The 72,089-nt window shown below is 42.1% G+C and overlaps 1 protein-coding gene across 2 annotated transcripts; it reads left to right on the top strand.

The window, feature by feature from the left end:
- Nucleotides 1-8,118: 8,118 nt before the first annotated feature.
- Nucleotides 8,119-17,653, top strand: LOC134577225 (rho guanine nucleotide exchange factor 19-like). Of its 2 annotated transcripts, none has more exons than XM_063435903.1 (14): nt 8,119-8,172; nt 9,706-9,969; nt 12,183-12,396; nt 12,998-13,065; nt 13,141-13,364; nt 13,478-13,638; nt 13,943-14,095; nt 14,240-14,369; nt 14,503-14,577; nt 14,866-14,958; nt 15,452-15,612; nt 15,974-16,135; nt 16,226-16,313; nt 17,565-17,653. In XM_063435903.1, the coding sequence occupies exons 1-13, from the start codon at nt 8,151-8,153 to the stop codon at nt 16,287-16,289; spliced, it is 1,791 nt and encodes a 596-aa protein (XP_063291973.1). In that variant the 5' UTR covers nt 8,119-8,150; the 3' UTR covers nt 16,290-16,313; nt 17,565-17,653. The 2 variants fall into 2 exon arrangements, with proteins under 2 accessions (XP_063291973.1, XP_063291974.1); XM_063435904.1 differs by lacking the exon at nt 8,119-8,172 and adding an exon at nt 8,274-8,357.
- The last annotated feature ends 54,436 nt before the right edge of the window (nt 17,654-72,089 follow it).

The following is a 72,089-nucleotide window of genomic DNA, read 5'->3' on the forward strand; positions in this document are numbered from 1 at the left end:
AATGGGACGAGGATGCCTCCAAAAATTGTCAGACAGACAGGGTAAGTCCTGTCACAGAGCCATCCACCGGGCAAAATCGGTGAGAAATTTGAAAAGGGCAAAAGCCCTCATTGAGTCTTCTGAATCAGAATCAGAGCAAGAGGAGGAACTGAGCAAGTCCGATGATGAGGACTCTTACGACTCAGGCACATATTTTCCTGACCATGGCTCCTTATCTGGACCTGGGTCTGACACTAAGGTCGGGGTGGATGACTCCACCCTCCTTGATCCTCAGGGTGAACCACTCTTTGACCCGGACAGCCTGCAGCATCTGAGATCTTCAGAGTGGTACCCATTGGATCCTGTGGCAGAATACATTGCCGCTTGCTTTGGAAAACTGCTTGACAAGGTTGCACAGAGCAAACTCAGTGCAGAATGCACACGACCTAATCTCCCCGATATGGCATGTACCACACCGGACGTGGACCCAAAAATCACCCAAAACAGGTCGGAAAGCCAAAAAAGGCCTGGATTTTTCCTTGCGAAACTGCCAGGATAAAATTCTGGATGTCTTGGGACCAATTGCGAAAATTTACGACATGGTCAAGATAGCCTTAACAGGTGGTACCCCTGCAGACTTGTTGGCCGTAAGGGGGTCGATCCAACGATCCATATGTTTGCTTGGCAATGCCAATACGGCATTAGCTATTGAGAGGTGCAAGGCAATACTCATAAAAATAGAACCTAAGGTAGTGAATCTAGCTATCTCAGAGCCTGGACCACAGGCAAAAGGCCTCCTATTTGGAGACAACTTCAAGAAGGAGTTAGGCACATACGTACGGCCCTTCAGGACACTTGATAAGGCGCAAGCCAATATGAAGAGAGTGTTCTCCCAGAAAATACCGGAGTTCCAGAGGCTCCGATCACACCAGGTTTCAAACACCTGAGCCCAAACCCAATTCACCGGTTTTCCCAGGTCGAGGCAGACCATGGCAGTCTCGCAGACCCAGAAGTTCCTCCTATGGCCGACGGCTTTATGGTAAGTTTAATTTCATGCCACTTGCCTACAGTGGCAGTGGGGGGCCGATTAAGACATTTTGTCAATGCTTGGCGCAGGTTACCTCAGATGCTTGGGCCCTTCAAACTGTCCTGGGTTATTCCATAATTTCGTACAATATCCTGTTCAGAGGTTTTTACCCAACCGCATCGTGTTCTCAGCACATGACCGGCACCTGGTGTCGCAAGAAATACAGTCCCAGTCCCCAAGAAAGGTGGAGGCATCAATCTACATCATCAATCTACGACCTCTAAGCGCTTTTGTCACATATCACCATTTCAAGATGGAGGGTATTCACGCTCTTCGAGACCTGCTCCTTTTGGGAGATTGGATGTTACATCCTCCCCGGGGTATATGTATTATTTTCACAAGAAGTATGCAGTCTTCATGGTATTGTTGTTGTTCACCTAATTGACTAATTTCTATTGACGTTATTGTTGATGAATCGGATATACTGTTATGATAATTGATACTTTGTGGATAGGATTTAATATTGTGACAAACTGCCATTTGCCACTGGGCATTGGAGAGGACTGATCGCTAGCCTCCTGCACTGCGACTATGGCCCTGGGATGTATTGCCTTTTAAGAACTGCATTTGGGCATAATGGATTTGTATAATGCTGTTCCTGGCCCTTTAAATACTTTGGAGCAGTGTTACAACTTTTAAACTGGCACTTCGAATGCAGTCGAAGTGCCGAAGTCGTCGAAGTGGCCGCCATTCGACAAACGAACACGTGGCGGCGGCCATTTTAACTTATTCGAATGCGGTCAGCGGTGTGTGCAGCCAAATCTATGGAACTGTTTTCGGCTACCCAATTGCACGAACACCGCTGACCCGTACCTTCTTCGACACTGCGGCTGGAGACTAAGTCCCGTTCGAAGATTCGAACACTCGTTCGAATGGGACTTAATCATTTTCTCGGTGTAAAATAGACCGACCGCACAGCCCAAATCCATGGAACTGTTTTGGGCATGAAAATGTGCTTGCGGTCGGTCAAAAGTGACTTATACCTATCTCCCCAACGGCTGAACGGATTCAAATGATTTTGGAATGTGCTGATTAATAATATGTAACGGTATTAATATTGGATGTATGGTTTTAGAGTTATGAAAGTTGGGTAAAAAGTATGTTTTAACTGTACGTATCATTGGGTTACCTCTCAGGCTAAGGGGAGAATTGCATAAAAGCAGAGTGTGTGCCATTAAACCAGAGTTCTTCTTGACCCTCAACACGTAGTCTTGTCTCATGATTGGAGGGGACAGCTATATTCACAATAGGGATTGCTATGCGCTGCATACTCCCTTGAGCTTTAATCACTTAGCTCTTGTTCCTGATACGCTCTCCTGGGGGAGAGGTCTTCCCCACACGGTCCTGGAGGACAGAAGCTGATTCCAGGGTGGACGGAAGACGGCGCGGCTCCAGTTAAGCTACGACAGTTGTGGAGTCTGCGGTGGTTGTGGTGTCCAGTGCGGTGCTTGTGGTCCTCGGCGCAAGCTAGGAAGCGTCCATTAACGGAAGGTGTCCGTTACAAATATCCAGGAGCATAATTTACCACTTATTTCTCTGTCTTTGCAGCCTCCTAGTTGGTTTCACACTAGTCCACATCAGTTCTTAAAACGTTCAATCAGAGGATTGCAAGTTTTCCACAAAGTTCCATTGTCAGATCATGTGGGAGTCGCTGTCCTTCGCATCTAGTTGGTCGTACATTGCGGTCTTGTAGAGATGTTCGTCAGCATCATTAAGAAAGAGGAGTGGCTGAAGGTCACATGGGAAATTATAATACAAGGAGCATTCCTATTGGATAACATGTTATAGGTAGTTAACCCGCTAGGGTACATGTTTTAACCTTTTTCCTTTGAATATTTACAGTATCCTTTCTTTGCTGCTGAGGAGTAAAGAAAGATATAAAGCATAATACTCGCCTCCGTGTCCTTTACGTCATGAAATTAGTAAAATCTGGTAATTGTATTATAATACTACTGACATCCACTTAATGCACTACTGCAGGAAACCAGCAGGTGGCAATGTCCTAACACATAAAATAAAGCAGCATTCAGACCGGGTTGTTTACTATTGGTAAAATACACTAAGTCATTTCAGCTACTTTAGCCTTAAATGTGAAATTACTTTGAATTTCCAACAAGTCTCATTTTAGTGTTTAGCCCTGACTCTGAGCCTGACCCATCATGTTTCCCAGGACACAGGGAAGTCCTGCCTGTAAACATGATTAGTATCTACTGCTGCACCTTAAAGTACATTTTGGAGTTATTAACTAACCCAATATATTGTCAGGATCACTGAATTACACATTTTAGACTACAATAGTTGAGCTGGAAACAGGTATGTCCGAGAATGCTTGAAATTAAGCTACCCTCAAAAATGAGTTATGTCACAAAGACAGATTCTTTATGAAATACTCATTTTGACTGTCCTGGAATTTCACTGAAATCCCAACCCAGTCAGAATATACACTGATACTTCCTGTAGATTTCCTACGCCTGATACTTCTAGACACTGGGTGGAGCCAAGGCCGGACTGGCCATCGGGCAAATGCCAGGTGAGCCACAATGGCCACAGGCCAAGGCCAGCAGGAGAGATCAAGGGATTTCTCCTGCTGGCCCTAATAGGGACCACGGTTCCTTCATGGGCCGGAGGAGAGATTCGCGGGCCGGTACCTGAGTGGAAGATAATCCAGACACAAAGCTAGGTAGCCTGTGTCTCGCGAGCGCCGATATTAACAGAGCGTTGCCGTGGTAACCCGTGGAAACGCTCTGTAATACCGGCGCTCGCAAGAGTCAGAGACATGGTCTGTACCCTGCAGAGGTACAGACCAAATAATGGGACCACCAGGAATCATCTCGCTGTGTGTCAGCTTGCCCCTGCTCTCACTGGACCACCAGGGAACAACGTGCTCCCTTCCTCTGCAAGGTAATAAGGGGGAGGGGGAGTTAATGTGATATATTAATAAATTCATTTATAGTTTATTGCTAAATTAAAGAAGCCGATATCCTATCACCTGCACACACTACACCCCCTTATATACACCCGCTACACCCCCTTATATACACTCACTATACCCCCTTATATACACCCGCTACACCTCCTTATATACACACGCTTATATACATACACTACGCCCCCTTATATACACACCTTACACACCCTTATATACACTCACTACACTCCCTTATATACACACCCTACACACCCTTATATACACTCACTACGCCCCCTTATATACACCCCCTTATATACACTCACTACGCTCCCTTATATACACACCCTACACCCCTTATGACACTCACTACGCCTCCTTATATACACACCCTACACCCCCTTATCTAGTAGACAGCCACTAGAGGCGGAGTTAACCCTGCAAGGTAATTATTGCAGTTTATAAAAAACTGCAATAATTACAGTTGCAGGGTTAAGGGTAGTGGGAGTTGGCACCCAAACCACTCCAATCGGCAGAAGTGGTCTGGGTGCCTGGAGTGTCCCTTTAAGAGGTTAAAGGGCCATTACCTCACTGTGTCCTATGTTAGTCTGCAAATCATTTAACCTATGCACAAGGTTATTCACCAGTGAGAAGTCAGTGATTTTCACATTTAAGGTCAAACTAGCCAAAGTGGAAACATTCTCTAAGTCAGATGTGCTTCCAGATCCGCTACTCTGGCCTTAAATTTGAAATTCACTTTGAATTCACCTCACAGAGCAACACAGCAATAATACCCCCAGTAATGTATCTGAGAGTATAACAGAGCAACACAGCAATAATACCCCCAGTAATGTGTCCGAGTGTATAACAAAGCTCCACAGCAATAATACTCCCAGTAATGTATCTGAGCGTATAACAGAGCTCCATAACAATAATACCCCCAGTAATGTGTCTGAGTGTATAACAGTGCTCCACAGCAATAAAATCCCCAGTAATGTGAAAGGTAGAGCACTCGATACAAAATTACCCTTTTAAGCACATACAGAACAGCTTTCTTGTAAATCTGAAACCAAGAATAAAGCGCATATAGGGTAATAACATAACAGATAAATAAGTGTGCAGTCTGTAACTGGTTCAACTCACATGTTCTTGAGCCACTTATACAAGCTGGCTCAGACTAACAGCTTGTAACATCAATATCTGGATGTAGTACATGGAATTGTCTCCCCTCTGTAGTCCTTAAGGTTCTCTTCGTTCCAATATACTCAGGATACAAAATATATTTCAAACGGAAAACTTTTATTAGACACAAAATAGGTGCCAAAATACAAATAAAAGCAAGTAAAATAAAAGTATACACTTTTATAAAGAAAGTCCTCTGGACATACGTAAATAAAAGTTCTCTGGACATACGTAAATAAAACTCTTTTTTTTTTATTTACGTATGTCCAGAGGACTTTTATTTACGTATGTCCAACGTATGTGTGCTTAAAAGGGTAATTTTGTATCGAGTGCTCACACCTTTCACTGTGTTTTGATATATTGTATTAATTTCTATGTGAATAAGTGACTCACATTTGGTGATTGGAGCACCGTAAATCCTTAGTCTTTCAACCTTAATTCTTTTTTACTTCACTATCCCCAGTAATGTGTCTGAGTGTATAACAGAGCTCCACAGCGATAATACTCCCAGTAATGTGTCTGAGTGTACAACAGAGCTCCACAGCGATAATACTCCCAGTAATGTGTCTGAGTGTATAACAGAGCTCCACAGCAATAATACTCCCAGTAATGTGTCTGAGTGTATAACAGACCCCCACAGCAATAATACTCCCAGTAATGTGTCTGAGTGAATAACAGAGCTCCACAGCGATAATACTCCCAGTAATGTGTCTGAGTGTATAACAGAGCCCCACAGCAATAATACTCCCAGTAATGTGTCTGAGTGAATAACAGAGCTCCACAGCAATAATACTCCCAGTAATGTGTCTGAGTGTATAACAGAGCTCCACAGCGATAATACTCCCAGTAATGTGTCTAAGTGTATAACAGAGCTCCACAGTAATAATACTCCCAGTAATGTGTCTGAGTGTATAACAGAGCTCCACAGTGATAATACTCCCAGTAATGTGTCTGAGTGTATAACAGAGCTCCACACAATAATACTCCCAGTAATGTGTCTGAGTGTATAACAGAGCTCCACGGCAATAATACTCCCAGTAATGTGTCTGAGTGTATAACAGAGCTCCACAGCGATAATACTCCCAGTAATGTGTCTGAGTGTATAACAGAGCTCCACAGTAATAATACTCCCAGTAATGTGTCTGAGTGTATAACAGAGCTCCACAGTGATAATACTCCCAGTAATGTGTCTGAGTGTATAACAGAGCTCCACACAATAATACTCCCAGTAATGTGTCTGAGTGTATAACAGAGCTCCACGGCAATAATACTCCCAGTAATGTGTCTGAGTGTATAACAGAGCTCCACAGCAATAATACTCCCAGTAATGTGTCTGAGTGTATAACAGAGCTCTACAGCAATAATACTCCCAGTAATGTGACTGTGTATAACAGAGCTCCACAGTAATAATACTCCCAGTAATGTGTCTGAGTGTATAACAGAGCTCCACAGCAATAATACCCCCAGTAATGTGTCTGAGTGTATAACAGAGCCCCACAGCAATAATACTCCCAGTAATGTGTCTGAGTGAATAACAGAGCTCCACAGCAATAATACGCCCAGTAATGTGTCTGAGTGTATAACAGAGCTCCACAGCGATAATACTCCCAGTAATGTGTCTGAGTGTATAACAGAGCTCCACAGCACTAATACTCCCAGTAATGTGTCTGAGTGTATAACAGAGCTCCACAGCAATAATACTCCCAGTAATGTGTCTGAGTGTATAACAGAGCTCCACAGCAATAATACTCCCAGTAATGTGTCTGAGTGTATAACAGAGCTCCACAGTGATAATACTCCCAGTAATGTGTCTGAGTGTATAACAGAGCTCCACACAATAATACTCCCAGTAATGTGTCTGAGTGTATAACAGAGCTCCACAGCAATAATACTCCCAGTAATGTGTCTGAGTGTATAACAGAGCTCCACAGCAATAATACTCCCAGTAATGTGTCTGAGTGTATAACAGAGCTCTACAGCAATAATACTCCCAGTAATGTGACTGTGTATAACAGAGCTCCACAGTAATAATACTCCCAGTAATGTGTCTGAGTGTATAACAGAGCTCCACAGCACTAATACTCCCAGTAATGTGTCTGAGTGTATAACAGAGCTCCACAGCAATAATACTCCCAGTAATGTGTCTGAGTGTATAACAGAGCTCCACAGCTATAATACTCCCAGTAATGTGTCTGAGTGTATAACAGAACTCCACAGCAATAATACTCCCAGTAATGTGTCTGAGTGTGTAACAGAGCTCCACAGCAATAATACTCCCAGTAATGTGTCTGAGTGTATAACAGAGCTCCACAGCAATAATACTCCCAGTAATGTGTCTGAGTGTATAACAGAGCTCCACAGCACTAATACTCCCAGTAATGTGTCTGAGTGTATAACAGAGCTCCACAGCAATAATACTCCCAGTAATGTGTCTGAGTGTATAACAGAGCTCCACAGCTATAATACTCCCAGTAATGTGTCTGAGTGTATAACAGAGCTCCACAGCAATAATGCTCCCAGTAATGTGTCTGAGTGTATAACAGAGCTCCACAGTAATAATACTCCCAGTAATATGTTTTTAAACTACAATGAATGTGTTTAGAAATCAGTATGTGTAAATAAGACATTGTTTTTATAAATTACATTTCAGTTGTACAAATTGTACAACCCCCATTCACACTCAGAACAGTCCCGCCCCTAGAGACATCCCCCACTCACACTCCTAAAATTAAAGTGCCCCATCTTGGTCCATTTGGAAGTTGGGATTTATGAATCCAGGGCTGGCTGAGTGTAGGATTCTGGCAGTGGATATCTGTTTTACATGTCTTATTCAGAGCCCTTATCTGGAATAATTACTAAGAATGCCTGGCCCAGCATTAGTCCAGGTCTTCATCAAAACTACTCATTGGCTGAAGCATGAGATTACTTAAACCCAAAGCAAAGAAAGGGCCTCCCCTCCCACCAACGAAGCGCTGGGAATGATTCCATATTGTGATGCACTGTCTCCAGTTAATAGGTACAGTGGCTAGAGTTACAGAGGTGATTTCTAAAGGTGTATGCTCAGCGGCTACCTCTAATGAGGAGGTGATTGGAAGTGATTCCTCACCTGAAGCCAAATCAGATATCACCCCCCCAAGTTTGTATACTGTGTAGGGAGGATCTAGGTTTACGCAGCCCTTTCTGAAAGTTGGCCTGTTTGAGGTAGGTCTACATCACACCACTTCCTGCACACTAGGGGTTTCCTAGAAACATCTAATTGAAAAGTGCTGCCCTGCAGTATACAGCATTCATATGCTGCAGCAAGGAAGCCCATTAATTCATCAGCGGAATCCCTTGATTATTTAATTGATTTTTTTCCCCCCATGCATTATGTAAACTCTACTTATTAGGTGGCAAAGCTTTATCGTGTACTGCTCATTAGTATGAAAAATCAATGGGTGTTCAAGAAAACATGATGGATCTGTCACCCACTCCCTTTCCATAAATAAATGAACATGTTCTGCAATCATCCGTAAACAATACTTATCTATATTCTTTTGTCCAGTCAAGGTTATTTGCTATACTGGGTGATAAATGTCAAATTTTAGGCCAATATAAAACTGAGGGCTCTCCTCCCAATTTAGTGAATAACCCTGTTTCTCTTTCGGTTTGCTGGTGAGCTATTTTTTTTAAAGCTCTGTGTAGTGGTTATGGTGCCTTGAGGGCCCTGTCTGCACTCTTAGCCAATGAACTAGCCTGCATTGCAGGTCGTGGCTCAGGAGAGCTAACGGAAGCTCCTGTTTAGGAGACTCTCCTTTGTCGGTAGTGAAGGCTGGGATCCGTGCCCCTCTGACCCCATTCTAAAATAGTGTTTACTATATTTACGATGGTGTTGGCACTCGACAGTGAAAGGTGCAGGTATTAATGTCACTCTCTGATATAGCCTCTAATAATAATAATAAGTAATACCGCACTCCGTAATATATTACTCTCTCAACCCAAAGAAATACAGTATGTCCAAAAAAAAGGAGAAGAAATGATGAAAAATACAAGTCCAATGTACATAGATTGTATCATTTTCTCTGCATGAAATTGTATAGACCCTGTTTCTGTCTCCTGCTGTATATAGACAATCTAGTTTTTCTGATTCATTTCTTCTTGATTATTTTTTTTCCCTTTTGCAATTATTTGAGTGCGGTATTACTTAAATTTTTCTAAAATAGTGTTTGACTACTAACCAAGGAGAGGAGCCCGGGCACTCTTCGCACCATAACCACTAAAGTGAGCTGCAGTGGTTATGGTGTTTGGAATGTTCCTTGAATTGTCTTTTCCCTCAATAAGCAACTACTATAGAATGTTGCTAACAAATATGAGGACTATCATTATTGCAACGCTACCAATGGTGTCCTTTTCTGTATCATTACAATCAGCTGGTTTATAATGCCCCTTTAAATAACCCAGACTTTGCAATTTTTCTATACGTTATATATGATTGGAAAACACTAAAATGTCGCCTTTGATTAATTAATACCACATGCCTTTTACTATGACCCTCTTTCTGTTTGGCCAGCAATGGCTCTGTTTTGTAGGAAGGCTTCTCTCACTGACTCCCCTCCCCAGGTCGAGGTGACTGTTAAGCGGTGTGCGTCCTGCCCAGAATCCTGCAAGCCACTTTTTCTGCGCAAAAGCAGTATACGACAACACTTGCTGCCAAGGCTCTTTCGGGCAAAGAAATACAGCAATCGCTTCGCAAGCGGGAAGTGGAACTCTGTTGATGATGTTACCCTGCATTCCCTGAACTCGGATTGTTCTAAGTTACTAGGCCAAACTGGAGGTGAGCAGAGTGGGGGGCAGGAGACAGAGGATCTGCAGAAAAAAGAACTGTTAAATACCAGGGAATGGGCAAACGGTGACTATCCTGGAGAATAATCATTAGTTAGTGTGCAGAATTGCACCGGTTAATGGAAGGGGAAAAAAACTGAACACCAAACATGGCAGCCCTGCATTGTCAGTTCACATTGCCTTTGTAATCCCTGACATTTCAGCAGCTGCAATACTATGTAATGTTAGGAGCATTCTTCCTGCACCGCCAGGCAGCATGAAGCACTCATAAAATATCACAAAAATACGGCCCCAGGAAATTCAAATCTCCACTGATTACCCACTTAGTGCTGCTCAGAGCATAGTTTATCAAAGTCCAGTTCAGCATGCTGGGCATTGAAATCCAGATACACCGTAGGCAGTGTTCTATCACAAGATGACCGTAACACTCCTTCCCTTACTTCCTGTATGGACTGTAGCAACCTGTTTCATTTTGACCTCCCTGTTTACTTTGTGTTTTACAAGGGCTGCTGCTACCATAACATCTGGATCCAATTCAATCCAGCATTCTGCCTCTCCTACAGGAAGCTGCTAATCTTATAGGGGCCCCTGGTCCCAAAGCTGAATCTTACATTGGCCTTTTACAAAGGTCATTGTCACAGTCCCAGGGTGGTCCTTACACTCTCTGTCCAGCACACCTGTGAGCAGGTCAGGATAACTGGGCATTACTGTGACTTGCATCTTAAAAGTGAATAAATAGAATAAAATAAAATAATGATAAAATATAGACACACTGCTTGGGGAAAAGGCTGCTGCTGTGTCATTTTTTTTTTGGAGCTTTGCGGTTTCAGCCTAAAATTCGAACAGTTTGCTATTCACTGTTTAATGAGTACGTCCCGTATGATAATTTCTATGCCCGGATTTGTAAATTAAGGCAATTTAATTTTTCTATGGTTCCATCCTAACAATATTATCTGAGCCAAACTGAACACTTATGTAATAAATGGCATTTAAGGATATCATCCCTGCTGTTTTTAAATACCCAAACATCAATAACTACTTTCCCGATTATGTCAAATTATGCCTTGATGATGCATTCCTCGTGCCAGATCAAGTCTAGTTTGCAGCCATGTGATACAATGAAGCGTCCAGTGATTGGTCCTGTGTCCACGTTGCCATGGCAGCAGAAAAAGTTCCTAAACTGTTAATGTTGATTTTGAGTTCAAATGAATGGGGCTAGATGAAGCTATGCGCTTATTAAAAGCATGCTAATTGTGATGAGCTCAATTGGATTACAGTAAGTTCTCCGTGTTTCCTGTAGGTGATTATTCTGTATAAATTCCTCTAAATTAGAACCGCTATGAATGGAGTGTCTGTACAAAGGGCTATTTGATCGGGAGCCTTTACGGTCTAATTATTAAAGTTGCGTCATCAGGGCCATGCTAGGTTCTTTCACCCGCTACATCCTCTGCGCGAGAGGCTTGTGTTCAACCTGCACAAACAGTTCTCTTCCTAACCCTGATCACATAAAGTAAATCTGCTATAGCAACATTTTATAACCTACCATCGCTAGTAGCTGTAACCAACTTACCTCTATAGCAATATGTAATCCATCAGTGGGTAATCGTAATCCAGGGCATGGTGTTTATCAATGCCAGTATTTATCCATATATTGTGCAGCCATGCCACCCCAGATATCCAATTTATTGTGTAAGTACAGGAGAGAAGTGAGGCCGGGATGGGACAGTGGGGGAGGCACTCCACAAAGGTGTGATAGTGCACTATGCCAGCCGCCGGTACTGGTCGTCCTCCATTGAATGTTACCCATGTGCAGAGTGCTGCTGACTCGTTTTCATAAACGCATAAAAGCCCGATGTTCATTTTATCTTGGTGCTTTTTCTGGCATTCCCAGAGAACAGACCTGGGAATGTCTCTCCACATCCAGGATAGCTGAGTGATACAAAGTGCTCCTGAAAGCAGGTACTTACTAACAAACCATAGAGGTGCTCATGTACCATTTTATCTATACACCGCATATGGAATACACCTGATCATTTCAGAACCCTGTTTCCGGTTCTCCTCAAAGATATTTAGTACTAGACACTGACATGCACAGAACATTTGTACAGGTAAAATGTGATTTAAAAGTAATTTATTTATGATTGTTATACATGAAGGTCTGCCTTTGCTTTATACACGAGCCATTAATCCACTTGTAAATTTCAGAAGCCGAAGACCCCAAAGTGTTCTCCAATCCTCTGTACCAGCATCCACATAGCAATGACCTCCCACACAATGCCTCCGTAGGATTGCCTACTCCAGATGCAAACTCTGAAGCCTCCCCAATAGAACTTTTAACAAACAAGAAGCGAGCGAGAGATGGGGGGCCAGCACCTAGAATCGCTAAACAGGGAAGGAAGAAAGAGCATTCAGAACACAGGTACTGGGCTAATGCACACACTGCATGGACTAACCACAGTTCTATTTTTGTGGCCTTAAAAACCTGTTGACTATAGTATGATTACAAAAAATTGTGTTACCTGCACTGACGATATTATATGAGCTGATTGATATGGAGTCCTCGGGTTAGGATTATCTACACAGATATTATAGAAGCTTGTTGTAGTACTAACCCTGTAACCCTAGTAACTAACCCTGGGGTTGAAATTAACTCCTCCTATAATATTCTAGGAGTTCATTGGAGTACAAGTACTAACCCTGGGGTTGTAATTAACTCATATTGTGATATTCTAGGAGTTGATTGGAGTACAGGTACTAACCCTGGGGTTGGAATTATCTCCTATAATATTCTAGGAGTTCATTGGAGTACAAGTACTAACCCTGGGGTTGGAATTAACTCATATTATGATATTCTAGGAGTTTATTGGAGTACAGGTACTAACCCTGGCGTTGGGAGTTACCTACACAGATAATATTGGGACTGAGTTACCATGATCTTGCCTCATTTATTAAAGTATTACGTTGATATACAAAGTAGTAGAAAAAGAAATTAAAAGCTGTATTTTTCTTCATGGTTTTAGCATGCTTGGGAGATTGCTGAAGGATTCCAGTAGTTGGAAGAGAACAGAGTCAAAGTTTGTGCAGACACGTGAGTACCTGCTTGTCTTTGGGACGGCCCAAGGGACCCTAGGATATTAAATGTAGATGTCTTATTTCCTTCTAGAGCCGCTCTACCAGGATTATTGGATGCAATGTATAAAGGATGGCACACTTTCGGTGGAACCTTCAATCACTTTTACTGGCATTTTATCTTCCTCTTTTGTTGGGGGGTCTCCCGGCACCATTGGCCCCCATGACTACACAACTTCTTTATGGCAAGAGCTCCCTGAGGTGAAGGAACATGGAATCGCAGATGGAATCAATGTTCATCAGCTCCAGCTTCAAGAGGTACCAAGGTTTAGGGCCGAGCGCAGGCCTTTCTGTTCACAGCCAAGCACTATGAAACAGTAAGTGGGCAGTCTGTTGTTCACTTGTATAATTTTTATTTTTTTTAACTGAAGGCTATTTTTGAGGTAGTGACGTCTGAAGCCTCATATCAGCGCAGTCTCACGGTTGCCATCTGCCATTTTCAAAATTCATGCAAGCTTTCTGAGTGTCTGGTGAGCACAGAAAAACACACACTATTCTCTAACCTTCCTGGAGTCAGAGTTGTCAGTGAGAGGTGGGTATCATGAGAATTCCATCCCACATAAAGCTATGTCACTATATATGGCCCTCTAAATAAATCCCAGAGATGCTGGTTTTCTGAAGTATGCAAATGTTGAGTAGGGTTGTGGTTTTTTTTTTAATTGGTTTCTATGTTTTGTAGGTATGTAATTTTGGGATTTCTAATTATCTGTTCCACAGACAGAGAGTAAAAGTTTTAGACTGTCTTCCCATTCTGTCCTGCATCTCGAAGTTTGATTAGCTGTCTCTGCTTTAAGTATCTCTTCATTTCACCATGATATCCTCAACCATGTCTGCAGGTTCCTGTTGGATCTAGAGGATGGCCTGGAGAAAGATGTATTTCTACATGAGATTGGAAACCTGGTTTTACAGCACTGTCCAGACTTTCACCGGGTCTATGTGCCGTATGTCACCAACCAGATGTACCAGGATAGGCTGATTAAACGGCTTGTGTAAGATGTGACATTCTCAACTCTGAAAAGGGAAGATTTCTTAAAATGCATGGCAATGGGATTTTTTTTTTTTTTAACTGCTCTCTTGCTATATCTAACTGACATTCCTCATGTAACGTCTTTTCGCTTCCTTTACAAAACAAGCCAAGAGAACAGGAAGTTTCTTCAAGTTCTTCAGAAGCTTGAAGAGCAATCTGTATGCAAGAGGCAGCCCTTGAAATCCTTCCTTGTTCTTCCCTTCCAGAGAATAACCCGTCTGAGGATCCTGCTTGAGGTGAGGAACACTGGCTATGTTGGAATCTTGGAATCTCCAGTAAAAAGCCTGGAGTGGTTTCCAATCTTGGGTGCCAGGAGTGGGTACCTAGGTCGCGGTATACTGAATAATACATTTTTGACTTCTCCCACAGAATATCCTAAAGTTGGCACATGACAGCCCTGAATTGGCCAGTTCAGTTGGGAAAGCTTTAGCTGCTGTTGGCCAGGTATGCGAAATGGTCTTCTGATTGCTCTCTCCTTTATATTCATGATGCTGCTAGAGCGAATATTTCAAGATCTATCCCTGCCTGTGCTCGACTAACCTCCATCTCAGAATCAAATGTCATTGAATGAGGAACAGTTCATTCATTCACAAGTTTCTTATTTGGATATATTAATTAGCGACAAGGATACACAAATATCAATTGTGTTTTACCATTATAGTTTGATTATTTTACTCCTTGCACCTGGGGAAGCTAAAAGTGACGCTTATTACTGTTTATTTTTTTCATTAGATTGTGTCTGGATGCAATGAGGGTGTGAGGAGTATGATTCAGACAGAGGAGCTGGTGTTGCTGGAGAAGAGGGTGGATTTTGTAAATCTCAAAGTGAGTCCCGAACATGGCTTCTTTACACTTATCTTGATAATCTGACACACAGTGACAGATTTATTTTATTTGCCAATCGAAGACACTGAATTAATTTTAACATTTACTCTAAGGCCCAACTCAAAGGCAAAGTTCTTAGTGTCATCTGTTCATACCTGAGTAGATCAGATAGGTAAGAAATCGAAACCTTTAACCACAGAAACTTTGTATTCCATTCTTCTCTTAAGAGCACTATATGTGATCATACCTAGACTGATGGTTCTATGGAAGTATTTAAGAAAATAATTTCTCAACATTTAAAAATATTTCAGCATAAAATTTTATTTAATTATTTGAAGAATAAGATTTCTGTCTCTGTCATAAACCATCATTTGGTTTATGGTGATTTAACCTGTAAGTTGGTAAAGTCTAAAGTAGTTAAAATTTCAGTTTATAATAAGCATTCTTTTGTAAACGATGTGTATTCCCATTACCCTTTCCCTCTTTCGTGCAGTCTTTTCCCTTGATCTCTCGTGGCAGAGTCCTTCTCCAGCACGGCGAGCTCGCCCAAATACTGTTCAAGGAGGTAGGAGTTGTCAGTCGTCCTTGTCTGTCCACCAAGCCAATCTACCTCCACCTGTTCAGTGACTTGCTGCTGCTCTCCAACAAAACGGAGTGAGTGTCCATGGGGTGATCACTATCCGAAAACTGTGCAGGAACTTGTGTTTGCATGGAGTACTTTTATAGAAAATGAATTCCTTTCTCCAGCTATGATATGGTGAGAGATGGAATTAAATAACTCGCTTGGGATAAAATTCTAAAAGTGGTGCTGTGTCCATGGAAACCAGTGGAATTCATCTTTGGACTGCTCTGTTTTTAGCACTTTATATCAAATTTGCTTTGTGTACAGAAACTATATTGTTGGCTTGTCTAAGACTGATATCCATGTTAAACTCCATCGCTTCAGAGCTCTGAATCTTTGTTCTCATGAACATAGATTTCATTAAAACTCTAATCATAGGCATTTTTCATCCAGACACGGGCGCTTTATGGTAACGGATTATGCCAGCAAAGGACAAGTGCAAGCAGACAATCTGAAAGCCAAGGCCTTGGGGCTTCCAGATTTGGCCTTCCTGCTGCGGCTAAGCTGTAACCATGCTGGCATCAGCCGTGAAGTCATCCTCAAAGCCAGCAACAAGTGAGTGAGCGAGCTGGAATTGGAGTAAGCAGCACACACATATATTGAAGGAAACTGTACAAACTACTGTTCTGTTCTTTTGTTCTCTAGAAAAGAGATGCAGCACTGGATTTCTGTCATAACTAGTCACATGCTGAGTGAGTCAGACTGCTAAATTTTATGACCTGCAACATTTACTGTAAGTTGGACTTCTCAACATTGCTTTAGATTTCCCCTAAACCTAGGGAAATATAGAAACTGGCTTGTCTGAACTTGAACATAGCCTCAGTAGATTGCTATAAATGGTTGCTCCTTTTGAAAAATATTTTTAATGATGCCGATACATTTTTCATAGTCTGGTAAATCTGGAAAGAGCTGCCCAGCAGTATTCCAAATGATATGCTTTAGGTGTGACATGAACCAGTATCACAATGTGTAAGCACTGTAAGTGACAGCCTTCACACCAGGAGCACATGCATCCGAGCTACTGCCAGCTACATGTTCAAACTATGTCAGTTGTCTTTCAATTTTACTGATCCTTCTCCACTTTCCCGAACTCTCAGTGATGGCCACATTCTAATACAATGTCTCAGGGATAAATGCTTGCTGCCAATACCACTGGCAGCTTTTTCTTTTATCTGCTTTACTCTCTAGATCCCATGGTAAAAAATAACTCTCCTGATAGGTTATCGAAATATGCAGCAAATCTATTTTTAGATATCTTAACAGTGCTCTCAATTAGGTACCTGATTAAACCATGAAACAGCCCTGGGCCAATTGACTGACCCAGCCAAGATAACGCAATGTCGCTGTACATTAATAGACTGTACAAGGTATCTGTCAGTCTCACGTTAGTGAGACCCACACTTCCCATAAGCCTCTCCAATAGCGAAATCTCCCCAGCTGGCAGAACAGAATGCACAATGAGCCATACTTCAGCTTCCTCCAACACTCTAAAGAGCCTTATTTATTTTTTCCTCCGTTATATTTTTATACTAGATGGGTTCACATTTTATCTCCTGTTTTTTTTTTTTTTTTTTTTTTTTTTTTTTATATATAGCAGTTTTGAATTTTTGAAAAACTAAATGCAGATCTGATCAATTTCACCTTCCTAGGTAAATCTCCAAGAGTGTGGAGCATTTTAATGTCATGTGAAGTGTATATTCTACATTATCAAGTCAGAGGAGGGGGCAATCTCTGGGTAATAGGGAGAACCTGATTTTTGTCAAACTGCTATAGTATCATTTTTGCCGTCAGATTAGACAGCCCCTTAAAAAACTGACTGATTCTATATGAAACAAAACTGTAACATTGTAAAATAATTGAACACTTAAATATGGAATCTGACGATATATATATATATATATATATATAATTTTTTTTTACACTTTTTGGATGCTGCAGTTTTTAAACCGGAGTAATAATTTAACAAGTATTTTCTATTTTCCAGACAAATCTGCATATTGAGGCAGGAGAACAGATCATTCTAGTGGGAGATCTGCGCATAATCCAGGAGCCTGAATTAGTAGAATGTGATTACACTGCAAATACTGATTGTGATTGGCTTTCCACTACCACTAGGGAAATGACTGGGCTGTGGAATTACATGCAGCGTGTCTGTGTATTTCAGGCAACAGACGGACAGTAATCCTACGCTGCCGTTGTGTAAACTCAGTTTCTTCATCAATTTATCAATGCTGTAAATAATGTGCGTTCCAACTTCTGTCTGTTTTTCTTCCTTTTCTTGGGGACATATCCACAATGCCTGTCCTTTTATAGGAGTCACACCACCCAATGACTCTGACACTGGAATGGTGGCTGTTCCTAATTTAATTTCCTGGAAATACCTCCCATAAAATATGTCCCAAATGGCACTGCTCCTGTGGAATTACTCCGTGTGAATTTTTGGGACAAAACGCATATGAAACATTGTAGTATTTTCTATTTTTATTTTGTTTTCACTATTTTGTCCTAAAATGTCAACTTCACTTAGAATTCACAACAATGAACTCTTTAGTGAATAGGTGTGTTGTTCTAGCGGCTGCGTTAACCCTTAGAAATACACGTTACACTGAAACTATTGACTTCAATGTTTCAAGAGAGGCTCCTTTTCCAGGAAACATACCTACTACTTCATGTTCATGGGTAGCTAATGAAAAGTGCTACCCAACTGTATGTATATGTCGTATGCTGCAGAGGAGAAAAAAAAATGTCAGTTAAACAGAGGAAACCGAACTCTTTAATTCATATACCTCCTCAGCACGTGAATGCTTGGAGGCAAGTTTTCCTGTACCTCCCATGAGCACAAAGGTGTCTGGGGGGAGAGGGGGGTGACGAATCTGCCAATTGCAGTTGGAGTTAACTGTAGAGATATCCGTTAAGGCCCCATCCCTGGTCTAAGAATTTAACTGCCTGTTTTAAATGAACATTGTTATTGATGTTTGTGCCCTGTTTTGTGTTTAAAATAAATAGTTTTAATGATTTTTGTATGGCTGCTGATCTTATTAACAACACCTAGTTAGATAATCTGAGAGCAACTGGAGTCACTCAACTACCTGAGGTTTACAGCAGGTGGCAGCAGTGGGCTGTACCTGATATCACCCCAGACATGTTGGCCTTTTAAATTTCCTGCACATGTGACCTCGAGGAATGTATCACTCTATTATCTGTTGGTTTTGATGTCTTGAAATTGGATGTTACCCAAGGCTGCCATGGGAATTCAATAACCGCTCACAGATATGATCTGTATACCATGCCAGATGCATCATGTTTGCAAATGGAACAATATGCTTTGTAATAAGACACTTTGAAGAGTGTTTATAAAATAATTGTCTAAACTTAATTAATGGCCTATCACTTGTCATAAAAACATGTTATCATTTGCACAACTCCATGGAGAGTGGGGATTCGGCAATAAATCTATTGTCCGTTAAAAAGCTGTTGTAGGGGGATAACTTTAGAATGTAAATCTAAAGCGCTACAGAATCTGTTGACGCTATCTAAACGGCGATAATAATATCAGACTTTAGAGCAAGTCTGAGAATATTCACTGCAAACTGCTTACACCAGTTTAAAAGGACAATATAGGCTCACAGACTTCATCTTATTCAATAGGTCTGGGTGCAGTGTCCCTGTCCTCTTAGCCCTGCAATGTAAAACACTGCAGCTTCAGAGAAGTGCAATGTTCACTCCGTGAAATAAACGCTTTTGCATGGGGATGTCCTGCACGTTCTAAATCCCTGCAGGAAAGCACTGAGTTAATGCTTTCTTATGAGGAAGGCCTAATGCAGGCATAGACAACCTTCGGCGATCCAGATGTTTTGGACTACACCTCCCATGATGCTTTGCCAGCACTATAGCTGTAAGAGCATTATGGGGATGTAGTCCATAACATCTGGGGTGCCGAAGGTTGCCTACCCCTGGCCTAATGCATGCGCGTGTTCGCCACTCCTGCACATTGGGTTCCTCCAATTGACTGACATCGGAGGAGGAGCCGGACCCATCACAGAGGTATAACCGCACTGGAATTAGGTAAGTGTTTATTTTACTCTTTAATGGCTGGGGAGGTACCAGTGAAGTAGAGGGACACTTTCTATTGATAGGAATACAAAACTGTCTAAGCTCTGTCCTTTGCACCTAGCAGTCGGCATAGAGAGAACATACACAGAAATGGAGAAATTAAACTATTTATTGCTCCTGCGCATTTGCAGTGTATGACCTGTCTGAACTGGATTGTGATGTAATTTGTTAAATCTTTAAAGGGACACTATAGTCATGAACAGCTACCATGTAGTTCATGTAGTGGCTCTGGTGTCTATAGCCTGTCCCTGCGGTCTTTAATGCTGCATTTTGAGAGAAACGGCAGTATTTACATTTCTGCCTAGTAACGGGGGGGGGGGCATGTTGACAGTTTGACTATTTTACCTTTGAAATTCACTTTGAAGTGCTGACAATTGACACTTAAGTGAAAAAAACCCTGACTGTGATTGTCCTAGAGTGCATCGGCAATACTAATAATACCAGTTAATTTTTGAGTCTGAGTGCCTAATTTCTGTACAAATAAAGTAACCCACGTGAAGTATCAATTGCCAAGATTCATTCATACTCGTCTGTGTTTGTTTTGCTTGATGTTAGTGGATATTGGCGCTAGCTGTGACAGGTTGCTGATGAACAGATCATGAAATCATAAAGCATATGCGGCTTCACTTTAGGCTGTCGTTAACCTATTACATCTATATATATATATATATAATTATACGCAAAAACTAGATCTTAAAAATACGATGGAACGTGAAATATATTTCTTTCTGTTCTGCGAATCTCCGTACTGCAGTTTCCGCAGTGAGATCTCCACCAACCTGCAAGGGGTCCTGGGAGTTTGGACGAACCTATGGGTTGTCAAGCACAACCGTATAATTTTATGGAGCAAAAAAAGGTAAACCATGTGAGAGGCAGAAAGGTGGAGTAAGTGGAGCAAAATAAAAAACATATAAAAAAAAAAAAAATTAAAAAAACCTCCAATGATTACCAAAACAGACTATTTGTCTGAGCTGTTCGGATTGAGAGGTGTCAGTGGGAAATACAGTTCGGATTGAGAGGTGTCAGTGGGATATACGGTTCAGATTGCGAGGTGTCAGTGGGATATACAGTTCGGATTGAGAAGTGTCAGTGGGCTATACAGTTCGGATTGAGAAGTGTCAGTGGGCTATACAGTTCGGATTGAGAAGTGTCAGTGGGATATACAGTTCGGATTGAGAAGTGTCAGTGGGATATACAGTTCGGATTGAGAAGTGTCAGTGGGCTATACAGTTCGGATTGAGAGGTGTCAGTGGGATATACAGTTCAGATTGTGAGGTGTCAGTGGGATATACAGTTCGGATTGAGAAGTGTCAGTGGGATATACAGTTCGGATTGAGAGGTGTCAGCGGGATATACAGTTCGGATTGAGAGGTGTCAGTGGGATATACAGTTCAGATTGTGAGGTGTCAGTGGGATATACAGTTCGGATTGAGAAGTGTCAGTGGGATATACAGTTCGGATTGAGAAGTGTCAGTGGGCTATACAGTTCGGATTGAGAGGTGTCGGTGGGATATACAGTTCGGATTGAGAAGTGTCAGTGGGATATACAGTTCGGATTGTGAGGTGTCAGTGGGCTATACAGTTCGGATTGCGAGGTGTCAGTGGGATATACAGTTCAGATTGCGAGGTCAGTGGGCTATACAGTTCGGATTGAGAAGTGTCAGTGGGATATACAGTTCGGATTGAGAGGTGTCAGTGGGATATACGGTTAGGATTCGCTGGTTGCACTATTGCTATAGAGAGGTGATGTGCATGACGCATGCGTTCCATGGTTTAACAGGATTATGGGATTAACTTGTACGACTGCTGGCTGGCAGATCTCACTTCTGGGGTAAATTCAATAGACCACCATGTAACGTAAAGCATTTTAACTTATTATTGATTGTGTAAAAGCCAATGTACGATCTACATAAGTTGTATTTACTAAAAGCAACCGTCACCACTGAGTTTCCTTTCTGAAGCATTTTACTAATGTTACTTAACAGGTGAAGTGAAATGTGAACCTGATATCACAAATAACTATCGATCAAGCCCCAAGTGTCTATCGATTACATTTAAGATAAAACCGACATCCCCAGTTACTGGTCACACTCCTACAATCAGTAAAGCGTTGGCCTGCTTACTGAAAGCCTCCTCTCTAGAGTACACAATGCAGAGTCAGACACTGAGCATTTCAGCCTCAGATTAATAGAAAATAGTTTTCCTGAGCTGTAAGCTTGACTGCCTTGTTTATGGCCGTACCATAGAGGATTCTGCTTACAGCATTGCATGATTTACAGCAGCAGTAAAGGTGCACTGCAATGGGCCCATGTCCTGACTATATCTAGTGTTTATGGTAATGCTATTATCAGCCCATCCTCCACTGGTACAGCAAGCCAAGAGCAGACCCTCATTTTGTGGGCTACTTGCATGCCTCCTCCAGCGGCTTCCTCAATATTGGAAAAGCATCGTTAACGTGTGATTAGTGGAGGGTTCAACTTGGCTGGAGCCAATGCAAAAAAAAACAACCAACAAACCTAACTATGTCACTGGTAACAAAAGTGCTGTAAATTACACCCTGACATCCTGTGCTCCCATGTACACCATGACAAGTAGGGTTATTCACTAAACGTTTCAATTGCCAGCAAAGCTAAGAGAATTTTTATCATTTTTGGCCTCAATAAACAAACTGGAAATATTGTCCATTCACTAAATGCCGAAGATCGGCAAATTAAATGGAATGGTTAGATTCAGGCTGAAAGAACTGTTCTGGATAAAACTACCAACTCATCTAAAGCCGCTGACTTATCCTAAATTTTACCTTATGGACTTTATTTGCTAAAATTCTGAGCTTAGTAAATAACCCGAGAAGGTATGTTTTAATTCAAAGATCTTGGCCTAAAATATGAAATTTACTGTGAATTGCTATCAAGTTCAACTTTAGTGAATAATAGGCAGGAGGGACCATTTTAAAAAAAGTGATCTATTTTACTGAACGCAAATCTATTTCTATGTATTATTATAAATATTATTTATAAAGCGCCAACAAGTTCCGCAGCGCTGTACAATAGGTGGACTAACCGACAAGTATTTGCACAGAAGCAGATGGTGTTGAGGGCCCTGCTCAAATGAGCTTACATTGTAGAGGGCAGGTGTGCGTGGGTCACCCCCAGAGCCCACATTTCGGCTGAGAGCAGACTAGACTGCCGTGTTTACTAGATTCCTACAAGGTAATCTGGAGATCTTGGCAGAACAAGCTGCAGGAAGGCTTGCATTTGATTTTCCAGCAGTTCTCAGCTGCACACAATTATCTCAGGTGAAACTCCCTTAATCTCTATTGTGAGAACACTCTGTGAACTTTTATTTAAAGAGAAACAATCATGACAGGTTTTTTAATTTTATTACCTTACTTAACCCCGCCCTTAAATGGGGTAATTATCAGATCAATATTGTCTATGTGAAAAAAAAAAAACGTTCTTGATTTTTTAATCTTTACAAATTGCTCCGATATTCTTTCTGCTCCACTTACAAACCCTTTCAACTCCGGTCTCTCTGCTCGGCCATAAAAAGTGCCGTAGACGGAGGCCTTGCAGTGATTACTGGTACAGAGCGTGTAAAAATGAGAGAGATTATTCGATGAAAGTCATGGCTTCTGCTAAGCATACACTGATTGGCGTTAGTGCGGCTCACAGTCTGATTTTGCCAGACAGAATTAAATAGAGGAATGAAGTTCAGGGGAACTTATCTGAGTCTGCTTAGGGGATAGTTTGTGCTGCTTCAGGGTCTAAGGAAGCAGCTATTTCTCATTACATTGAGTATCATTGGTAAAGTCTATGAAATAAGTCCCTAACTGGGTAATTCACTACTCTCTGAACTGCAGCAAACTGAAATCTGTGAAAAAGTACATGTGTTAGCTCCAATTATTAGGCTAAAAACCTTGTAATCTGTTATACACGAGACCACTCATGTTTTTACCCTAAATGGTGTTCTTATCGCATGCTACACTTATTCACAAGCAATTCCTATCAAACCAAAAGCAATGTCAAGCAGTGGTTAATAAATGAATTTCCTTTATTTTTTTATTTCAATTCTGCTGGAATTCATCTTTTTGAAGTCCCAGTTTGGCTGCAGGCTGCATTTTTCCATCTCCTATTTGAGATCGGTAATTCACCCCAGCTGTTAACTTCATCAGGATCAGAACTGTCAGGTGTTCTCTACCCCCTCCTCAACAGGACAAAGGGATCCGCTGCTAAAGTCCATGTGATAAACGAATTATTTTATCCAGGTTGTAACTGTAAATAACGATTACAATATTTACCTAAGCTCCTGGCTACATCAAAAGGAGATTTATTTGTATGGAAACTATTTTTATAGCCTAGAATAAAGAATAATAAAACAGATTTCTCTGGGGCTGAAATAAATGCTTGCTGCCAGCTTCGGCCATACTGTGCCATTCAGGAATGTCACCGTTCTTTCCTGGCATTGACTACTGAAATGTCCCCAGTGCTCCAAAAGATTAGTGATGTCTGGAATGTCTAGCAGTTCTGTGTCTCAGTCCTCCATCACTCGGAGCGTTCACTCACTCATTCACTCACTTTCAGAGCTGACACATTTAACTCACTCTCCTTTTATGTATGCTGTATGTTGCTGGTCGGGTCCCTGCAGGGAAAGTCCAGCACATGATGGAGTATCCATCGCCTGTCCCATCCATCACCTTCTATTCTTCTTTAAGGGAGAATCCGATTTTTAAAGCAGCTCTTCCCTCTCCACAAGTTGTAATCTTCAATCATAGCCCTTATGACAAGAGAACAGCCAACCTCTCTGACATTAAAACCCCCTCGCAGCCCCTGTGACAAGAAAGATGTCAGCCTCAATGACATTAAAAAACCCCAAGCCAGCCCCTATACCAATAGAGCAGCCAGCCTCGGTCACACTGCATTCCCATCGCAGGCTATGTAATAAAGGGAGTAGTTAGCCTCGATGACACCGTACCCCAATCTCAGACCCTGTAATAAATGGAGCAGCCAGCCTCGATCACACTGTACCCCCATCTCAGCCCCTGTAATAAATGGAGCAGCCAGCCTCGATCACACTGAACCCCCATCTCAGCCCCTGTAATAAATGGAGCAGCCAGCCTCGATCACACTGTACCCCCATCTCAGCCCCTGTAATAAATGGAGCAGCCAGCCTCGATCACACTGTACCCCCATCTCAGCCCCTGTAATAAATGGAGCAGCCAGCCTCGATGACATCAGAATCCCCATCTTACACTGTTTTATGACATCAGAACTCCCATCTCAGTACCTCTGACAACAGAATACAAACCCTCTATGACATCAGAACAAAGACTAGAAAGCATGTTGTAGAGGGTACACTTAAGCAAAGCAACTCAAATAAGCTTGGGTATATTGAACTCAGCTATGTCGGTTAATAAGGCCAAGCTGAGTATACTGCTCCTCCAACTAGTGGCATACACTCTGGCAACTCATGTGCTTCTCCCCAACATGGGACAATTTACTAACCCAACACCTGCCCAGGAGATGTGTCACTAACTAATAAGATGCATTCTACCGGCTAATTAGAAAATATAAAATTCTGAGAAACCCTCCATAATCAACTGGGACGTGATCTGCCAGATAATGGGACACTCACGTCCACACTCCCTACCTAGCCAATCATACTCTGGGCTGCTACTGCAAATGGAGGAGGCCGAAATATCGGAACATGATCTGTACATTATATATGAAAAACAGTGTCTCTGCCTGGGGGACAGCGAGTGACAGTCACTGCCCAGGGCTGAATGCATATAACACAAGGATTCATTGAGGCTCACTGGCAGGGGATAAAATGGAGAAAGAAATGAAAATACACACTATTCACAGAGTGCGTTTTATGTTTTTCTAACTTCTTCTACCGAGAAGCAGAGCTTTTAAAAAAAAAAGTAGATTCTCAGACTGAACTGCCATCCAAAGTAGGTTTGGGGATAAAATGGGTTTTCAAGTAGATTGGGGGAAGTGCTCCTGGTTAACCCCTTGGCTGCCCTGAATGGTATTTTTGCCCCAGGCCCCTGTAACTGTAATCAGATGGGGCGTTGGAGATAAGGGAGATCTCTGTGTTTGCCAGAGGTCACTGGAATAAAAGCCCATTTTTCTCCCAAAGCTACAGAACAGTGAATAAGAAAAGAAGGCCATTCTTTCATGTAAATCACTGTATAATTACCTGTGCATTGCAGCCATTGAGCTGAATAGGTATAGAGGGGAGGATGTGACCCCTGACTAGAAGCCACCAGAACAGAATGTGAATGCAGTCAGTGGAGGGAGGAGGCCTCTAATTTTCACAAGCACTTGTCACAAGGCTGGGGGAGGGGGGGCAAGTGTTCTGTTCGGCTGGCTATGCATCTATTTCATCTTGCAGTTTGCTGAAAATGACAATAAAGCACTTCCCAAATTAGGCTGCAATCTACTCATCATCTCAGAGTGCAATTACCGGAGCGCCTGGGTAAAGTATACGCCGTATACATGTAATTAGCAACGTACAACAGGGGCCATATCATCTTTAAATGATTTAAGGTCCTGTCCAATGTATTCCTGTGTGTGCCAGTGTATGAGGAAAGACAGGTATAATAAGTCGCATAGGAAGACACGCCAGCAGGCAAAACAAACAAAAAATAAAAATTTTAGTAAGCATTTGCCACTGTGCCCACATTGGGGGACTCATGGATGTGTGATGTAGAAAGGGTAGTAGATACCTGGAATAGCCTTCCAGTGGGAGCAGTAACAGTGATATAGAACGGGTAGTAGATACCTGGAATAGCCTTCCAGTGGGAGCAGTAAAGGCTAACAGTGATATAGAAAGGGTAGTAGATACCTGGAATAGCCTTCCAGTGGGAGCAGTAACAATGATACAGAAAGGGTAGTAGATACCTGGAATAGCCTTCCAGTGGGAGCAGTAACAGTGATATAGAAAGGGTAGTAGATACCTAGAATAGCCTTCCAGTGGAAGCAGTAAAGGCTAACAGTGATATAGAAAGGGTAGTAGATTCCTGGAATAGCCTTCCAGTGGGAGCAGTAACAGTGATACAGAAAGGGTAGTAGATACCTGGAATAGCTTTCCAGTGGGAGCAGTAACAGTGATATAGAAAGGGTAGTAGATACCTAGAATAGCCTTCCAGTGGAAGCAGTAAAGGCTAACAGTGATATAGAATTTGTAGTAGATACCTGGAATAGCCTTCCAGTGGAAGCAGTAAAGGTAAACAGTGATATATAAAGGGTAGTAGATACCTGGAATAGCCTTCCAGTGGGAGCAGTAACAGTGATATATAAAGGGTAGTAGATACCTGGAATAGCCTTCCAGTGGGAGCAGTAACAGTGATATAGAAAAGGTAGTAGATACCTGGAATAGCTTTCCAGTGGGAGCAGTAACAGTGATATAGAAAGGGTAGTCGATACCTGGAATAACCTTCCAGTGGGAGCAGTAACAGTGATATAGAAAGGGTAGTAGATACCTGGAATAGCCTTACAGTGGGAGCAGTAAAAGCTAACAGTGATATAGAAAGGGTAGTAGATACCTGGAATAGCCTTACAGTGGGAGCAGTAAAAGCTAACAGTGATATAGAAAGGGTAGTAGATACCTGGAATAGCCTTCCAGTGGAAGCAGTAAAGGTAAACAGTGATATAGAAAGAGTAAGTGGCTGAGAATGTTGCTATATTTAAGTATTCCTGTACGTGTCTTGCTCGGCCCCTGGCACTCAGAGGGTTACATTATAAACTGATGGAGAAATTAACAAGATTTAGTGTTCTCATTACAAGGATTGAGAAATGCAAATTCTGACTCATTTAAATGGAAAGGGTTTAATCATAGGACTAACACGATAATAACGGCTGTAATCTGGTTTATTTGGGAGTGGGAAGTTATGACATCTTTTTGTTTGAGTTTTGACAAAGGATACATATATACAGGGTTCAGCGGGGAAACTGGGAATAGAGAGACTGACCACGGATATGTACATATCAGGTCACAAAGTGAAAATGGAAACATTGTCACAATTTGCAATTCCCTCATCGGATCTCGACAATTCACACAGTGATTCAGCAAAGTGTGAACTGTGGGGGATTCAAAGTGAACGTTTAGCCTAAAAGAGCAAAATACAGATAACTTTTAGAAGATTTTTTTTTTTTCACCTTGTCAATTTTGGCCTAAACTTTAAAATCCGCTTAAAATTCCCCACAAATCACGCCTAACAGTGATTACCAACTAAAAGCACGCAATATAAAATCCAAAGGAGAAGAGTCACCTTTCAGAACGCGTGTTCTGCTGAGCTGGCATAAGATTTCTGCCTTTTGAAGGTCAGTTTGTCTGTCCCACATAGCGTGGCCTATCTAGGGTTTACCTCAACTCTTTGTTCTGACAGGAACCAGATTATCAGATAATACTGCCAAGCTGACAAATGTCAATTGCTAAAGCAAAGAAAGAGAACTAGTCCTTTCAGAGCTTGTATTCTTCGAATTAGAGCAGGTAATCACAATTAACCACCTATTTATCCACTTGTTTGATGACGTGCAGCTATTCATTACATATTTAAAATGAGAAATAGCATGTTTTTTACTAGGGTCATACATAATTTAAGTATATAAATTGGTATCTGCCATGTGACAGAAGGAGTTGAGCCATATCTGCCTTACTTACACAGAACAAGATGGCTGCTTTCAACAAAAACAAAATATGCTCTTAGTTACTAAATGGGGCGTTCTGAACTGGTACAGGAATTACAAACTGCAGAGAAAAATGCAAAACTGGGAAAATTATCCATCTCATTTACTTGTTTATTTTTCTTTGCCCATTTTGTCTTGACATTTGGAATCCCTGGTCCATTATTTAGGTAGAATGAGCAAAGACATGCAGCGTGCAACATAGTAAAGAAAAAACAAACAAATTCTTATAAAACAATACATTTTATTTGCCTTGTATTTTAATAGAGGCTTTCTTTTTCAAGCCATGTGTGGAAGGCGGTTGGGCAAGGGTTAATGCCACAGCTAGACAAAGTTCCCAAAAAGATTTGGAGATAATTACAAACTGTAACAATAAATTATTTTTGGCAAAGCTAGTTTCGAATTGTGGACTGGCGATGACCTGTTTAATCTCAAGCCAAGGGGCCAAGGACAACAAAAAGAAAACATAAAGCTTATTGTGTAGGCTCCCCAAACACCAGCGCTAGAATTCGGTTTCCTTTCTGTGTCCAGCAGACTGTTACAGTACAACCAATACCCTAAATTACGGGGATTTATGGCTCTGCTCACAGCTATGTGCCATGGCTTGTTAAACAGGCTAAGATTGGGCCCCAGAGGTCTGCCCATCTGCCCTCCTTCCTGTCTGAGCAGGAGGCAATCTCTCTAAAGTCATTTTTATGGGAGGACACGGATTGTCTCAAGGGGTCATTAATGAAATACTCAGGGCAGCAGATATGGTGTAAAAAATCTATTCACAGGATTTACGAACCAGAGAAATTTAATTTGTAGCAATGAACTAATGTTTGCCTAATAAATCTGCTCCCAGTCTTTCTCCAGTTATGTGATAATAAAACGGTTCTGCTCTACACAGCACACGCCAGATCCAGACAAGGTTTCTAGACTAGCAGACAATAATATGCAAGTATTAAAATATTACAAATAATAATAATAAAGTAGATAAAGTGTAAACACAAAATGCAAGATGTCACAAATATGAATACAATTGGTTATTTTGTTTCCTACAAAAGGTTCATTGATACAAATTTTAATTTCTATTCCATCCAGTTACTATCTCCCAATAAATTGTTTTTTATTTTTAGGGAAAAAAGGGCTTATTCACTAAATACCAAATTTTGGTGAATTATAATCAAAATGGCAAATCGAAAAATCTGGCAATTCAGCTCTGTTTCATGCTGACTATTTTTGCAAGTTAGTTTTGAATTCCCAACAATTCACTATTTACTGGAATTCAGTAAAAGTAAAGTGCAAATTTGTTAGGCTGTATAGCTAAATCTGAAAAATTCTCGATGCCTGCTTTGTTGCAGCTCGGCTGTTTTGGCTTAATACTTTAGATTTCCTGGTGATTTACAGATTCACAGAGTGAAAATCACTGTCTGAATAACCCCCAACCAAAATATGAGCTAGGAAAGAAAAACGGAAACATTATTCATTTATCGCTATTAATTGTTTTTGAATAGAACTCCTACTTGAGCAGTGGCAGGAGAACACTGCAAATGTTTGCGAATATTGTAAATCGCTACGGAATCTGTTGGCGCTATATAAATGGTGATAATAATAATAACTACATTTCCCAGAAGGCAAGCTGAGCGTCATAGGAATTCACAAACATGAAGTGATAAGGTCACCCATCCCGTCACTAGTGTGTTAAAATAAAAAACTAAACTGGTGATAATTACTATAAATATACTTCGCATTCAGCCCTCAATGATGCATTTATTGTAGCTGTCCCCAATCATGAGGGAAATTTTGTCACCTTGTCTTACACAAATATGGACAAGATGACACTTATCTTGTCACCTCTGTGGAACAGAGAAAAGAATGTTTGCGTGGTCTGTGATTCCAGAAAACACAAGTAACATTCGCCTCACAATATGGGGGCCATGGTTGTGTTGCAGATTTCTCAGTAAATTCCCAGGGACTACGATGTAGAATTAATATTCTCCTCATTACAGCCACTGACAAGCTGAGTGTGGATTGGATATCCGTGAGAAGGCAGGATGAGATGCAATGGTTAATGTGTGTATTGTAAATCCATTTAGGCAGAAAGCACAGTGATAATTAGGTGCAAAGAGATGTCCCTGTATGTCTGCTATGGTGATTGTGCCTTATGAACAAAGCCCAGTTCAATCCCATGATCCATCATGGAAATGATGTAGCATCTTAAAAATGTGAGAGCAACAGTCCTGTAAGTATCGCCTAGCAAATGGGCCAGCCATCGCTGAAGCTGGCCTCGTCCTGACTGCTATAGCAACGTGTTGCTTTTGTCTCATGGTGCCCACACACACAGCTCATTGGCACGGCATGCTAAGAGCAACGATCCTAGTCTGGTATCAGCACAGTCTGCAAGCTGCTCCCCTCTCCTGAATAAAGCAGCTGCCATGCTGGGCAGTAATTACATGGAAAAAGTCTTCTCTGCACAATGAAGAACAGCTTTGGATTTAAAGGAAAACCATCATTATTTTTATTAATATTTGAAAAAAAAAAAGACGACATGCGCTACAGTCTCTGTAATGCACACACACTTTGCTCCATGGGGCGGTCATTAAGTCATTTTTGGTCAGAAACATTACTTATCTCACTGAATACCTTGCGCAGTTTGAATGGTGAAAACATGCTCAGAGCGCCTTTTCAATGTGCCCAGCAATTCCACACGACAGGATTTCTGACCACAATCTAGATCTTTATCATCTCCATAGTCTTGGCCAGAAAAGCCCAGACTGAGGATACAAAAACAGCCCCGGGAAATAATTTCACACTAGATTATCACCCCAACATTGGACTGGCAGGTTTATTGGCAAGTAGCCAAGTTGGGCCCACCTGCCTAAAAGTTATTTTAAAGGGACACTCCAGACCCCAAAGCATTTTAGCTTGCTGGAGTGCTTTACACTTTTAAAAAAAAGTACAGATTTCAATAGAAATTGGCACTTTTATAACAACTTTGTCATTTGTCATTCGTCTGGCATTCTGGTCCAGTTACTTCCTGGTTTGGTTAGTTCAGTGGAGATGAACTCATGAGACACCTACTGTCTCCAGAGCATCTACCTTCCAAATACTTCTCGTTGAGCTGCATTGGGAAGTATGTCTGGGCTGGGGCTAGAAAGGGAGGCCTTGCAAAGGCTGCAAACAAATAGATTTTCATGTTTTACTAGCTGTTATTAGATATAGCCCTAATGGAAAAAATAAATGCATGGATTGTTTCTTTGGGTGTATATCTACTAAAGTGTGATTTTTATTTTTATTTAAGCCTGTTTTTGTATTAGGGAGGTGGAATGTCCCTTTAATCTGAGACTTTGAGGTAGGTTCAGTGTATCCCAAACAGAGAAGCTGCATGTTTCCCTGGCATTCTAAAAATATTTTTTTTTGCTAGTCACCTTGGGACCAGCACTTTCGTCTCTCCATCTGCGTTTGTTATGACCTGTGTCTGTAGGTGAGAGCCCGTATGTAGGGGAGATCTGAGAAGATCACAAGTTAAAGGCGACCAGGCTCCCCTTGTAACTGTTGGTTATAAAAGATGCACCCAGCAGGGCAGCAATGAATTTCAACTAGTTGCCTGCAGTGCTTGCTTTCCACATGCTTCCCGGATGCTATCTTTAACGGGAGACACTTACAGAAAATGTTTGCTACAGGGCAGCAGTTAAACCAATGCCACCATGTATGTTGTTTGTGTGTTTTATATGCCCCCCATGGAGGGTAATGTGGACACATCGGTAATGACATCTGAGTCCAGACAACAAGGCTCTACTGGTGGTTTGTGTTGTTTCATAAAAATTTAAGTAAATCAAAACAATGCATAACTTCCGTTCAAGATCTCAAGATCCCTCCTTCCGATGTAATAATATTAAAAACTGTATCTGAAGAAATTATATATTATAAGGGCAGGTACAGCAAGGCATGCTGGGGGAACTGTGTGGGTGTCACAAGTAAAAGTATGGTAACAGCGTCTGAACAGGAGTCTTCCCAGCTCGTATGGACTGTACTGTAAAGGTGCCCAGGCACAGCACATATGAAAACCATACGAAGGCCGGTCTGCATTAGCGTGTAGTCATGCTGAGTGAATATTCATATGTTCTTCATTAAAGGGAGGTGGGGGCTCTAATACACACACAGAGGGCTGCATACTATCACTTGAGTATTGTTCATTGCACGAGGTCAGGATTCACAGTATCTGTTTCTGCCTAGTTAATGTGTATTTCTACTTATATTATTACAGAAGGGCAAAGTCCTAATTTGCATTGCATTATGCTGTTAAACACCTTTATTGTTGGTAAGCCATATAAACTCTGCATATATACAATTCAGATGTGTTTGAAACCCCTGGAACCATCTGACATTGAGACACATTGACATACTCTAGTGAAGGTCTTGCTCATAAAAGCTTGCAATCTATTCCCACAGGATTCTGAGATTTGCCCCCCTAGTCTGTGAGTCCGGATTCCCCTTGGTGCTGGGTGCAGCACTCTGACAATCGCATTGTACCCTGCTGGCCTCCCCATTCTGAGCTGTTCAGAAACATTTTATGAGCTTCCAGGCGGAAAACAACAAAAGCAGAAAAAAAGTCCCCAGGGAGAATTCCTTGTGATTATATAGAATCAAGTCTGGAACCGGGCCAAGACAATATGGCTGTGAGTTGTTTCAGGGGCCCTTCACAGCAAGCATTTAACCCTTTGTGTTAAAGAGGGGGGACCTAAATCGGTTTAACAACTTGGATTGGGGCCAAGACGGTATGGCTGCAAGTTTTCTTGAAAGTCCGAACATGGCAAGAATTTAACTCTTGATAGAGGAGGTATATCTTTTACACACGACAAGTGACAAAGACTCCAGGTTAATCATGCAGGTTGCTCTCACAATTAGCTAATGGCAATGGCTAACATTGTCTGGAATCTAAATTAATGCACAATAAAGAAGATTTGCGCTGGCTATGCAGAAATGATCAGGCCATGATGCAGGTCGGATTTTACTAAATATTAACATTTCCACATAAAAAGAATAATCTTCAAAAATGTAGATTTATCTTTTTTTGCACCTAGCAGTTAAAACTTTTAACACCCAAAAACACAACTCATAACCGGAAGTTTCTCTGTCACAAGGGGATTTTGTCTACATCCTAGAACCAAATTCTTCATTCACACTAATGGGCTTTATACAAGAAAAGTATGGCCCTATGATGGAGTAGAGGGATCATTTAGTCAAGGCAGCTGCTCTAGTACCACTCATGAACAGACATTTTAACTCCTACATAATGCAAGGCAGCACATTACCTGCACTGCCCCACAGTACAGTGACACAACATGTGTGCCAGTACAATATGTTGAATCCCCACTGTACACCACTGCGGAATTTGCTGGCGCAATATGAATAATAAAATACTAATAATCTGTCAGCCCTAGGCAGAAGAGGTTAATAGTAAAAGCGGTGTGATATTCTGGAAACGGAACAGTAAAGAGGAGAGAGGATGGAGTGATTGAGGCCTCAGTGCATGCTGGGATGAACTGATCTCGTGTTTTGTTAGGAGACAAAAGGTGAAAGCTGGCAGGCTTAGCGATGTGAATGAGGCGCACAGGATCTGGCTGACAGTCCATCCTGGCTGGGACCGTTTCCATTGTCAGCCATTTCTTTTCCAGTCTGCCCTGACTACTAGCCTTGGTAGTTGGTAATACAAACAGGAAGTTCAGAGGTCAGTTTGGGATTTGGGGACTGTAAGAGACACTGGCTAACAGACTACTGTACGTGACAATACGGAGACTATGCAAGGGAACTGCATACAGGTGTCTAATGGCACACCGGTCAGTACATTTAAAAGAACACTGTAGGCATCCAGACCACTCCAGCTCATTGAGGTGGTCTGGGTGCTGTGTCACTTTTGCACCTAGTGCTGCAATGTTAAACATTGTAGTTACAGAGAACTGCAATGTTTACATTGCAGCACTAAGTCTGCCCTCAGTGGCTGTCTACCAGACAACCACTGGGGGCGCTTCTGGAATTGTAACGGACTTTTGGTCCATTATCTGATGCTGGACGTCCACATACTCTGCATGAGGAACTCCAGCGTCAGATTTTTTCCATGCTTTCCTATAGGGAGGTCTAATGCGCGCGTATCATTTGCCGTACATGCGCAGTAGACCCCGCTCATCGTGGGAAGGCGGAGAGGGTGGAGCTATGACCCAGCGCCAAGGGACATTGACGCTGGGATAAGGTAAGCAAATAAAGGGTTTTAGCCCTTTATTTACCCGGGGGGGGGGGGGGGGGGGGGGGCGAGGGAGGCCGAGTGATCGGTAGTGCCATTGTTACAGCTTTGTATTCCTGGCACTACATTATCCCTTTAAGGTTTAGGTTTATATTTCAAATTCACAATTCGATTATTTCTTGAAGGTTAGGGGACTGTGACGGTAAAAGTCAAGATTCGTTCTCTATTACTTGTGGAATACTTGTATATAGAATAGGCAAGGTTTTGCCAATTATGAGCTAAGGCCTGCACTTACACACTAAAATCCCTTAAAATAATATTGCATTTTTTTTTTTAGAGATTTTGTTTCTTAATATGACTCACAGTCTTCCTGGGATCTAGCCGGGTGCCAGTTAGAGTTACTGCCATCCATGGTTGGCAGATTCATCACGTTTTTCTGGATAAGTTATACAGTGCTGCCATATAGCATCCAAATGTAAACAGGCATTAACCCCTTAAGGACCAAACTTCTGGAATAATAGGGAATCATGACATGTCACACATGTCATGTGTCCTTAAGGGGTTAATGCTACAGCATATGAATTCTACATACTGCAGAGCAGCACTTGTGTTGAATCCATGTTAAGATATGATATGGTCCTTGAGAAAGAGAAGTTATACTTAGCCAAGTTGAAAGGTTAATAAAACCCAATTTTGCAGATATTGTATATAATGTCAGATGCAACAGCATTTTAAAAAGATTTCAACGCTTATTATAGCAGCACTGACTTCTACAGTCATGGGAAAAAGAAAATACACCCTCTTTAAATTACTATGGTTTTTCATATCAGGACATAATAATAATCATCTGTTCCAAATTAGGTCTTAAATGTAGGTAAATACAACCTCATACATATTACACTGTGATTTATTTAACAAAAATAAATCCAAAGTGGAGAAGCCATGTGTGAATGCTACGTAGACCCTATGATTACATAGCTTGTAGGACCACCTTTAGCAGCAATAACTTGCAGTAATCATTTTCTGTATGACTTTATCAGTCTCTCATGTGTTGTGGAGGAATTTTGGACCACTCTTCTTTAAAATTTTACTTCAGTTCATTGAGGTTTGCCGGTATTTGTTTATGCAGAGCTCTCTCGGATTGAGGTCTGGACTTTGACTGGGCCATTGAAACACCTTGACTCTTTTCCTTTTCAGCCATTCTGTTGTCAATTTGCTGGTTGCTTGGGATCTTTGTCCTGTTGCATGACACAATTTTGGCCAAACGTTAGCTGGCCTCACATTAGACTCTAGAATACGTTGGTATACCAAGGAGTTTATGGTCGACTCAATGACTGCCAGGTTCCCAGGTCATGTGGCTGCAAAACAAGTCCAAATCATCACCAGTCCACAACCATGCTTGACAGTTGGTATTAGGGGTTTGTGCTGATATACTGTGTTTGCCAAACGTGGCGCTGTGCATTATGGCTAAACATCTCAACTTTGGTCTCATCTGTCCAAAGGTCAATGTTCCGGAAGTCTTGTGGTTTGTTCAGATTCAAACCTATGCCATGCTGCCATGCTCTTTTTATAGAGAAGAGGCTTTCTCCTGGCAACCCTTCCAAACAAACCATAGTATGGAGCGCTGTAATGCACTCATTCAGTGCACGTTAGTGCAAGTGATATTAGTGTGGAGCGCTGTAATGCACTCATTCAGTGCATGTTAGTGCGAGTGATATTAGTGTGGAGCGCTGTAATGCACTCATTCAGTGGACGTTAGTGCGAGTGATATTAGTGTGGAGCGCTGTAATACACTCATACAGTGCACGTTAGTGCGAGTGATATTAGTGTGGAGCGCTGTAATACACTAATACAGTGCACGTCAGAGCGAGTGATATAAGTTTGGAGCGCTGTAATACACTCATACAGTGCACGTTAGTGCGAGTGATATTAGTGTGGAGCGCTGTAATACACTCATTCAGTGCACGTTAGTGCGAGTGATATTAGTGTGGAGCGCTGTAATACACTCATACAGTGCCCGTCAGCACTAGGGACATGAGTGTAGAGCGCTATAATACACTCATGCATTGCACGTTAGTGCGAGTGCTATTAGTGTGGAGCGCTGTAATGCACTCATTCAGTGCACGTTAGTGCGTGTGATATTAGTGTGGAGCGCTGTAATGCACTCATTCATGCATGTTAGTGCGAGTGATATTAGTGTGGAGCGCTGTAATGCATTCATTCAGTGCATGTTAGTGCGAGTGATATTAGTGTGGAGCACTGTAATGCATTCATTCAGTGCACGTTAGTGCGTGTGATATTAGTGTGGAGCGCTGTAATGCATTCATTCAGTGCACGTTAGTGCGTGTGATATTAGTGTGGAGCGCTGTAATACACTCATTCAGTGCACGTTAGTGCGTGTGATATTAGTGTGGAGGGCTGTAATACACTCATTCAGTGCACGTTAGTGCGAGTGATATTAGTGTGGAGCGCTGTAATGCATTCATTCAGTGCACGTTAGTGCAAGTGATATTAGTGTGGAGCGCTGTAATGCACTCATTCAGTGCACGTTAGTGCGAGTGATATTAGTGTGGAGCGCTGTAATGCATTCATTCAGTGCACGTTAGTGCAAGTGATATTAGTGTGGAGCGCTGTAATGCACTCATTCAGTGCACGTTAGTGCGAGTGATATTAGTGTGGAGCGCTGTAATGCACTCATTCAGTGCACGTTAGTGCGAGGTATATTAGTGTGGAGCGCTGTAATGCACTTATGCAGTACCCGTCTGACCTTGGAGTGAATTTCTTGGGACATCCACTCCTGGGAAGATTGGCAACTGTCTTGAATGTTTTCCACTTTTGAATAATCTTTCTCACTGTATGATGGGTTTGTTTGGAAATGGCCTTATAACACTTCCCAGTTTTATGGGCAACAACAATTGCTTCTCTAAGAAGATAGCTGGTGTCTTTCATTCTTGGAATTGTGTTAACACACTCCTAAATGTTTCCGACCAGGAAACTGAAAAAACTTTGGCTTTTATAGAGGTGGTCACATTTGCTGATGATCAGTTAATCAAGGACATTAGTCTCTGCTACTTAGTCTCTTTATTCCCATGGAAGCAGCAAGGGTGTACTTAGTTTTTCACACATGGTTTCGCCATTTTGGTTTTATTTTTGTTAAATAAATGATGACTCATTGTAATATGTCATGTGTTGTTTTTTATCTTAGGATGTATCTACCTAATTTTATGACCTATTAAGGAACAGATGATTGTTATTATCCTGATATGTAAAACCATAGAATTCAAAGAGAGTGTACTTCCTTTTACCATGACAGTATATTATCTAGTTCCATAGAACACATTGCATGTCCTAGAGACTGTATAGCAATTTGTAATTACCGTAGATCAACTACAGGGAACAAGCACTGTATTGTATCTCTCTTCGTATAACGTCACAACCCAACGCTGTCACAGTTGTTTGTGAACTACAAAAACCATCAATCTCAGCCGGTACAATTTGCAGAATAATAAAAGCTATTATGTTAAAAAAACCTGCGTCCCTTCAGAGTCTAATTATTTTCTTTGTGTCATAAATTACTGATTACATAAGTATTAACATTATCATACACCGTTTTGGCTTAGATGTAGTTTGTCCATGGTACAGATACTGGAATGATCATATTTTGATTTATTGACAGTGATTGTGATTTACTGACTTGTTATTGATATTCTTGATCTACATTTCCCACAATACTCTGTCAGTCTTCGGGCCGACTGAGCATCATGGGAAATGTAGTTTGCAAACATATGCAGCACCAAGGTTCGCTATCACTAGGAGACTGTGAGAGTGCAATGCCACGGAGACATGAGGATGCCTGGTTTTTGAGTAGCCTGTTTGGAACAGTCTAAATGGATTCGCGTGGCTGATGAGAAGGGCTAGCAGTGAAGCAGAATAAGCTGGTCTTTGTTGAGCTCTTCCCCATGCAGGAGTAAAGCAATGAATAAAACTCCTCAGATTCTCTCTCAAACTGACAGAAAAAGACAGACGCCTCTGGGGTACAGAGGTCACTGGGGAGTCTAGGAGCAGCAGGCAAAACCAAACTGATTTTCTTATTTCTGAATGTCCGGCTGCCTGCAGACGTGAAAACCCCTAAATCCAGCCAAAGAGATTCGTTTGTAAGCAGCCCAGTCTCTTTGTTCTTTGACATTAATAATAGGGTCAGAGTAAGTGACTCTCAGTAGGCTATCCCCTGTTCCTGACATTTCTGACTGAGAGGGGGTCTCATTGCGAGGGCGAAAGAGAATTGTCATGGCAGGAAAGATAAAGAATAGGAGCTGTAAGATGATGGAGCGGGAGGACTAATTGGGAGAATAAATTCTAAAAAAGGATGCAGTGCAATTTGAAGAATAGATCACATTGGCTACAGGCGGTGGGTACCATATTATTGGCCAAAAAATGCACTGCACATTACTGTGAGATTTATTGCTGTGGATCTCTATAACACACACTGCACATTACTGTGAGGTTTATAGCTGTGGATCTTTATAACACACCCACTGCACATTTCTGTGAGGTTTATTGCTGTGGATCTCTATAACACACCCAGGCACACTGCATATTACTGAGAGGTTTATAGCTGTGGATCTCATTAACACACCCATGCACACTGCACATTACTGTGAGATTTATTGCCGTGGATGTCTATAACACACACACTGCACATTACTGTGAGATTTATTGCTGTGGATCTCATTAACACACTCTGCACATTCTGTGAGGTTTAAAGCTGTGGATCTCATTAACACACACCTACTGAACATTACTGTGAGGTTTATAGCTGTGGATCTCATTAATACACCCACGCACACTGCAAAGTACTGTGAGATTTATTGCTGTGGATGTCTATAACACACACTGCACATTACTGTGAGATTTATAGCTGTGGATCTCATTAACACACACTGCACATTATGTGAGGTTTAAAGCTGTGAATCTCATTAACACACCTACGCGCACTGCACATTACTGAGAGGTTTATAGCTGTGGATCTCTACAACAAACCCTCACACACTGTACATTAATGTGAGGTTTAGAGCTGTGGATCTCTATAACACACTCACGTACAGTGCACATTACTGTGAGATTTATTGCTGTGGATCTCTATAACACACCCACTGCACATTCTGTGAGATTTATTGCTGTGGATCTCTATAACACACCCTTGCACACTGCACATTACTGTGAGATTTATTGCTTTGGATCTCTATAACACACCCTTACACACTGCACATTACTGTGAGGTTTATCTATTACACTCCTATCACATTAATTTCCCTTAATTCACCACTCTCTTAAAGTGCCAGCTCGTGACCTGTAACCCAGAGATGCCGCTCACGCTTTGTGTAAGTATGATAGTTACCTGTGGATTGAAGTATCTTTTACTCAGGTGCCCTTGTGCCCAGCCCAATTTCTGCGCCTACACTTCCTTTCTCGTGGTTGGAAAGCCATGTTTGTTTTAGATTAAGCTCCTTTCCTCGCTGGCGCTTTGATGTCTACAAAAGATTTTTTTCATCTCATTTTCCGTCTCTCTTTATCTTGACATGTTGTTTATCTTCTTTCTTTCTCCTTGTGACATTAAATATTGTTTCTCGTCTCCCCAGTCACCTTCTCATGTAGCTTGCCAAGAACACAGGTGCGCTATACGCAGTGTCTTGGGCAGTTAGGTAATAAATTTAGTGTTCTGTGAGTCCCAGGGTTTCAAACATTCTTTTACCTTCCTCTGTTTACTTATTGCTGCAATTCAATTTGAAAAAACACCCCCGTGGCTGATTATAATTCTTTCTTTACACAGGTCATACATATTATGTCTATATTATTTCGATATTCCATAGCGCAGTATATACATACATTATTTTTTTCAACAGAAATAGGTGCATGGGATGGGCCTCTGCACATGGGTTTAACAAGCCTCATTTCCCTGACCCTACTACAGTTAGTGTATTCTGATTTTGATTTGCGTATCTCCCAAGATATTTTGCTGCATCTGTGGCCCAGTAACACAGTGATGCAGGTTTGCTACCTTTCTGTCATTTCCTTACTAACCCAGGATACTGGGCTGCCCAGTAACCATTCAGATAAACCATCACTAGCAAATTGCGAGCTGAAGTGCGTAACACTGGATGTTCTTCATTTTCTGTGCTGCAGGTCATTTTGGCATTTGTGCATGGATGGAAAAAATCCCTTATTAAGCTTTATTTTAGTTTTTGTAATATAATGTGCTTTAAACTATATCTGGTTTTATTTTCTGGGTTAGCAGTGACAGAACTCCAGTATTAGTCTCCTTCATACAGAGAATCCAGGCATTTCTCCCCAGAGTGGACAAATAATGCAGCTCTCCCAGGACTAAACACTGAACCCTGCCGCTCTCCCAGGACTAAACACTGAACCCTGCAGCTCTCCCAGTACTAAACACTGAACCCTGCAGCTCTCCCAGGACTAAACACTGAACCCTGCAGCTCTCCCAGAACTAAACACTGAACCCTGCAGCTCTCCCAGGACTAAACACTGAGCCCTGCAGCTCTCCCAGGACTAAACACTGAACCCTGCAGCTCTCCCAGAACTAAACACTGAACCCTGCAGCTCTCCCAGGACTAAACACTGAACCCTGCAGCTCTCCCAGAACTAAACACTGAACCCTGCAGCTCTCCCAGTACTAAACACTGAACCCTGCAGCTCTCCCAGGACTAAACACTGAACCCTGCAGCTCTCCCAGAACTAAACACTGAACCCTGCAGCTCTCCCAGGACTAAACACTGAACCCTGCAGCTCTCCCAGTACTAAACACTGAACCCTGCAGCTCTCCCAGTACTAAACACTGAACCCTGCAGCTCTCCCAGAACTAAACACTGAACCCTGCAGCTCTCCCAGAACTAAACACTGAACCCTGCAGCTCTCCCAGTACTAAACACTGAACCCTGCAGCTCTCCCAGTACTAAACACTGAACCCTGCAGCTCTCCCAGAACTAAACACTGAACCCTGACGCTCTCCCAGTACTAAACACTGAACCCTGCAGATCTCCCAGTACTAAACACTGAACCCTGCAGCTCTCCCAGTACTAAACACTGAACCCTGCAGCTCTCCCAGAACTAAACACTGAACCCTGCAGCTCTCCCAGAACTAAACACTGAACCCTGCAGCTCTCCCAGTACTAAACACTGAACCCTGCAGCTCTCCCAGTACTAAACACTGAACCCTGCAGCTCTCCCAGAACTAAACACTGAACCCTGCAGCTCTCCCAGTACTAAACACTGAACCCTGCAGCTCTCCCAGGACTAAACACTGAACCCTGCAGCTCTCCCAGAACTAAACACTGAACCCTGCAGCTCTCCCAGGACTAAACACTGAACCCTGCAGCTCTCCCAGTACTAAACACTGAACCCTGCAGCTCTCCCAGTACTAAACACTGAACCCTGCAGCTCTCCCAGAACTAAACACTGAACCCTGCAGCTCTCCCAGAACTAAACACTGAACCCTGCAGCTCTCCCAGTACTAAACACTGAACCCTGCAGCTCTCCCAGTACTAAACACTGAACCCTGCAGCTCTCCCAGAACTAAACACTGAACCCTGACGCTCTCCCAGTACTAAACACTGAACCCTGCAGATCTCCCAGTACTAAACACTGAACCCTGCAGCTCTCCCAGTACTAAACACTGAACCCTGCAGCTCTCCCAGAACTAAACACTGAACCCTGCAGCTCTCCCAGAACTAAACACTGAACCCTGCAGCTCTCCCAGTACTAAACACTGAACCCTGCAGCTCTCCCAGTACTAAACACTGAACCCTGCAGCTCTCCCAGTACTAAACACTGAACCCTGCAGCTCTCCCAGAACTAAACACTGAACCCTGCAGCTCTCCCAGTACTAAACACTGAACCCTGCAGCTCTCCCAGAACTAAACACTGAACCCTGCAGCTCTCCCAGTACTAAACACTGAACCCTGCAGCTCTCCCACTACTAAACACTGAACCCTGCAGCTCTCCCACTACTAAACACTGAACCCTGCAGCTCTCCCAGTACTAAACACTGAACCCTGCCGTTCTCCATAGACATTGGATACACATACACTGATCGCCAGAAAACAAAAGGTAATTTTTGTCATAAATATGTCTGCACAAAAGTAAACAGGATTACAAAGCTTGACAAATTTATAGATATAGCAGCTTTAAGGACATCTGAGCAAGTCACAATCCCAACGTCTGGCCAGGATTTCATTATTGAGATCCTAATTTAAAAGGGAGATTTTTAGTCAGGGGCTCTGTAGCCAAGACGCAGCACAGAGCCAAACCTCGTACCATGATGTAAACTGCAGTGACTCCAAACAGGGCATCCAGAGCTGATTTACTACATGGTGAAATCACGGAGAGATTCCTGTTCCTCAATATAACCCCTACAACTACAGCCACTTTTTATGCTGATTTAACAGAAACAAACAGAGAGTTTTCTCAGTTCTCTGCAATCTTGCTCAGACACCACATAAACGTCCTAATTATTTTATTAAACACTGCTGGAAAACAGCAATTAGTGCCAACGAGACCACGGACGTGGTAGAAAGCAGCCGCAGTCACAAAGTGACCACAAATGTTACCTCACTCCGGCCTTATTCACTAAATAGATAACTCTGGAGACTTAAGAAAGACGTTGCCATTTTAGGCTCAACATAGCTATAGTGGATTCCTGATTCAGGGAATAAAACCATAGTAAACCATTACTGTGAGAGCAGCTGTAACTACAGCTTCTCATTCTAATTACACTTTATATTGTTAACCCAGGCACCGGTATTAGTGTTTCTCAATTGCAAGATCACTGGAAGATCAAATTTATAGTTAAAGTGATATGATCCCCAGTAAGGCGTCATTAACACTCCATTCTGTGTCCCAGAAACACCTTCTAAACACATTTAATCTCTAATGTTTAACAGACGGTTTGATTCTTATTTGTTTGGAGGATTTCGACAAGCAATAAATAAGGATAAGTGCTGATCCCCCTCAGAGGACAAAGGAGATTATTAGACACCTGCAAACATAAGACCGTGTCCATGTGGCTCCCAGGTGCTGTGTCATGGCCAGGGTATGCTATTATGACCTTGGAAGCTGGCAGAATAATATCTGTCGAGCTTAAGCCTGGATCTCTGAAAGAATGTGAAATAAAGTCTAATTCCACTCCAATGATCCTGTTACAAGGTCACTAACAGCATAATATACTACTTGTGACCCTAAATGTCCAGCAGACTTCATGAATTAACAATAGGTAACGTCTTATGTAATAGTCCCTATTACTAGCTATATATTATATATTACTAGCTGTCGCCTGTGTCCTTATGTCTCACACCACTCATCCATTGAGCATCTTGTGTTCCATGAAAATGATGGACACAGACCTGAACTAAACTATATAATACCAGTAAACACCATTTAAGCCAGTGCCCTACTGCATTCTGGGTTATAATGTTATGTGCTCAGACACTGCACTAAATCTTCTCCCACTGGCACACTTCCCAAAATCTATTGAAAGTCGTCAGTTTGACACATCCTAAGGCTTTGTGATAACACACAGGTAGTAACTTAACAGGTGAGATATGTGTTAGACTCTTTAAATCCCAAATATCCACAATTGATGCCATGAGAACACTCAGCTGTATCAACAGCCTGTCTGGGCCTAAGCACCAATCAATAATTCTATTTTATTGTATGTTGTAATTCACTGAACCCTGCAGCTCTGATTACACTATCATTACACTGATATCTGTGTTATTTGTTACACAAATCAAAATATAATAAAACATGTAACTAGTGAAGGGGCAGCAATCTGTTCAGGAGACTTCTATCCTGTGATCAGGATACTGGAGGATTCCTTGAGATGGTTCCAGGCTGGATACCTATGTGAACTGGTGAGATTGGATGGATTCCTTGTGGATGTGAGGCCTTTGCCATAAGATCTTTGAAACCACAGACTGAGCCCGTGAACCTTACCTTTGTGATCAGTGGAATATTGCCTAAAGTCACGGCTATGGAACAACACTGGATTAGTTGAGTGAGTCAGGACGTAACGTTTAAGGCATGGGACTCTACTGGCTTGACGGGACTAGAAAAGGCCAGGACTTGACAAATGTGTGGTAGAACAATGATTTGAGAAGAACCGATCACGACATAGCTAAACAGCTCTGAAAAGAGATTATTCTAATACTGCTGCCCCAACCCAAGAGCAGATCGTCACTTTATTGCCCATGTAACTACCACGACTCTCCACTTACAAATGCATTCACCACTTACAACTTGTGTCACCACCACACCTGTCCTCTTGTAGCACATATCACCATCAGGTATAAAGCCATGTCCCCCCCCCCCCCCCACAACCTCTGTCTCCATCATACACCTTTCCCGTCTTCCATACATCAGCGCCATGGTCACCATAACAGAGCACTCTGCATCCCCATTTTACAGTGCGTGTCCATAACCTACAAAACAGGTATACTGTTTATTACAGCCCAACATGCCCCTCACACGTTTAGTCATGTCTATATGTGCTGTCAATCAATTCTTCCACATTACTTAAGGCTCATAATTGAAACCCTCACACTATCAAAAAAATAGTAAATAACTTGTTTTTTTGAAAAATAGAAACACAAATTGCAAAGCCTTTCTTTTACTTCTGTTGATAATGACCGCACACAAACCCTGTTCTACTGGTTGACATGAGACATCTTGATGACCCATGGCACAGACACTGTTCAGTAGCCAGATATCCAGTACAGGTGTCACACTGTAAAACTGCAGTAAAAATGTCTCACATCTATGAGTCAGAACGGAGGTGGTTCAAAGGCAAAGCCAGACTGATTGTAGTTGGTGACACTTGTTTTGACAAACAGAATAATCACCCAGCATTTGATGAAATATACAGCTCTCCGACACCTCCCCCAAACAAGCCTCTTCTTGTTTATTTAACGCCCATAGTCTACCAAAGTTATGTCATATTTCTCCGTAAACTGATGGTATTAAACATGGAAAGTAATCTTACAATGAAATGTATGAGAGAAAAACAAACAAAAAAGTAACCATGGGAAAAAAACTACTATACCATAAAATTAAACTGATGATAATATATTGCTTTGATGTGCTTGACAGGTGTGTAAGCCGTAAATGTTCATATTATGCTTAGATTTATTGTGAATGCACTGTCTCCATCGACCCCCCGTGGTTTTCCTGTGTTATCTTATGGTATGTTTTGTAGCATTGCTATGTTCTGGCTTCATGTGAGTCCATTTTATTTCATTTGCCTATTTATTGGGTTATTCGCGAGTCAAGATATTCTCTTGGATATATTCACTTATGTCACTTAGCTTCACTTTGCTAAAAATGTTGAGCTACATTAATCACCATGTGGGTCTCAAAAACAGCAGACTAAGTTCAAACTTACCGGTCTACAGGTTGCTTGATGCTTTTGCAGTTCATGTTGTTTTCAACACTTCTTTGGTGGAATCTAGATGGAACAATCTCTGAGGATAAAGAAAAGATGTTTTGATAATTATTGCATTATCGTCATAATTAACCGTATCATTTCTATCTGGTTCAAGAGACTAGTTTATCTCACTTCTGCTAATTTGATCTAACCCTTTCATATGTTAGCTAGAGTTATGTTAATATATTATGACATGGTGTGAATCTCCTAAAACAGTCTCAGTTTGAAAGGTTACTCTAACCACCTTGATCATTTCTGCTTTTAGAAGTGGTCATGGTGGAAGGAATCTGTATGTGCAGTGTTTCTGCATTAAACGCTGCCTTCAGGGTAATCGGCTTTTTAGGCAGCCTGTAATTCTGTTATGGGCTGCCTAAAGTTAAATCTGTGCAAAAATGATGACTTTCTTCAGCACGCATTGGGCGCTGGTGACAGATGTAGTGAGCTTCCACCCTTGCAGGAAGCAAAAGAGCGCACCTGCAAGGGGAAGCCTACCCAATGCCTTCTGTCAGGACCTCTTAACCTCCCTGTAGTCCTTAATTGTAGTTTACTCCCTCCTTCATCTAGTCCCCACTCACTCCTTCCTAAGTACAGAACGTTAGCGTGCATTCGGAGCTGGTAAGAACAGGCAAATCAAATGCTTCTCAAATGCAGCTCCCCACACCTCCTATAACCAACACTACCTGAGCAGCACACTCACTGAAGCTCCCCACACCTCCTATAACCCACGTTACCTGAGCAGCACACTCACTGCAGCTCCCCACACCTCCTATAACCCACGTTACCTGAGCAGCACACTCACTGCAGCTCCCCACACCTCCTATAACCCACGTTACCTGAGCAGCACACTCACTGCAGCTCCCCACACCTCCTATAACCCACGTTACCTGAGCAGCACGCTCACTGCAGCTCCCCACACCTCTTATAACCCACACTACCTGAGCAAAACACTCGGTGCAGCTCCCCACACCTCCTATAACCCACACTACCTGAGCAACACACTCACTGCAGCTCCCCACACCTCCTATAGCCCGCACTACCTGAACAGCACACTCACTGCAGCTCCCCACACCTCCTATAACCCGCACTACCTGAGCAGCACACTCACTGCAGCTCCCCACACCTCCCATAACCCACACTACCTGAGCAGCACACTCACTGCAGCTCCCACACCTCCCATAACCCACACAACCTGAGCAGCACACTCACTGCAGCTCCCCACGCGTCCTATAACCCACACTATCTGAGCAGCACCCTCCCTGCAGCTCCCCACACCTCCTATAACCCACACTACCTGAGCAGCACGCTCACTGCAGCTCCCTACACCTCCTATAACACACACTACCTGAGCAGCACGCTCACTGCAGCTCCCACACCTCCCATACCCACACAACCTGAGCAGCACCCTCCTTGCAGCTCCCCACACCTCCTATAACCCACAATACCTGAGCAGGACCCTCCCTGCAGCTCCCCACACCTCCTATAACCCACACTACCTGAGCAGCACACTCACTGCAGCTCCCCACACCTCCTATAACACACACTACCTGGGCAGCACACTCACTGCAGCTCCCCACACCTCCTATAACACACACTATCTGGGCAGCACCCTCCCTGCAGCTCCCCACACCTCCTATAACCCACACTACCTGAGCAGCACCCTCCCTGCAGCTCCCCACACCTCCTATAACTCACACTACCTGAGCAGCACACTCACTGCAGCTCCCCACACCTCCCATAACCCACACAACTTAAGCAACACACTCACTGCAGCTCCCCACACCTACCCGCACTACCTGCACAAGCAATTTACTTACTATTCTCCGTAAGACCAAGCTGTACAACTATGGAATAACATTCCAGAAAATTTTACATCTGCAGAAATACTTGAGATAAAATATCAAATTTGCACTTCCACTGGTCTCTTGTTCTATGAATATCCATATGCTAGCACACACTGGGAACCGCACCTGCCGTTCAGAAAACTCTGTACTCTGTTGAGACTAAAAAAATATATATACCGTATATATTTTTTTTTTATTGTAAATGCAAATGTATTAATGAAATTATCAGTAGTACACATGTCTAAGGTTCAAACTAAAGATATTGTTTAAGTACAGGCATAGTTGAAGGTCTTTTGATGACTATAAAATGATATAACTCTGCCACTATTTACCCTTTCCATCCGTGAAAGCATTCATTCTTCTAGTAACCAGCTAAGTTATCATTTAACAGGTCACTGCACATTAACGGATAAAAAATTGTTTGTAGAAGTCTATGACAAATTCTGAAATCGAATTTCACCCAAACAGAGCTGGGATTAAGTAAGGTGAATTTAGGGTAAATGTGATGGGAAAAGCCTGGCTTTTGGTGCAGACAGCAAACAGGCCGGAATGGGAAGTGGCGAGAGATTAGATCTGACACGTTTCTTCTGTTAACTTCCATTGTTGTCAATGTAACAGGAGAAAGCTGACAAATTTGTTTTTCTCCTGTTACATAAAATAAAACCCCAAATCCGATCTTAGAGGAAGGGTAAGTTTAAAGACTGGGAACGCAGAGGCACAAAAGAGCTTTGAATTCAGCTAGGTTTTAACCTGTTCAGACGTTGCCAGATTAATGTGTAACGGCAAATTAAAAAAAGTGCATTTAACCCAGCATAAAACTTTAAGATTATTATTATTTTATTATTTAGATAGCGCCAGCAAATTCCGTAGCGCTGTACAATGTGTGGACTAACAGACACATAATTGTAACCAGGCAAATGGACGCACAGGAACAGAGGGGTTGAGGGCCCTGCTCAACGAGCTTACATGGTAGAGAGTGTGAGGTATAGTGAGTGTGGGGTATAGGGGTAATGAAATAGGTTGCTAGAAAAGTATTCACTGAGAACTATTTTTGACAGTTGCAGGAGAGGAGTCATGGGAGGGTGGGGTGGAAACAGTTTAACCCCTTAAGGACCAAACTTCTGGAATAAAAGGGAATCATGACATGTCACACATGTCATGTGTCCTTAAGGGGTTAAATGATATGCTTTCCTGAAGAAGTTACATAGCTAAAAAGAGACTTGCGTCCACCAAGTTCAGCCTTCCTCACATTTGTTTTTTGCTGTTGAATCCAGAAGAAGGCAAAAAACCCAGTTTGAAGCACTTCCAATTTTGCAACAAGCTAGGAAAAAAATTCCTTCTTGACCCCAGAATGGCAGTCAGATTTATCCTTGGATCAAGCAGTTATTACCCTACATTGAAAGATTATATCCTTGAATATTCTGTTTTTGCAATGCAAGTATGCATCTAGTAGCTGTTTGAACATCTGTATGGACTCTGATAAAACCACTTCTTCAGGCAGAGAATTCCACATCCTTATTGTTCTTACAGTAAAAAAATCTTTCCTTTGCCTTAGACGAAATCTTCTTTCTTCCAGTCTAAACGCATGACCTTGTGTCCTCGTGTAAAGTCCGGTTTGTGAATAGATTTCCACACAATGGTTTGTATTGGCCCCGAATATATTTGTATAATGTTATCATATCCCCTCTCAGGCGACGTTTTTCTAAACTAAATAGGTTTACATTTGTTAACCTTTCTTCATAGCTGATATGTTCCATTCCTTGTATTAATTTTGTAGCCCGCCTCTGCACTTTTTCTAGTGCCATAATATCCTTCTTTAGAACAGGTGCCCAAAATTGCACAGCATATATGTGGTCTTACCAGTGATTTATAAAGAGGCAAGATGATATTCTCGTCCCGAGAATGAATGCCCTTTTTCATGCATGACAATACCTTACTGGCCTTGGCCACTGCTGATTGACATTGCACATTGTTGCATAGTTTGTTGTCTATAACAATCTCCAAGTCCTTTTCGTGTGTTGTTATCCATAATTCGCTTCCATTAAGGGTATACGTTGCTTCTTTACGCCGAAGTGCATAACTTTGCATTTTTCAACATTAAATTTAATCTGCCATTTGAGTGCCCAGTCCCCAAGTCTATCTAAATCCCTCTGCAGCAAAGTAATATCTTGCTCACATTGTATTATTTTACAGCGTTTCGTGTCATCTGCAAACACTGAAACATGACTTTTCAATGCTGATATTATATAGAAGGGGTCCCAGAACAGACCCCTGAGGGACACCACTTGCCACCTCTGCCCAGCTTGAAAATGTACCATTAATGACAACTCTTTGTACTCTGTTTTTAAGCCAATGTTCTACCCAAGAACAAGTGTGTTTTCAAAGATTTTTTGAAGGAGTGGAGACTGGGTGAATGTCTAGTGGAAGAGGGAAGAGAGTTACACAGAAAGGGTGCAGTCCTGGAGAAGTCTTGGAGGCGAGCATCAGATGTGGGAGTACGGACGTAATAGAACATGTACTTGGTAAAACGTTTAATCAATACACAACGAACTGATAACTGAGTATAGATTGAAATGGTCAAGTGCAATAATGTCCTCACTTTCACTTTGGGCTAAATTTTCCAATTCTTCAGTTAACTTACACCTCTGAAATTGCAGGAGAGAACATTTAGCTATCTATGAGCAGTTGGCTACAGAATATAAATAGGTTACATTCAATTTAAAATACTTTTCTTTAAAATAAACTCCCCTTTGTCACTTGTCATAAACACAAAACACACAGTATAATTGTAGTGTTTCCTGCGCTGGTCGGTTTCCGGGGCTAATCCCCCTGTTAGCATTGCTGAAATCGTCATTTCTACATACTATATACAATGGAGTATGCATTACTGAAAGTAATAAAACAAAAGAAGATATCTCTGAAAATTTGAGTTTTAATCTCAGAAAATCATTAACATAATTTTAATATATTTAATTATCTGATCACATGACCAATAATTGCTGCTTGCGCGTTCATTAACCAAGCATACAATGTCCTGGAACCGGCCTGACAGTCCTGATGTTGGTCCTGTCGTTTCATCCCAAGTACTTCAGATAGTTCAGATCAGGTGCCCCACTAAATGATGTACCGGCTGCACAAGGTCAAATGCAAGCCATTTCTGGGCAGGTAGAGGAGCTTTGCACCTTGTGAATCCGTACCTGCTTTTCAGGTGGGGCTGCCCTACATGGCACCAATGATGCCCACTTGTAACTAGCATGCGCAACTATAAATAGCACCATTCACAAAAAAACATGAATGGATATATTCAACAAGATAACAAAATCTGCCGTGTGGTTTCTGTAACGGAAACAGGGTTGTTCCCACTCCAGCTTGTGTTACCTTCCACAGCTGGTTCTTTCATGTCTTTGCATGAATTAAGTGTGCTTTATCCCAAGCCTTTTTCTTTTTGCAGTATAAAGTGTGCTTTACAAGCTACGATTATTCAGAGTATGTGCTTTGTTTGCAACTGCATAATATAAAATTAAAAACGCAGTAAGAAAACCATCTTTGTAGAGCTGATCTGAGTCTGATTTCAGCAGATAACTGTGGAACCCATCCAAGAGATGTGTGTACCCCATAATACAGGTGAAGTCCTGGTTGCCATTCCTATGACAGCTGGTGCTTGGAACCATCGGAAGTTAAAATTAGACAAGTGAATGCAGATCATACTACAAAGCCGAACTTGTGCTCTGCTTCATTCTAGAGATATCTTGTTTCCTGACACCTGTAAACCACACAGGAAGGGTAGGAGTGACAGTAAACACAGTGAGGGAAGTGTGTCAAGAACAGTACAGATTATCCCAATAATAGTGTGTTTTTAGGCATGGATGTGTAAAATCACAGTTTACTTTGCACATAACATAAGCATTTGAAAATGAATTGTAAAGCAGTAGTCTTGTTTGCTTGTCTGTTTTACCGGACATCCAGCTTGTCCTTTGGTCTAGTATGTCTCTTACACCATAATCATATGTCGTTAATTGCCAAAGGAACAGCCTAGAGATTATTCAGTATAATGTGAACTGACCTGCGGTTTATACTTACCTGATACTTTTCCCTGCAGGAGTCGCTATTTCCGATGTTCAGCTACTGGCACGTAATCTGCTAGGAGCCCACACCAGTGCTGTGCACGTCCATATATGCAAGAGTACAACACTCATATGGAGTATCCAGCGAGAGACTTCATAGATCTTGTGCTGAGCGTGATGATGTCTTATTCTCATATGGAGTATCCCACAAGAGCCTTCATAGATCTTGTGCTGAGCGTGATAATGTCTTATTCCCCTAGCCATAGCCAGCGACAGCTGTGGGAAGTGATAAAAAATCATTTTGGTGACGAACGTCAGGTTTTTCCATTTTGAGGATTTAGCACATGACATAGTAGTCCCTACATTGTCTTATATTTTTTACTGCATTGGAATTTAGGCATAAAAGGTCAAATCTGAAAAATATCTACGTTGGGGGATTTTTTAGAAAACAGCTATTTTGGCAAAAATATCTTTAGAACACAATGAATGAGCAGAACCTGAACCAGTGTTTCTCTTCATCTCCTCCTTTACATCGTGTGCCGGGCTGTGCCTAAATTGAACAGGATTGCGGTGTCACTTCTGAAATCTTTAAATATATTGCAAAAAAAACTGTGCATCACGAAAAAAGGTTAACATTATTTATCGGTGATTTTCAATGTTCTATTCAGTGGTAGCATTTTTCTAGAAGTGATAGTTCTGCTTTAATAAATATAATTAAACCATGATTACAATGATTAATGAATCTACCGCTTTAAGGTGGCATCTTTCACACAGCACAGAGTACACTCCTTACATATATCAGACTATATGGAGATATTACAACATGCAATAAAACTCTAGATAGAGCTGGGAGGGGGATATTACCTATAAGAGCGGGATATTTCTGGAATACTGACAATAGGATGGATATAGGGTCAATTATCGGAGCCAATTCAGATTGCCATATTTTTATTATAACATATATAACCTATTACCCAGCAATATATAATTAATATATAATTAAGGTGCATTATTGGGGCAAGTTATCCACAAAAAGAAACGAATAACAGGTGCCTCGTGAACAAATGGCAGATTCACTTTGGATTTGTCATTTAACTCAGCAGGGGGGTGTTGTAAAGAGTTGCTTTGTAGTGTCTCTGCTTAGTACCTAGACCCCCAAAAAGTAACAGGGAAATATGAGCTTGCTGGATACGGATATTTCAATCTTAAACTTTAATATGCAAATTAACAAAGATGCTTAAATTATAGCTGTTGAGAACCGGGATAAACACCATCTCTACTTCCAAAACTGGGAAGGTGATCATGTGATTTCCTTGTGGACAAGGATATACCCAGCTCTGAAAAAATGTTGGCCCCTAGTGCTGCCAGATCCAATGTTTTCCTGCACGCCTTGCATCTACATACTGATGGGCTGTATGTAAAAAGCAGTGTTACCCTACGCTATGTAGTGTTTGATGCAAGAGGGATCACCTAATCAAGACAATCCTTCAGAGTTAATTAAATAACTGGTTTCATTTCTGCAGCATGTCAAAGTTACCTACTACAACGCAACACTTTTCATGTATTGACCAACAGTCTATAGAAGTGATAAGTCCATAAAAATATGGAGCATCTGACAACCTGAGTGGCCCCTCTTTCCAATATACTTCAGCATACAAAAATACCTAAACCAAACAAGTGTATAAATACTGTAAATCTAACTATATAACACACAGGGAAATCGCATCATGGTTTAATAAGCAGTGAGTGCGTTTAAAGGACACGTCAACGCCTATAACAGCATCCAGTCACCTGAGCCCTGACAGGCTGCTTGTTGTCTTCCTAACACCTCCCCACCCCCTTCACAATACACACTTCCTCCTCCTTTTTTTAGGAAGATCTTGTTACCTTCACAGCTTGTGATAGAGCAGTTCTGCTCACCAGGACAGGAAGGAAAGTGTGAATGACAGTGATTCTTCACATTGGGAACTGAGTGAGAGGTGGAGGATAAAATCAGGGTAAAGGAATGTACAGCACTCCCCATCGAATCTAATGGATCAGGAAGGGTAAATAATAGTCCGCAAATATGTAAAAACACATCCACTCCCTTTACATTAATCCTACGCTGCTGCAAGAGATTAGATTAAATGTATCCTGGAATATTAACTCATACTAAGTGTTAATTAGTTTAGTTTCACCCCCCACCCCTCCCCACCATAGACAATCAAATATAAAGAATGCATCTATTATATATTTTACCAAGCTTTTCATATCAGGGTGTTTTTGCCATTTATTTATACGGCTTTATCTAAATTTACTATCTTTTCTTCCTTGTTCCAGATCTCAATATCTCCTGTGTGATTTAGTTGATGGATTGTGGGTAAATTCGATTGGCAACGAACACAGAACTTTGCTTAAGCTCCGCTCATTGTCAAGTTCTGTGAGTTCGACTGCTTTATATAAGGAAAAGTAGTCAATTTTTTTCTCTATGTATTTTCTGAAAATTATTAGACTCAGGGAGCTTTAGAGAAACAGATTACATAATATTTATTTTCGGTGACAAAGTCACTTTAAATTCTAAAATTAAGGGTGTAAATTGCCGCATTTGCCCATTGCTTGCAATTCGCATTTTAATTTGCCAGAATTTGGAGTTTAGAGGACAATCAACAAGGTTATTCATTAATGTGTGAGTTGCTGGGAATTCAAAAAGAATGTGAAATTTTAGCCAAAAAAGCTGAATTGAAAAAAGAACATTTCAAAGTCAGGATTGTTTTCAGTTTGGCTATCGTGTCCTAAACTTGCTCATTTTAATGGTTGGATTTGGAAAAATAACTTAAATAGTAAAATATACCAGTCAATTTCCCACAATTCCCAGTTTGGTGATTAAACCCAAGTAGAGTTATTTTCATGGATCTGAGACAAGAGCTCTGTTTATTGGAATCGACTGATTTATGACCGGTCTACAGACATGCAGCACACATCAGACTTTCTATGAAAATTAAATTGCAGGAGAGGCTCGGAAAATAAACAGAGCTCCTGGCGTTTCCTATTAAGGTTAATGGAGCATTAAAGGGTTAACTCCCGTGAAATTACAGGACATGGAATTTGAACCTTGCAGATTTGTTAATAAGAATCTGCCATAAATTGTCTGAGGCTCAAGTGTCCTCAGGGAGTTGGGAAATTAGCCAAATCTATAGTTTATACAACACTACAACCTGACACCCACCACTCAACCTGATCAGACAGAATTCAAGAGAGATTGCTAGTCACTTCTAACTAATTATCCCATAATCACCTAATTCAATTCTAGAATTTCTTCTATGCAGCCATGTTAAGGGGTCGAGGAAACACAGACAAAAGTAAGAGGCAGCGTTTAACATTTAACAATAAGGTAGAGAGATATGTATAATTGTTGCCTATAGAAAAGTGAAGCAACATTCATAATGCAGAGCAATTACCATGGAAACCATTAGAATCATCAGATTTCCATGGTAACTTTTAGAATGCTAATCAACGTTTCTGTTATTGAAGTCTCCCCCTAAATATTCTCAGAAAAGGCACTGTTTACATCAACAAGGCTGCAGAGGCAGCATGTTTGCCCCGAAATCATTTCAGTTAGACGTGATTCTGGTGCTTAGACTGTCCCTTTAAGAGCTCCCCTTGAATTCCTGATGCAACTTTTAAAAATGCCTTGTTAAGCATTAAAATAGATAAGTACCCCAGAAAGTACCTATCTTTACAGAAGGCATACTGGAAGTTATTTACAAATATTCTATGTGGAAAAAAGTGTGATTTTAGTGATGAACCCTGAAAATGTCTTTATATATTTGCAACCGACTGTGTAGCAAACTGCAGGTTCATCCAAAAACCAAACCTATGATCTGTTGTAGTAGAACACAATTCCCCTGCCAGTCTCTACCTTTATCTACATTGTGTGAAAAGCTGTGAGAATAACATTTGGGGGAAAATTCACTTTTTTGCTTTTTGTTTTTGGTATTACTACAATAAAACTTTGTTAAAAAAAACTCATAAGAGCAAAGGTGACAGTTTGACCAAATGGATCATGCTTCATGTTGGAGACAGGACCATTGTTAGAGCATAACCTCCCATTATGAGAGAGGAGTCAGGGGGCTGAACATATGGCGTATCTAGTAATTCAAGCGCCCTGTGTGATCAATTATTCGGTGAAAGTGACATTCTATGGACAGGACAGGTCTCTCTGTCTCAGTACTAGAGTCAATAGCAGTTGAAAGGGATTGTCGTCTCTCACTGCCCCAAGAGCTGGGAGTCTATGGATGGAGAAATTAGAGTAAATCGGGTTCACATCACACAATTCTATCGCTGCAACAGAACATCTCTGGAAACAAGCTGTCACTGTGATGTACCTAAATAAAATAAATAAATCACACCCTTATTCTAAAGGGGTTGAGCAGCAGCGGAAATTATGACAGGAAAGTCACGCATCCTTGAAATTATGTGGCCATTAACCGCAAACCAGAGAATGCTTGTTTTTTGGTTTCTTTTCATAAATGATCTATGCCGCCTGACATTGACAGTTTAATAAGTAACTCGGAAGAGAGTGAATCTGCCACCAAATCACACATATCTTGCTCCGTGAGTCACAGATTTCATTCAACGCCCTTTCTCCAGATTCACCAGCAATAAAGGATTCACAAAGAATCCAGCCTTTCCCAGAACTAGATTAATTGTGGTTTTCAGTTATATTTGTAATACTGCTAATGGTGACCGTGGAAACTCATAGGGCGTGACAGATAAATATTGAGAAATGTGATGAGTCCTAGACTAGATATGTTAGCTATTTAAGGGGATTTCACAGCATTTATTTCAAAGAGTGTGTCTGTGAGACACGGAAGTGAAAGTAGTAAGACTGTGAAAAGGGATAAACCAAAACCTACTGAAATAGGTCTCTCCGCATCTGCCACAAGTAATCAGCTATTCCTGAACTGACAGTTCCTGTACTGATACCACACAGAGGCCATCTTTATTTATCCCGGCATCCAAACACAATATACCTCTGTAAAACCCATGTGTGGTATCCATGGCTATTTCTGTACCGACCTCACACACTGTCTTAGAGTTGCTCATTCCCATAATGTCCAAATCCCTCACATGAATGTAGCATCCTTAACAAACCTCACTTTTCTTCTCTAAAACACACATGTTCCAATTCGACACGCTGTCCTCATAATTGAAAGGAACATTTCTTTCCATCTGTTTCAAGACAGAGAACTAACTACAGATCTGGGATGTGAATTACTGGCCTCACAAATCCCTTCAATCTTAGATTTAACCTTTCGTGTGTCAAAAACGTTCTTTTCCATGTGTTGTGGGGTACACATTTTTTTTCCCACCTCAAAACTGGAAATTGATTAAAATTTGCAGCTGCTTTTGGCAAAAACAAAAAAACAACAATGAATTTTTCAGATACTGGACTTACTTTGGAGAGAAGAGAATATTATATGTTTTTTTTTTTATTCGCCTGCAGCTGATAAAAAAGGGGGGGAACCGCGCCTCGCTCTCGCCTGCGGGCTCTGCAGGACCAGAGATCTTCCTCACCAGCTCGCTAGCAGTGTAATGCTGGCAGCCAGCAGGGGAGGGAGGCAGAGAGGACCCGGAGAAGCTCTAACCTGCAGCTCTGCTGGGTTTTCCTCTGGCGAGCTTGGAGCGGTGCCGCGGTTACCATGGCAAATCTCGCGGGAGTGAACTTTAGCACTCTCACCACTTGCCCACCAGGGCTTCTCAACCAGACCACCAGGGTTTACTAGTGTCCCCACTCCCAGGCAAGAAGGGAGGGAGGATATGAAAACTGTTTTTTCTTTATATACCGTATTTATCGGCGTATAACACGCACTTTTTCTCCCTGAAAATAGGGAGAAAATCATGGGTGCGTGTTATACGCCGATATCCCACATTTACTTACCTGTCTTGAAGCGTGGGCCGGCTTCACAGCGCGCACCGCGGTACTGGAACTTAAATTTCAGGTTCCGGTTTCCGGCGGGACTGAAAGGAAGTGTGCACACTATTGTGTGCACACTTCCTTTCAGTCCCGCCGGTATTGGAACTTAAATTTCAGGTTCCGGTTTCCGGCGGGACTGAAAGGAAGTGTGCACACTATTGTGTGCACACTTCCTTTCAGTCCCCCCGGAAACCGGAACCTGAAATTTAAGTTCCAGTACCGCGGTGCGCGCTGTGAAGCCAGCCCACGCTTCAAGACAGGTAAGTAAATATGGGACAGAGGGAAAGTGCACTAGGGGACACTATGGGAGAGGAAGGGGGGACACTATGGGGGGGGGGGACACACTATGGGGGGTGGATAATACTATGGGAGGGGGGGAAGAATACTATGGAAAGGGGGGGACACTATGGGAGGGGGTGGAGAATACTATGGAAGGGGGGAACACTATGGGATGAGGGGGGGGACACTATGGGAGGGGGGGAGAATACTATGGGAGGGGGGAGAATACTATGGGAGGGGGGAGAATACTGTGGGAGGGGGGGGAGAATACCATGGGAGGGGGGGGAGAATACTATGGAAGGGGGGGAGAATACTATGAGGGGGCGGAGAATACTATGGGGGTAGAATACTATGGGAGGGGGGAGAATACTATGGGGGTGAGAATACTATGGGGGGGAGAATACTATGGAAAGGGGGGGAACACTATGGGATGGGGGGGGACACTATGGGATGAGGGGGGGGAATACTATGGGAGGGGTGGAAATTTCCTTCTGAAAATGAGGTGCGTGTTATACGCCGGGGCGTGTTATACGCCGATAAATACGGTATTTAAGTTTATATTTATTAATTTCCCCTCCTACCTCCACAGACCCACAATAATTACCCCTATTACACACACACACACACTGCTCCGATAAAAATACACACACACTGCCCCCTCACACACACTGCATTCTTCACAAACACAAACACACACACACACAAACACACTGCATTCCTCAAAAACTTAACCCCACACACATTGCACCTCTCACACACTACTGCACCTAAACCCTATGACAGCCCCTATCGCAGCAGACCCAAGGTAAGTTATTATTATTACTGCCTTCCTCACATATGTTTTTTTTCTGTTGATCCAAAAGAAGGCAAAAACCTAGTCTGAAGTGCTTCTAATTTTGCAACAAACTAGGAAAAAATTCCTTCTTGACCCCAAAATAGCAGTCAGATGTCTCCTTGGATCAAGCAGCTCTTACCCCACTAATTAGAAATTATATCCCTGTATGTTATGTTTTTGCAAGTATTTATACAATTGCAGTTTAAACATCTGTATGGACTCTGATAAAACCACCTCTTCAGGCAGAGAATTCCATATCCTTATTGCTCTTACTGTAAAAAAAAAAACTTTTCTTTGCCTTAGATGAAATCTCCTTTCTTCCAGCCTAAATGTGTGACCTTGTGTCCTATGTAAAGCCATGTTTATGAATAGATTTCCAGATAATGGTTTGTACTGGACCGAATATATTTGTATAATGTTATCATATCCCCTCTCAGGCGCCGTTTTTCCAAACTAAAGAGATTTCGTTTTTTTTTTACTTTTCTTCGTAACTAAAATACTTCATTACTTTTATCAATTTTGTAGCTCGTCTCTGCACTTTAACTAGTGCCATGATATCTTTCTTTAGAACAGTTGCCTAAAATTGAGCAGCATATTCAAGGTGTGGTCTTACCAGAGATTTATAAAGAGGCAAAATTATATTTTCATCCTGAGAATGTATGCCCCTATATATACATGACAAAACTTTACTGGCTTTAGCAACTGCAGATTGACATCGCATATTGCTGCCTATTTTGTTGTCTATAACAATTCCCATATCCTTCTCGTGTGTGGTTATCCATAATTCACTACCGCTGGAGAAAGAGGTAAATGTAACCCCTTCCACCCCCTAGAGCCCGGCAGGAGGGGGCCCTGAGAGTGGGGGCACCCTCAGGGCACTATAGTGCCAGGAAAACGAGTATGTTTTCCTGGCACTATAGTGGTCCTTTAAGTTAACTGCCCAGTCATGTGTCTCATCCCACCATGTTTCTGTTATGCCTATTATATCATTTTGTTTAGTGTATGCTATTGCCTCTAGTTCCCCTATTTTCTTATATAGGCTCCTTGCATTAGTAAGCATACATTTAATATTATCAAGAGTCATTTGTACTTTTTGTGAATTTTCATCAATATTACATAGCTCCTGTTCTGAGCTTCCCCCCCATCTCCCCCACCCTTATACTGAGCTTAAGCCCATCTCCTTTCTATCCTATCTCCATTTTCTAGATTGTTTTTTACCCTCCCTCCCTACTACTAGTTTAAAATCTCCTCCAGCCATCCCAGCACAGCAGAACCTCTTCCGTTTAGGTGCAATCCATCATGACTATACCGGTTGTACCCAAGCGCAAAATCGGTCCAGTGCTCTAAAAACCCCAAACCCTCTTTCCTGCACCAAGACTTCAGCCACGCATTGACCTCTCTAATCTCCAGCTGCCTTTCTGCTGTAGCGCTTGGCACAGGTAATATTGCTAAAAATATTACCTTGGAGGTCCTTTTATTTAGCTTACTTCATAGTTCCCTGAACTCGTTATAAGGTCCTTCCATTTTCCTCTGACTTTGTCATTGGTACCAATATGGACCATGACAGCTGGGTCATCCCTATCCTCATAGTGCTTTACAATATTATCAAAGGGGGAGATTTAACAATAAATGAGACAATTACAAAAACGTACAGGAACAGTATGTTGAAGAGGACCCTGCTCAAACAAGCTTACAGTCAATAGGAGGCGGGGCGTAAAACCCAACAAGACAGGAGGTAGCAATCAAACAAGGTGGAGTGAAGCAGAGCTGGAGGAGCGGATAGAGTGTTGCCCTTCAGGAGAGAGAATGGGACAGGTATGTGAGGTAGAGGTTACTCTGGGAGGCCATACACTTTCCTAAAGATGGGTTTTGAGGCACTTTTTAAAAGATTGAAGACTAGGGGAGAGCTTGATGGCCGTAGGCAGGCTATTCCAAAGGAAAGGAGCCACCCGCTAGAAGTCTTATAAGCGTGAGTTGGCTGTACGGGTGCGAGCAGCATACAGGAGGTCATGGGCAGAGCAGAGATACAGAGAAGGGGGCATACCTGAGGATCAGTGAAGAAATACAGGAGAGCTAGAATTGGTCAGTGCTTTATAGCCTTGGATTAGTACCTTGAATCGACTCCTATAATATACAGGAAGCCAATGTAAGGACTGAAAGAGGGGAGAGATGTGAGAGGAGCGACAGGAGAGGAAAATCAGTCTGGCGGCAGCATTCATTACAGATTGTAGCAGGGCAATATGGCTTTTGGGAAGACCAATTAGGAGAGGGTTACAATAATCCATGCGGGAAATTACTAGACAATGGACAGGCTCTTTAGTAGCATCTTGTGTAAGAAAGGGGCGGATGTTTTTAAGGTGGAATCTACAGGATTTGATAACAGACTGGATGTCAGGCTCAAATGTAAGGCCATAATCAAGTATGACAGATCTGTGTGTGTCTAAGACAGCACCCTTGCAAGGATGGACTGGTGTGGGTACCACTCACTCGAAGGTCTTAAACAGTTTGACTACTTACCGTAGATGGGGAACCACGACACTCTGGGCACCATAACCACTACATAGTGCTGTAGTGGTTATTGTGCCTGGATTGTTTCTTCAAATAATCTACCAGTGCCCCTCCCAAGATTAGGTTCTGGATCCGCCCTTGACAGGGAAACATTTCTGCTAAACAGGGGCCCAGTATATTCCGCAGCGCTGAAAATGTATACAACCTAGGGGCGCTTTGAAAAGATATGGAAATATTAAGGGCGCCTTCAACCTAAAAAGATTAGGAACCACTGCTTTATCATGTAATTAAAGGGACACTATTGGCAACAAAAAAACTTTATCTTAATGAAGCAGGTTTTGTGCATAAATCATGTCCCTGCATTCTCACTGCTCAATTCTCTGCCATTTAGGAGTTAAATCACTTTTGTTTCTGTTTATGCAACCCTGACACAGTCTGCATGAAAACAAAATGGTTTCAATTTCAATCAGATGTTACTTGTTTTATATGTTTGAATCTCCTGCTCAGTAAATGTAACTTTTAATACATACAGGAACTTTAATTACATTATATACAAGGAGGTCTAAACATTAGATCTCTCTTGGAAGTGTTTAAAAAGCCTGTGTAAGTTGCATGCAGGGATGTGTGACTAGGGCTGTACAGGTATAAACAAAGTGATTTAACTCCTTAACGGCAGAGAATGGAGCAGTGAGACTGCAGGGGCATGATCTATACACAAAAATTGCTTCATTAAGCTAAAGTTGTTTTTGTGACTATAGTTTCATTAAATGTAATAAACTTAAAAAAAAATAAAAATTAAAAATGTAATAAGATATTTTTTAAACTACACCCATTGCCCGATATCATGTTCCTAGCAAAGTAGTCCCTACTTTATCTTATATATAATGAAAAAAGTAACCTGAATTGCAAAAAAATTAAAACAAGGAGAAATGGAGAGGCAAAAAAATGAATTAAAAAACAAAAGCTCCATGGGGCAGAGCCAACAGCTCAACAAAGTGGACTTTAGAAGCTCCATCTGAGGGGCACTATAAGTGCTTGTCATACAGACTACCCAACCGGTAAATACCACCCACAGGATCGAGGATTGTGCCGGAAGAAGTCCAAAAAACACCCAGTGGACCTGAGACATCAGAGTGTTGCCTCGCCAAACTCCGCGGCCTACTCAATCCATGATGGTGCCCGGAGAGGCCGCCGATTCCATGGCTTAATCTGAAGGATGTGGCATAGGGGATGATCCTGAGGCCCTATTACTACCACAGGTAGAACCATCTTCCAAGCAGCACACTTTTACTGCCTAAACAGGCCAAGCTGCTTGTGATGGAGGGCTTTTTTTGATTACCTAGACCGCAGGGGCACCCCAGGAGACATCCAGAGACATATTAATTAAGCTTCTGAAGGACTCAGACGGAGCAGCACTTCTAGGGGTTGTCTGAAGTTCTCCTTCCCTGGCCTTCTAGAGGGCGCAACTCTTTTTTAAGGATCTCTCCAGGCACACGGTCATTTGGCGACAGTCCCTCCACCCAATTGTCAAGATGTTGCCGAAAAAGGAGATGATCTATAAGTGGGGTACTAGACAGTTCATGGTGGAGAGATGGGGGAAGACACACACCTTTCGGTCCATGACAGAATCGTCTGCATTCCTTCAGGCATTGGGACACCCAGTCGACTCCTTGCCAGTGTAGGCATGCCATAGGTGGAACGTTGAACACATCATGCCCTTTGATCCCGGCACCTCAGCGGTAGCTGAGGTATGATAAGGCAAGGTTTTAATATATGGGTGAAGAAGCAGACCCTAACCACCTATACCTGATTTTGCTTTCATCTTCCCAGTCTCTTGAAGGGTTTAGCAGCAATGTTAAGAAGAATTACTATCATCTTACTATTAAGTCGCTTTAGTTCATCTTATTTTCATATTACTTATCTTCTTGTATAAATGCACAACTAAAACAAAGCATTTAAAAAAAACTAAAAAAAACCTGCAACATGAAACTGCTACTTTAAGAGTAAATTTGGCCATTGACAATTAACTACAATTGTCAGTGTGTGTGTATCTATAGGTCTGTGGTTGTGTATCTTCATATCGGTGTGTGTGTATCTGTGTGTCTGTGTGCGTGTATCTCTACCCCGGTTAGTAAGTGTGTGTTTCTGTATTTTTATACCTTTACTTATAAAGTGAGACTTTGAAAACCCATCTGTGGCCAGAAGAAGTGCACCCTATTTCTTTATAGCCCCTACCTACTGCTGAGTTGTGCAGGTCTGGTTTAGAGCATCATCTGATGCGCTCAACCAATCAGGGGCATCCCTGTCCAAGACTTCCTGTTGCAAGAATCTGGGAATAGCTAAATGGCACTGGGTTCAAGACTTGGGTTAGACTGTTCATTAACGGTTTAATGTTTAAAAGTAATTCAGCACAACTTAATTCTGATGCAGTGGATATGGTTCCCGAGTGTTCATTTAAAGGCTTGTTCTCATTAGGTTACACAATGTAAATGGAGGATAGATGTGACACATTAATGTCAGGTCTACTAGTCAGATTTACATAAGGGGATATTTTAAATTTTTTTAAACATCAGCACGTGGTGCATGTAGTTTTTGAAACGTTCTATCATTCTGTCTAATGGCAGAGTCACTTTAGTTATCGTTGTAGAGTGGGACAAGGGGGGATAACAACATGAGCACACCAGTGACAATCAGTTTCCATGTATACGGAACAATCTGCACTCCAATACTCACGTATTTGGACTCTAACACAAACAAGGCGCCTCGGCTTTGTCACAACACCAAGTTTTTTGTTCTAGCAAATGCAAAAGAAACGTGTGTGTCATCACACCTATTGCAACCATGCGTAAACTATTAACCCGTTTAAGTGCTGGAAATGTCTGCAGTGAGTTTAAAGCTTTGAATATTTTTACCCAACCCAATTAAAGAGTATTCTCAATAGAGCTGTCTTCCAGCATAAGGACACCTTTTATCTTGGGTCCCCAGTCACACCAATTTGAAAAAAGTGGATTCCATACTGTATCCTTATGCAGGACAATGAAGGTATTTATTCAGCCTCTTCCAAATAAGCCATTCTTGAAACATTTTGAACTAAACAGAAATTGTACAGTGATTGTGGCAGGGTATGTATGATTGATGCCATGTGGGTCATTTTTGTGGAACAATGTGCCTAACCGCTCTGCACTCCAGTTAACCCCCGTCCACCCATCCCTCATGTGTCAGCACCATACAGGATTCCTGGGCTCTGCCGGACACACAGCAGGGTGCTGCACTGCTGACAGACACACACAGATCTGTCATTCTGTCCCTTACAGGTCCTAATACTGATGAAGGACAGACATGAAAAGGTACATTACATACACAACCTATCCATCACTTCTGTCCACACACTACTGGCTTCCCGATGCACGTCACTTTGGGGGAAAGGATGTGGATACCTGCTGTGTGTCTCAAGGAATCTTTATCATCTCAAAATCAAAGAATACAGTCATCAATAACAATTAAATTATGTGCCAAAACAGCAACCCACAACTGCGGTATTTTAACCAATAACTTACATATTACAAATTACAATTTGGGTTTCTCTGGAGACAAAAACCCATATTTGTCTTTGATTGATAGATAGCATTACATTATTGATAGATATAAATACAATTTGATTATAGTGATAAATAAAATAAAATTCCAATCTATTAATACAGATAATTAATATAATATATTAATACATTACATATCAATTTATTTTTAATTATGTTAATAAAAGCAGTAATTAGTCATGTTACTTTTGCACCAATATTCATTACATAAACTATCACTAGTTCTACGACAAAAGTAATATGTCTACCATGTTTAGTTTGAGACGGGTGATTTTTCACTAGCTGTAAGCTGGTCTGGACACTAAGTTCACTAGCAGCTAACTACACCAGCAGTCAGCCTCTTGGTTGCCAACTTCTTGATCCGTTAATTTGTTATGCTAGCCTTTACGTTCTCCAGCCTGGCTCAAACTTCTAAGATCATTAACCACAAATTTATCAGGCTACTAACAAGACTGACATCTCCCCAGGGACATTATGTTGAACATGAGATTTGACTGTCTGAACTTTTCTTTCCTCAGAGATATGGGCATGTATGAGACTGCAGGCGCTACATACAATACATGCTCCCTGGTATGCAGGAGATAGCTGGCCTCTAGAAGCCGATGACGGTAAGCTGTGGAATGCCCTGTTAATGTCAGAACCTCGGTCTTCTCGTGGCATGAATAAACGTGTCCAGGCATTCCTGACTTTCCGACCAGCATGGGGCCCGCCTGGGAGAGGCAGACACACAGCGAGATGGGTGGTAAGAAACACGGAAGAAACACGAAAATCACTGCAATAGTGAAGATTTCTCCATCATTTCTAAACACCAAATAACGCGTTGGGCCACCCACCCACAGTATCTCTCACGGTAACTTTTTTATCTTTCTGCTTCTACAATTTCCTGTAAAGCAGGATTATGTCACGTAACCATTTACAAAATAAAACGAAAGACATCCCTGGATCAGGTAATTAAAGCATAAACAGTTTGTGTAAGCTCTGCTTCTATGGACTAAGTATTACCGTTCCTGCCCAGCCAGGCCAAGGACGAACTCCCACGAGCATCAGATTACCATAATTATTAGACTATGATAAGATGAGGAGGACGCGTTAACAGTTAATAAAATAAGCTTGTTATAGTGACATAGTACCTGGGGATCTCTTTTGAAAGAGACAGCTAAGCAGGCATTTTGGACTCATTTATGCGTACCACAGACATTCTCCAGACCCTTATTTCTCAACCTCGGGGTGAGGTCATGTTCATGTTCCCCTATACGTCATTTTATATCATACAGACTTCATTACAGAATACATTCAGAGTTATTCACTAAATTGAGCATTTTCCATAATGCAAAGTAAATTTTAGGCCAAAACAGACACACTAAAGCCATAACTGATTGAGATAAGTTTCAAATGTGTCTATTTTGGTCTAAAACTTGAAATTCACTTTTAAATCTGGATAATTTACATTTTATTGAATAACCTTTTGTGTGAACACCATCCCCACTGTTCACACTGCATAATAGTAAAGTTATATAAAATATATACATACTGATAGCTTGTTTGAGTTAGGCCTTCCACTTTCTTAATGTCGTCCTTCTACAATTGTAGAGTTACTGCTGGATGTGTTGGCGCTACATAAAAGATAATTATATATATATATATATATAGACACACACATACAGACACACACACATACAGATCACTTTATAAAGTCCTTCTTGGTCACAGAAAAGCCAGAAATCATGTTTTTCCAACCATCCCAGAATTCCCAGCTTGACATGCAAATGAGCACAGAGAGCCATGTATTTTAGGCTTCATACAGAAATTCTGCAGGTACCCTTAGCAATAGACACTGTTTTAACACAGCTTTATTTAAACCAAAACATCATAGAAAAGGCCCAGAGACCAGACACCTACCATGGACTGCAAATTTTGACCTTTGGTGTCTGACCAGCAAGGCGCCAGTTCTGGTCTCTCTGAGACTATAGCTAGGTACCAGAAAGATTGTGGGGAGATTAAACACAAAAAAACTCAGTAAGAAATCACTGTTGTTCCCCAATTGCGTATCTCAAGTTGGAAGACAGGTAGACAGATTGATAGACATACATATAAAACGATGTAGAGCAGTGGTTCCCAACCTTTTTTCACTCGAGTACCCCTTGGCAGCCCATTTCCATAAATTGTACCCCTCATATTAGCGAAATATCTGTAATGAACATAGTTGCTGTTATTTCAAATATATTTGTTTTTCTCTACCATAGGTTCTCCTTGACTCTCTCTGCTCTCCCCTCTGTCCCAGGCTCTCTCTGCTCTCCCCCTCTGCCCCAGGCTCTCCCCTCTGCCCCAGGCTCTCCCCCACTGCCCCAGGCTCTCTCTGCTCTCCCCCTCTGCCCCAGGCTCTCCCCCACTGCCCCAGGCTCTCTCTGCTCTCCCCCTCTGCCCCAGGCTCTCCCCCACTGCCCCAGGCTCTCTCTGCTCTCCCCCTCTGCCCCAGGCTCTCCCTGCTCTGCCCCAGGCTTCCCTGCTCTCCCCCACTGCCCCAAGCTCTCCCCCAGGCTCTCCCTGCCTCCCCCCCTTTCTGGCCCAGACAGTCCCTGCTCTCCCCCTCTGCCCCAGACTCTCCCTGCTCTGCCCCAGGCTCTCCCTGCTCTGCTCCTCTGCCCCATGCTCTCCCCCCTTTGCCCCAGGTTCTCCCTCCCCCCCCCCCATCTGGTCCAGACAGTCCCTGCTCTCCCCCTCTGCCCCAGGCTCTTCCCCTCTGCCCTAGGCTCTCCCTGCTCTGTCCCAGGCTCTCCCTGCTCTGCTCCTCTGCTCCATGCTCACCCCCTCTGCCCCAGGCTCCCCCTGCTCTCCCCCTCTCCCCCAGGCTCACTCTGCTCTTCCTTCTGCCCCAGACTCCCCACACAGATACAAACACTGACACTCATACAGATACAGACACACAGATACAAACATTGACACACGTACAGATACACAGACACACTGTATCTGCAGGTGTGTCAGTATGTGTATCAGTGTGTATCTGTATGTGTCAGTGATTCCATCCATGGGTCTGCATATCTGCATGTGTGGCAATGTTTGTATCTGTATGCCTGTACATCTGCATGTGTGTCAGTGTGTGTATCAGTGTGTCTGTGCAACTGTATGTGTGTCTGTGCATCTGCATGTGGTTCAGTATGTGTATCAAACACTGTCACACATACAGATGTAAAGACACACAGATACAAGCACTGCCACACATAGAGTTGCGCAGACACACTGTTACACACACCAACAAAACATGCAGATACAGGCACATAGATACACATACTCACACATACAGATACACACACTGACACACATACAGAAGTAAAGACATACAGATACACACACTGTGACACAAATACAGATGCTCAGACATACAGATGCACAGACTGACATATATACATCTGCATAGACACCCACACATACATACAGATTCAGACACACACTCATACACACAGATTCAGACACTCATACATACAGATTCAGACACCCACACAGATTCAGACACTCACACATACATACAGATTCAGACACTCACACATACAAACATATTCAGACACATACATACAGATTCAGACACTCACACATACATACAGATTCAGACACATACATACAGATTCAAGCACTCATACATACAGATTCAGACACCCACACAGATTCACACTCACACATACATTCAGATTCAGACACTCGCACATACATACAGATTCAGACACATACACACAGATTCAGACACTCATACATACACATACAGGCTAAGATTTTAGCAACCCTCCAGGTCCTACCTTTTGGCAGCAGGAGGGTGACTTCCATGGCTGGGGGTGTTAGGAGTTGTGATTCCTGCTTCCTCTCCCGGTCCGGACCCCACATCTCGGGTCGACGCCCCCCTGCCTCCTGCGTGGCTCAGAGTATGTCAGCTGGGAGGAAGTGACAGGCTCGTACTTCCTCCAAACTCTCCAGGTGGCTTAGAGGGGGCCCGGTCGCGCAATTAAAGCGCCAGAATGCACAACTGGGCCCCTCATGGCAGATGTCCATCGGGTGGCCCTAAGTGCAGGGGCCACCCGATGGATTGGCGGTTCCCAGCCTGTGCGGTGCGGCTGCACGGACAGGGCCGCCATTACCAATTTCTGTTCACATACCCCCCAGTGCACTGAATTGTACCCCTGGGGGTACGAGTACCACAGGTTGGGAACCACTGATGTAGAGGATCACTTTTAATTCCTTTGAAATATGACACTGAATGAATGGAGTAAGATATCAAAATTAATCACTAAATTGGGAATTACAAACTGTAGGCTGAGCAGTCAAACTAGAAACATAGTTGGGGAGCGGTGCTTTATCACAGAGCTGAGCAGTCGCGTGGCTTTAGACTATCCAGGGACATACTTTGAGCTCTCTGACGACTCCTCACTGGGGGAGGAAGCACCAGACTTACCGGCCGTGCAGGCACCGAAGCCGAAACCCCTAAGCACAACCTCGGTGCTCGAGAAACTATTGGCAGATATCCAATCTGATGTGGACAATCTTCGCACAGACGTCCAAGGCCTGACAGGGCGGCAGAGCACTTTGGATGATGTGCAACGTCCATGATTTGCAAATCACCTCTTTACAGCAGGAGATCCAGGGACTGCGGAGGCACAATGCAGAGTATGACCGGAGATTTGCAGTCCTGGAAGGCACGCATCGCGAACAACATCAAGGTACGGGACATAAAGGAAGACATCCCGACAACCGAATTGCCGCACCTCATGCAAATGCTCCTGGCGGCGCTGCTGCACTCGCGGCAAGCAAAAGCCATAGAGTTAAACGGCATCTTCAGAGCCACAAAGCCGGCAAGAGCACCAAGTCTGTACAGCCCCCTCAGGACCTTATAATGTGCTTCCAGCAACAGAGGGATAGAGCGGCCACACTGACCGCGGTTCAGGACCATATTCGAATCGATGTCGCTCACATTTTTTGCTGACATTTCGGGTGGCACACTAGCCTGGTGGAGGTCCCTCAAGCACTTCACATCCCTCCTCACGAAACGGGGTATACAGTATCGATGGCGACTTACCCGCTCCCTAACCGTCCTGCATGGAGATGACCAGCACAAAGTATTTAACCTGCAGGGAGCACAGAGCCTACTACCTACAGTGGGAGTCTCTCAAGAAACTGCAACCTGCAGACACGCAAAGCACCTCCGGACCACCGCACAGATGGAACCCAGAGAGGGTGACTGCCTTTGTTCCGCGTCAGCCCAAACAAGGCTCATACACAGCCACCACCACCTGATCCTATAGAATGTAAGCTTGTTTGAGCAGGGTCCTCTTCAACTTATCGTTCCTGTAAGTTGTCTTGTAATTGTCCTATTTATAGTTAAATCCCCCCTCTCATAATATTGTAAAGCGCTACGGAATCTGTTGGCGCTATAAAAATGGCAATAATAATAATAATGCATGCACCGTGGACTTAACCTGCAGCCTGCTACTCAATAGTTCCCGTTGCTAATTAGCCGCCTTATAGTTTAACCACTATTTGTCATATATATATTGCTCCTCTCTTATTAGCGCTTAAAAGCACAACCTAGCTCCCACAATATAACCTGAATGGTTACTACCTCTACAGAAATGCATATAAAATAGGTTTTCAAAATAGGGAAATATACTATCCCTTATATAAAAAAATATACAGGACTAATGCCTGTGCATGTAAGATGCATACCTATCAAGTGCAATAATAAATGGTGCATTCTAGCCTAACCATACAAACAAGCTTATACTATCACTTCAATTAAAAAATCTATACATTTTACTGTAAAGCTCATATGTACATATACTTCTATGAGCTATTTTACACTATTCACATCCACAAAGAAATACATATAATAATAAAATCTATATAGTACAAGCTGGTGAAATCAAATAAACAAATAATAGGAGATATTTTCGTTAAGCCCTTTAGGTGCCACCGTACCCAGCTGGTATATGCAAAACAATCAATTCTCATTGATATATTTATCAATGTATGTAATTTATATATCAACCCACAAAAGCTAGTAAAGATCAGTTAAATCTTAGTGATGTTTGTATAAATGAACTAAAGCACCCACTGCTAATTAATGCAAAAGCCAATCATAAAGACATCAAAGGAAAATGTACATTATTAACGCCTAAAATGAGCACAGACTGTAAGGCTGGTGGGAGCAGAGCCAGTCTCGGCATTTGTCCTAGCCAGTGTAAACTTGGGGGGTAAAGTATAAAGACGAATTCTGCTGCCAAGTTCTAAATTTGGAGCAATCGCCATGGTAACCAAAGGACTATTGCTATTGATTGCTTTACTTTAGCCTCCCTTGTGTATGCCCACATTACTGCGCTACAGAATATGTTGGTTCATTTTAACTAAACTTAGAATAATATCACCAAATAATGCCACAGACCTCACAGGGTGGCATGGAGGGGCCAATCTTTTCTGAAAAAAACTTAATTCGCCCTCCTTAGTATATGAAAGCAAGAAAAGTAGTCTCACAAATACTAGTTGTATACCTGATTAAAAACAAAAGTGAGAAACGTAAAGATGTGGGATTTTAGATTATGTCTGTAAAGAGTGAATGAATATATAAAACATGAAGTGAATAATTCCTCCTTTTCAGAGCCAAGAATAGCTTGTACCCCCTAACACCTCTCATTTTAAGCACTGCATTGTGCCTGCATTATGCATCTGTGTATAGCCCTGACACGGAGCACAATGCCAGCTCTAGAGAATCATTATAATGAGAGAGAGCACTGTGGGAATGGAGGAGAGGTTCAGCATTCTGCAATGAATAGATTCCTGACGGTGGAGGGGGGGGGATGCTTTGCAGATGCTGTGAGAGATTTCCTATAGATAGCTTCCTTTTGCAGGCTCTTAGCATACTGTTAGACCCCCC

Source organism: Pelobates fuscus, chromosome 11 (genome assembly GCF_036172605.1).
Source record: "Pelobates fuscus isolate aPelFus1 chromosome 11, aPelFus1.pri, whole genome shotgun sequence".
Lineage (NCBI taxonomy): Eukaryota > Metazoa > Chordata > Amphibia > Anura > Pelobatidae > Pelobates > Pelobates fuscus.

What these genes read in the sequence shown, in the direction of transcription:
- LOC134577225 (XM_063435903.1), top strand. Translation starts at nt 8,151, where the DNA reads ATGCACTGTCTCCAGTTAATAG. An exon ending in GCACTGTCTCCAGTTAATAG is followed by an intron (nt 8,173 to 9,705) that starts GTACAGTGGCTA and finishes CTGTTTGGCCAG; the next exon opens with CAATGGCTCTGTTTTGTAGG. An exon ending in CTGCTCTCCAACAAAACGGA is followed by an intron (nt 15,613 to 15,973) that starts GTGAGTGTCCAT and finishes TTTTTCATCCAG; the next exon opens with ACACGGGCGCTTTATGGTAA.